This window comes from Leptodactylus fuscus, chromosome 5 (genome assembly GCF_031893055.1).
Source record: "Leptodactylus fuscus isolate aLepFus1 chromosome 5, aLepFus1.hap2, whole genome shotgun sequence".
NCBI classification, from domain to species: Eukaryota; Metazoa; Chordata; class Amphibia; order Anura; family Leptodactylidae; genus Leptodactylus; species Leptodactylus fuscus.
Genome location: NC_134269.1, coordinates 67826170 through 67898258, shown reverse-complemented (window position 1 = coordinate 67898258; position 72089 = coordinate 67826170). Strand labels below are relative to the sequence as shown.

Genomic DNA, 72089 nt, shown 5'->3' with positions numbered 1-72089 from the left:
AGCAATTAACCCCATCATGTCCCTCACATTAACCCCTGTGTAAGAGTTACTGATAGAGATGAGCGAGTACTGTTGGGATCAGCCGATCCGAACAGCACGCTCGCATAGAAATGAATGGACGTAGCCGGCACGCGGGGGGTTAAGCGCGCCGGCTGCGTCCAAGCGGAACTACCAGGTGCATCCATTCATTTCTATGGAGTGTGCTGTTCGGATCGGCTGATCCCAACAGTACTCGTTCATCTCTAGTTACTGATATGTGAGAGACTTGGAGGTAATAATTAAGTATCTTCATTACTGAGGTTTTTTATTAGTCCCTCCATATGTCTCACATATTAGTAATCTTTATATGGGGCCTACAGGGGTTAATATGAGGGACATGATGGGGTTTATTCCTATTAATGTGAGGTACATGGAGTTACTAACACTAAACTAATAACCCCAAATGCCTGACATTAATGAGAATAGGAAGTAAAGGAAGGGAGCTGTGTGTTTCTTACTTTCAGTTTGCTAGCAGCTTCGGCAGGAGCGATCACTATAGCAGGCAAAGACTTGAGCGCTTAAGCTCCACCCCCTGGGTTTCCTGCACATCTCGCAAAGGGGAGTGTCCTTATGCCTCAGCTCTAGCAGCGCACTGAAGAGACTCGGACTTCATTTAAGTCTTGCAGGTCCTGTGCTGCTGGCGTGCCAGTGAAATATGGCAGGAGTGCCACTCTTGGCATGTGTGCCAGGGGTTGCTGACCTCTGCTGTAGGGGGTAATATGAATTTTGTGGCTTGCTATGGTCCAAAGTGTGTGAGATTGCAGAGATAGTGATGTGAGTTTGGGTTTTGTGGGGGTCCTGGGAAAAACGTATGTGCGCTATTGTGACGAAAAGTAGCCTATTGCGCAATCGAGGGTAGTGACTATGTTTGTGGAAATTTTCAGCCAAATCGGTGGAGCGGTTTTTGCGTGATTGACCGCCAAACATCCGAACATCCAAAGTCACAAACCCACAAACATTTCACATTTATAATATTAATAGGATAGGACTAGTAGAATTCCTGCAGCTTCGCTCGCAGAAAATATGTTAAATTATTGGTTATGCTAAAGTAAAATTTTCAGTGTCACACTGTAAATGACATTTTCAGAGTGCTACAGTAAATCTTTTTTTCCCACTTAAAATTTTTATTATTTTGGCATTTTACTAATTTGTTGTAACATTGATGTAAACTTTTTTTTAAATTTCAACATTTTTATTGATTTAACATATTCAATACATATTATGTAGTATAAACTGTTACAACTACTTTTTAAACTATTTTTTTTATCAAAAATGAAAACCGCCTGACAGGCAGACTTGTGTAGTTTCCCATAGCAACCAATCAGAGCTCAGCTTTCAGTGTGGGATCACACCTGCGCGCCGTCTCCGCTTTAGCCAATCCGGGGGTTTTCCGTCTCCTGCCCCGAGAAGCTGCACAGGGGACGCAAACCCGGCAGTCACTTTTCAAACCCATTCACTCAAATGGGTTTACAAAGTGACTGCCCGTGTGCGTCTTCTGCCTCTCCGCGTCAAAACCGTTTTTTTTAACTGGACACAAAATCCTGCATGTCCGACTTGTGTCTGGTTAAAAAAAAGTCCAGTTTCTCGGGGCAGGAGATGGAAACCCCCCAGATTGGCTAAAGCGGACACCGGGCGTAGGTGTGAACCCGTCCTTTCACATGGAGTAAATACGCGCTCATTTTTGCATAATACACGTGTAAAGAATACACATGTAAAAACCAGATTCCCATTGACTTCAATGACATTTTTTACACATGTAAAAAACGCGCCAAAAAAGTGTGTTTTTTTGCGCATTTTTTTTGCTAATTTTTTGGCGCGTTTTTTACATGTGTAAAAAATGTCATTGAACTCAATAGGAATCTGGTTTTTACACTTGTATTCTTTACACGTGTATTATGCAAAAATGAAAGCGTTTACTCCGTATGCATGGGCCCTTACTATGAGGCAGTTTTCGCCTGATCAATATTACTGCTCAGTCTCCGGGCCGTGGATTCTACAGCTCCATAAACTTCTATGGAGCCGGCAAAATTCACAGCTTTGCACAGAAAGAAGTCTATGGAGCCACCACTTCTTAGAACAAGTGATGAATGTAAGGCATGGCAAACACAAAATGATGCTGTGTATGTCTGGATTTTGGTTTCCATTCCTTATAACATAATGATGGCCAGCCTTACCTATGTGGGATCTGTGCGCACAGGGTGTTGGCTGCCATACAAATAGGGGGGCACAAGTAGGTTGGGTGCAGACAGTGAGTGCCTACCTGCTCTACTATCTGCGCCTGAGCCATGGCCCGAACATCTCACACAGCACCCCCATCACCACAGTGTTAGCCTTTGGGTGCCCCTCCCCTTTGCTACGCAGAACTACCGTTACTACTGCTACCGTCATAGCAATGATGTGGCCCACTTCATTTTCCAGCAATCCATATTTCATTGCTGCTTTAACTCACTGATTGGCTCATGGGTTTTGTGGATGATCAACTGCAGAATCCATGCCAAGATTGAGCAGGATGCTTATTTTTTCAGCTTCCTGCTTTGATCTCTACCTCTCATTGAAAACAATGAGAGGTGAAATCCACCTAAAAATCAGCACCAAATTCCACCACTAAACATACTCTTGGAATAAGTTCATTTGGGAAATTTTTTTGTGGGAGAATTGGCCACAAAATATTTGCCTACCATTCATTTCAATAGGAGGTACATGAATCTTTATTCCGCTAACAAAATCAGCTAGCAAAAAAAAGAAATGTACTGCTCAATTTTCGATTGGATCTCACCCAAACCTCCCATTAAAATGAATGGAAGTAGAAATCTTTCTGCCAAAGTCAGGAAGATTTCTGTGCAGATTTTGCATGGCAGGTCCCACACAATCTGCCATTTGAATTTACCCTTGGTCTGCATTCTGCCTTTCCAGATTTTTCAAACTGTGTTGCAGTCACTTTTTATTGATCTATCCTAAAGATAATATATTAGTGGGGTGCGACACTCAGGAACCTCACTGATCAGCTCTTTGAAGGGGCTGTAGCGCTCATGGGAGCGCAGTGATCCCTTCTCTATTTACATCGCATGCTGATTCATAGCAGTTGTGCTATGTATGTATGTGCTTTGTCCAAAACAAGTGAAATCATCATATTGCATGGGTGCTATGAATCAGACAGTGTGCAATGTAAATTGTGAAAGGGCCATCGCATTCACAGGAGCACTGCGGCCCCTTCAAATAACTGATCAGCAGAATGCTAGGTGTCTGACTCCCACTGATCTCTTATTCATGACCTACCCTAAGGGTAAATCATCAATAAATAGGGACTGGAATAACCCATTAAAACACCATTGGGGTATTGCAGCGTTATTTACTCCCCCCCCCCCCCCCCATATTCAAGGTTGGTTCTTGATTCTCATATCTTTTTATTTCATTTCTTATTTTATAGTTTCATTTCCATTAATCTTGTCACAATATTTTGCATTTTGTATGCCTTATCTCACATCCTTGCATTGATTATGTGACTACGATCATGTGTGCCTTATGTTCTGTATTTATGGTATCTTTCAATAAATACCTTTAAAACTAAAATATCACAGGGATCTATCATGCAGTAAGTTTTGGTCATTAGAACCGAAGTGTGAATGGGATTTGCAGCAAATCTGAAGACAAATTAGGGCTGTGTGGGTGGTCTCAAAAGGCAATAAGTGGTAAATTGGCACCAAGTCCTTCACCCTACAAGTGGGCTTCTACCTAGGGCACCACCCATTCTAAGACTGGCCCTGGTCATAATTCTATAGAATTTTTGTTGTAAGTATGTTGTCATGGTCTCCATATTGCATTGAACCTATCCAATGTATAACATAGCATACTCTGTTTTATATTTGAATTCAGCTTTCCTTCAAGATACTGTTAGTCTGTGATTTTGCTATAACAGCTTCTTTCCTATCTGCAGTTCCCAGCTTAAAGATAGTTACACACAACACTGTGCCAAAGTGTACTGCCAGCACCCCATGCATGAATGCCTCTTAAGTATCACTGCAAGGCACTCCATTGAAAGGCACTGGACAAATAAAGTTATTATTATTACATTCTTAGCTTGGCATACCTGACTCTTGTTGGATAAATGATGCTGTTTCTACAGAGGCGATAGGATGCACAATGAAACAGTACAAGCAACTATGTCTGAGTAATGGTTGTACAGAAAGTAGGTAAAATGAATATGAAAAAGCAGCAGAATTTTGACATACAGTAAGTCACATAGGTATGAAACAGAGTGTACAACTTTTACTTTACATGACTCTGATAGTCTTTCAAGAATTTGTAAAACGTCATAAAATAGTGCTTAGTATAAGTGTGTGACGAGAAAAAATACACATAAAACCACTATACAACTGTATCTGTCCTGACCAGAGACTCCATTCAAATTAACATCTAGCATTGACACCACGCCTAATAACCAATAATATAATGTCCCAGTCTCTAGTGCAGGGGTAGGGAACGTGCGGCTCTCCAGCTGTTGCAAAACTAGAACTCCCAGCATGCATACTTGCTCTGCTGTTCTTGGAACTCCAATAGAAGTGAATGGAGCATGTTGGGAGTTGCAGTTTCACAGCAGCTGGAGAGCCGAAGGTTCCCTACCCCTGCTCTAGTGCAATGGTATACAAAGCATATCAGCCCCTGGTGAGAGTGGGCCCAGCCTAGAGGTCCCATTCTCTTTTTCTACTGGGTGGTAAGAACCTGTGCAGGACTCTCATCTGCTATGTAAGTAGAGATAGGTGAACCTCACAAGATGCATTTCAACAAATATTTGTGAGGTTTGGACATCCAGTTAATTGTAGTCCCAACCTATTTGGCACAAACCAAAAGTGCTACCATTATACTTTGAAGAGATATAATAAATGGAGGCCCAGGGGATCTGCAACAACATAACAAACACCTACACTCACCTTGTCTAACCTCTTCTACATATCTACCTAGTGGTGTTCCCTCATTGTCCTCTTTCGGATTCTTTTAGCCTCCTGGGTGACATCACACGCACTGGGGTCATCACTTACACCTGTGATTGGGCCTCAGCGGTCACATAGGGCATGCCAACGTCATGGCACTTAAACACAAGTGTCTCACATGGCACTTAAACACAAGTGTCAAGCAGCAGAGCAAGACCTCATGTTCCTATAGCACCACAGTTCGAAATAGATCAGATTGAGATCATGTGACTTAGTGAAGAAAGTGAAAGAAGAATAATGGAAGACACTGGAAGTAGGCACCTATTACTATTGTGGAGATGGTCTTTCAGATAATATATTGAGTAAAAAAAAAAATCACCAGAGTGTCCCTTTGAAAGCCTGCACGTGATGCACAAGTGTCTCTGGAGAGTTGTCTTGCAGCATTGGGGACGCCCCCAGTGCTGTTTGAGCGCTGGGGCCTTTACGTGTCAACGAGAAAAAAAATGTGTTTTAATGGTAGGATCCCTTTAATAACATTTACCAACTGCAATGTATCACTTAACTGTTTATTAATATATCAAGTGAACAGACAGACACTTTGCGCTAGACAATGGAACTTATTATGGAGGTCATTAGATGGTACTGACTTAGGAAACAAACCTCATAGCCACTCCGACAGTTCTACAAAAAGTGTGTGAGGACTGACACACTGCAAGCAGAAAAAGGCAGAACTGAGCCAACTGCATTGACTGCCAAGACAGAAAAATGTTGTACAGTCAGATAACGAAGACTAAAATAAAGAAAAATCTCATTTAACAAATACCAGCTCTCCTGTTCTGTTTATCTTTCGAATACAGACCGCTAGTAGAGAGGCTGGGAAGAGGTACAACATGGTAAAACAATCTACACACAAGTCACGTAAGGCATGAATGCATGTAGTATACAAGTAAAGAATAAAGGGCACAAGGTGCAACTCAGTAAACATTTTAAAGGATGTCTAAAAGGGTCAAAGACTGAAGTTAGGACTCCAGATAGAAAGAGTGGAAAAGCAGGAATTTCTGATGCATTTAAGCAAACAGAAAGTGAGTTGTGGTAGGTCTGCTTTATTCATGTCTGAATAGCAATAATAACCCGTATCAATAAAGGGACTGCTTATTAAACAGAACTTTATAATCCAGAGGTGCTATAAATAGCAAATAATAATAGCAGTGGCAGATCGAAGATAGAATAATAAGTACTGATAGTGATCAAATATGCAGCTTGTTATAATAATTCTCTACAAAGGGACATGTGAACTGGGTATTATCCTGCACTAATATGACTAAATTCCTGGTTTCTATTAAACTGAACTTTATAGTACCTATAATCAAATCATAGAGGGACTGGATTTGTAGCCATATACTGTATGTAGGGTCACATATATTATGGATGCGTGAAACTCTATTAATTGCTACATGCAACATTGAACCAGTCATTATATCAATATGTACTATCTTTTTCTGTAATGGTACAGTAGGGTGTCACGATACTAGTGGAACAGGATCAGGAGTCCAGTCGTCAGGTAATGCACAGGAGGCTGGAGACAGCACGTGGGTAGCCCCAGGGGCTGAGGTAACAGTCCAAGAGCAGATAAGCCAATACCAGGTAGAAGTCTGTAGTAATTCGGGAGCTGTATTAAAGCTACGGTGAGCTTGCAGGCAGCAGTTGAAGTTCCAGGGAACTGAAGAAGCGCTCCAGCAAGGAGGTCTCCTAGGTGTCCAGGCTGTATTCAGATAGACAGAACACAATACCAACACAAACAGGAAGTGTCAGAGTCACCTATATATAGGCAACCCAATCAGGGTAATACAGGGCGGGTTCCAATCATGAGAATCAGCTGATGAGCCTCTGCAGTAGGCTCCACACTGAAGTCCAGCAGGCTGTTAGTCAACAAGCTGAGTAGCTCAGGAAGCAAGGAGACACCGGGCAAGACAGCAGGTCACAGGTTCAAATCCTGACATCACTCCCCTCCTAACGGCGACCTCTGGGCGCCACAAGACCTGGTTTTGTTGGGTACTGCTGATGGAAACGTCTAATCAAACGAGGCGCATTGATGTTAGATACTGGTTCCCATGAGTTTTCTTCCACACCATACCCTTGCCATTTGATTAGGTACTGTAGTCGGTTTCTGTATATACGGGAGTCCAGGATTTTTTCCACGACAAATTCTTCTTGTCCATCCACTTCCACTGAATCTGGAGGTTGAGAGGACCGTTCAGGAAATGGATTGGACGTAGCAAGTTTCAGTAGAGACACATGGAAAACAGGATGAATCTTCATTGTTTCCGGGAGTTGTAAACGTACTGCCAGAGGACTAATTATTTTAGAGATCTTATAGGGGCCAATAAATTTCTGTCCTAGTTTGGGTGCAGGGACCTTCAGCTTAATATTTCGGGTAGACAGCCATACTCTATCCCCTACTTTGAATTCAGGCGCCGGTCTCCGATGTTTATCTGCTGCTTTCTTATATCGCTCCTGAGCAGCTCCCAATGTTTCTTTTAACATTTTCAGATTTTGTTGCAGTGATGCGATTCTTTCTGTAACTGCTGGAATTAGTGGAGCCACTGGATTTTTAGGGAGAATACTTGGATGGTATCCCAGATTTGCAAAAAATATGGTGTTTGCTTTGTTGAAGAATTTTGAGAGTTGTTGTATGAGAATTCCGCAAAAGGTAATAAGTCTACCCAGTCATCCTGTAAATGACAGATGTAACAGCGCAGGTATTGTTCTAGCGTCTGGTTTGTACGTTCTGTTTGACCGTTAGTCTGGGGATGATAGGCCGTTGACAAATGAAGCTTGATATCGAGTGATGTACAGAAACTTCTCCAGAATTTGGACGTGAACTGCACCCCACGATCCGAGACCACCTCATCCGGCACACCATGAAGCGAAAGACATTTTGGACTATCAAATCAGCAGTTTCTTTGGCCGAAGGCAGACCAGTACAAGGGATGAAATGAGCTGCTTTTGTAAGTCGATCTACCACTACCAATATTGATGTTTTTCCTTTTGAGTTAGGTAGATCCACTATGAAGTCCATTGAGATCGAACTCCAAGGTCGTACTGGAATGGACAATGGTTGCAGCAACCCCATTGGTGAGGAACGTGAAGGTTTATACCTGGTACAGGTATTGCAAGAAAGGACGTATTTCTATGCATCTTCTAGACAGCCGGGCCACCAGAAGAAACGAGATAACAGCTCATATGTCTTCTGCACTCCCTTGTGTCCTGCCAATCTGGAATCATGTACGAACTGTAGAATCCTCAGACGCATTGCTTCTGGTATGTATAGACGCTGTCCATCAGTCCATACTTGATTTCTAAAGAATAGATGTACATCCCCTGATGGATGTGATAAGAATGGATCAGTGTCATAGGCCGCTTTAAGGTCCTCCAGCAGATCCCCTTCATGGATAATACCTACAATTCTTGTCTCGGAGACAATAGGAGTAGGTGGAGCTGAAGGATTAATATCACTAGAAAACATCCGTGACAGGGCATCTGCCTTTCCATTACGAGATCCTGGTCGGAATGATATTGTAAAATTGAAGTGATTCAAAAATAGACTCCATCGGGTCTGACGAGGGGAGAGGCACTTAGCTGATCTAATGAACTCTAGGTTTCGGTGATCAGTTAGAACTAGTATCTGTTGTGAAGCTCCTTGTAGATGGTGTCTCCACTCTTTAAATGCTGAGACGATGGCAAGCAATTCTTTATTTCCCACATCATAGTTTCTCTCTGCAGAAGACATCCGTTGAGAGAAGAATGCACATGGATGCAATAGCTTCTTTTCACCTGACCTCTGAGAGAGGATGGCCCCAACCGCACAATCTGATGCATCTACTTCGACCACAAATGCAAGTTCTGGATTGAGATGACGTAGTACTGGAGCCGTGGTGAATTTAACTTTCAAACGAGAGAAAGCTTCCTCTGCTTGTGGGGTCCAGGAAAAGTGGGTCTTCTTCTTTGTCAGCTCTGTGATGGGGGCTACAATCTCTGAAAAGTTTTTAATAAAGCGTCTGTAAAAGTTAGAAAAGCCTACGAATCTTTGCACTTCTTTTACAGTCTTGGGAGTCGGCCAATCGATAACTGCTTGAATCTTTCTGGGATCCATTTGCAATCCCTCAGAAGAGATGATGTACCCTAGGAATTGAATCTCTTCCCGATGGAACTCACATTTTTCCAATTTGATGTAAAGTCGGTTTTCCCGCAATCGTTCCAATACACGTCTTACATGCTCCTGATGTTCTTCTAGAGAGCCAGAGAAAATTAGTATATCATCTAGATAAACCACCATGAATTGATCTAGTAAGTCTCTGAAGATATCATTTGCTAGATGTTGGAAGGTAGCCGGAGCATTGCAGAGCCCGAATGGCATTACCAGACTTTCAAAGTGTCCATATCGAGTACGAAAAGCAGTTTTCCATTCGTCACCTGGCCTGATCCGGATTAAATTGTAAGCACCCCGTAGGTCTAATTTGGTAAAGACCTTTGCTCGTAGAACTTTCTCCAACAGTTCGTGGATCAGAGGCAATGGGTAGCGGTTTCCATGTTTCTGAGCGAAACTAAAGTCCATGAAATTTCCGCTAGCCCCGGAATCCACCATAGCTGATGTAGAGATCCACATAGAATTGACCAATAATTTAAGAGGGACAAAGTAATGTGAATCCTTGTTCTCCTTTTTAACCTGAGAGGTCACTGATGATATATAGTGGACACTTTCTCCAGCTGACTGTTCCCCCTCTGAAGCTGAAGATTCTTCATTGGATGCATCAGGATCCATTACAGCGGCCACTGTTCTCCGGGGGCGATTCGCAGAGCGGTTTGGGCAATTTATAAGGAAATGTCCTGACTTTCCGCAATATAAGCACAGATTTTCTTTAAACCTATGTTCTCTTCGCTCGGCACTCTCCCGTTTCTGAATTGCATCAATCTGCATTGATTCTGGTTGGGATTCTCGGGACTGCTGATCAGATGATTTTTTTATAACCCAGCGGTGATGTGGTAATGTATTGACTAGTCGTGCGGTTTGCATGGCCCCATTTCTCTTGTCGACGTTCTGTCAGACGAGTATCAATCTGAATGCAGTGATCAATAAATTCAGAAAAGACTGAAGGAGCTTTTGCTCGTGCTAATTCGTCTTTAATACTACTGGAAAGTCCACTCTTGAAAAGAGCTAGTCTTGCGGAGTCATTCCAGCTAGTGTCCACAATCCATCTCCGGAATTCCATGGCATAATCCGCAACAGAACATCTGCCTTGCTGCAATGTTAGTATGGTGGTCTCTGCTGTAACCATTCGGTTAGGGTCATCAAACATCCCTTTCATTGCTTCCATGAAGTCTTTGTAGTCATTCAGGCAGACGTCATCGGTTTCGATTAGCGGATTTGCCCAGGCAATAGCTTTGTGTGTTAACAGCATAATGACGCACAACACCTTTGATCTTTCAGTTGGATATTGGTTGGGATGCGCATCAAAATACAAATTGCACTGGTTTACGAATCCTCTGAATTTATCCCGGTCACCATTAAATCTAAATGGTGGCAATCTTGGGGATGGAGCAGAGGTGGGAATCAGGCCTTGTGCATCTAGCTGTGCAATACGTGCTGTGACCGCATTCATGGATGTCTGCAATTCCTGCAGAGCTTGGCCTTGCATAGCGATTTTACCAGTGGTCATTTTATCAAAAGATTCCCATTGGTGCTTCATATCTTGGACCTCCGCATACATTGCGCCCAAGGCGGCTTCTACCTTTTTGAAGCGGACCTCCCAAGCTTCTTTCCCAACGGACTCCATTGTAGGTGTTGGTATCCTGTCACGGTACTAGTGGAACAGGATCAGGAGTCCAGTCGTCAGGTAATGCACAGGAGGCTGGAGACAGCACGTGGGTAGCCCCAGGGGCTGAGGTAACAGTCCAAGAGCAGATAAGCCAATACCAGGTAGAAGTCTGTAGTAATTCGGGAGCTGTATTAAAGCTACGGTGAGCTTGCAGGCAGCAGTTGAAGTTCCAGGGAACTGAAGAAGCGCTCCAGCAAGGAGGTCTCCTAGGTGTCCAGGCTGTATTCAGATAGACAGAACACAATACCAACACAAACAGGAAGTGTCAGAGTCACCTATATATAGGCAACCCAATCAGGGTAATACAGGGCGGGTTCCAATCATGAGAATCAGCTGATGAGCCTCTGCAGTAGGCTCCACACTGAAGTCCAGCAGGCTGTTAGTCAACAAGCTGAGTAGCTCAGGAAGCAAGGAGACACCGGGCAAGACAGCAGGTCACAGGTTCAAATCCTGACATAGGGATTCACAAAACAATGAGGACCCTTGTTTGGGTTGTCAACTTGCGTATATTTGCCAACTAAGGGTGCATTCACACTGAGTAAACGCTAGCTTATTTTGTAGAGTAAAATTACACTTGTAAATTTTGCTATCCCATTGACTTCAATGATATTTTTTAACAAGTGTAAAAATACGCCAGTAAAAAATACGCCTGTAAAAAATACGCCTGTAAAAATACGCCTGTAAAATGTCATTGAAGTCAATGGGATAGCAAAATTTACAAGTGTAATTTTACTCTACAAAATAAGCTAGCATTTACTCAGTGTGAATGCACCCTAAGGGTGTGTTCACACTACCGTCGGTGTCTGACAGCTAGTGTCTGCTGCTAATGTCCGTGCAAAATCTTGTGCGGACATTAGCATTGGACACTAGCTGTGTCTGTGACATTTTGCATTGATTTAAATGGAGATCGGGTGCGTTCTTTTACTGTCCGTGGGTGTCCTTAGCTGTCCGTTCCCAAAGATGTCCGACTTTTTAAGCGGACAGCAAAACCCAACATGTAGGTTTTTGCTGTCCGCTTGAAAAGTCGACGGTAGTGTGAACGCTCCCTAATACCTAATGTTTACTATTTTTGCAGGAAGCAAACCTCCTTTGTTGGGGCAGAATTGGGTGTTAGTACTTTGTATGGTGCCCAGTCCACTGTTTTAATAGTATGGACATTAAAAACAGGTAACCACTAGAGATGAGCGAGTAGTATTCGATAGAGTAGGTATTTGATCGAATACTACGGTATTCGAAATACTCGTACTCGAACGAGTACCACTCGCTATTCGAATGGAAAAGTTCAATGCAGAACCAGCATTGATTGGCCGAATGCTATACAGTTGGCCAATCAACGCTGGTTCTTCTCCTACCTTTAGAAGTCTTTTCCGTGCAGCTTCCCCGCGGCGTCTTCTGGCTCTGAATTCACTCTGCTAGGCATCGGGCCTGGGCAGAGCTGACTGCGCATGCCCTCACTACAAGCGGGCATGCGCAGTCGGCTCTGCCCAGGCCCGATTCCTGGCAGAGTGAATTCAGAGCCAGAAGATGCCGCAGGGACGCTGCACAGAGAAGACTTCTCAGAGGATCCAGCCCAACCCTCACTCGTGGACTTGGTAAGTATAATTTGATCGAATGTTGCCTACCCCTTAAACAAGCATTTTCCCCCCATAGAGTATAATAGGGTTCGATATTCGATTCGAGTAGTCGAATATTGAGGGGCTACTCGAAACGAATATCGAACATTTTACTGTTCGTTCATCTCTAGTAACCACATGAACTTTGCAGAATGTAGCATTGTGGATTGTGTGTATCTCACTAGTAACTGAAGTATGAATCTGTCATTGTAGCAGTCAGTCATAGAGCCCTGGGGCACATAGACTGTGATGTATTATGACTGATGTGTAGGAGATCTTAAAGGGTTGTTTTGTTTCAGAGCAATATTGAGACAAATATTATCATTTGTGAGTGAACAGAGTGGGGAAGATAGCTCGGCAGCAGAAATGGTGCAGACCCAACCATTCAGAGACAGGCACACAATATCTCATGCAAACAGGTTTATTTGGAAAAAAAAACAGCAAAATAAATAAACCTTCACGTCAGGTACAAAATAAGCAAAATACAATATAGCCTTAACTTCAGGCAAAAAACGTCAAACAAAACCCTGCTCATCTGAACTAAACAGCATAACAGCATATGTATGTCTTACTACCAACCACATAAACAAATACAATAGTACAGTATGTTCTCATCAGACTCTCATTATTTCAGGACAGACCCAAACGCCTCCTCTCACTCCCAGGATCTGCCCTGAAGTGCAGGCTCTAAAGCCTTTTATAATGCAGTAACAAGCCCAGGACCCACACCTGGAGATAAAGCCTATTCAAGACTCGCCCTGGACCACACGTAAGTCAGAAACCTGGGGCTGATATGGCAGGACTCCAGCACTCTGCCTGCCACCTTCTCACAACAGTTAGACAATTTCCAAAATACCTTCTGTATCAATCCCTTGTAGGATTCAAGATCTCTACTTGCTGTCATTCTACTTACTTCCACAGGATAAAAACAGTCCATGGTCATGTGATGGGCACACAGGTGCACAGCTCGTTACCAGGAAGATGTCTGATTACTTTACTGTGACTATAACGAGCTGTGCACCTGTGTTCATCACATGACCATGGACTATATATCACATGACCATGGACTGTATATCACATGACCATGGACTGTACATCACCTGACCATGGACTGTATATCACTTGACCATGGACTGTTTATCCACTGAAAGTAAGCAGAATGAATGACAGCAAGCAGAGCTCTAGAAAACTGTGTTGTGGCATTATTTGTGCTCATTTGTTTGGATTAAACTGCAGTTCTCCATTTTTACACCTTTAGGGTGCATGCACACTGAGTAACGCCGGGCGTGTATGAGAGCCGTACACGCCGGCGTTACAGCAGGGCTGCCGAACACTTCCCATTCACTTCAATGGGAGCGCTCGTAAACGCCGCTGTTACGAGCGCTCCCATTGAAGTGAATGGGAAGTGTTCGGCAGTCTGCCGTAATGCCGGCGTGTACGGCTCTCATACACGCCCGGCGTTACATAGTGTGCATGCACCCTTAGGTGTCCAAATGTCAAGTAACAAAAACAACATACGGTAGCTCTGCAAACAATTCTGGCTGTTAATAGAGGATCTGTTGCCCAAGGCCAAGATGCAATGAACACATCATTATCTGCAGGTTTCAGGCCGAAAAACAACATGGCTATACCATCACAAATGAGAATAAGAATTTGAGAGAAAGAGTAGTTTCATGTGCTGCAATAGGTTACTGATTGGGTTTCCTGGCTCCTGAGGTCAGGTCACAGTTATAACCTTAGGACAGACCAATTAATCTATAGTTGCCTTGCTAAATAAGGACCTATTCTTTAACATGGCAACTTGTTACTGAGCACTAAAAAGAATGTGATAGAGACAGAATTCTTGAGTTAAATCTTAAATCTCTTCACTTAGAGAGTAATTCTACATAACTGTAATGAAGAGTGACATTGGATTTCTATATAAATCAGGCTAAATATTGTCCTTCCACACAGTATAATGTCCTATATTGTCCCTCCACGCAGTATAGTGGAACATAACAAACCTCCATATAGTATAATGTCCCATAGCAGCCCTCTACGTAGTCCTAATGTCCTATAGGAGCCATCCATGTCATAGAATGTCCTATAGTGGCCCTCCATGTAGTATAATGTCACACAGCGGTCCTCCATGTAGTATAATGTCTCATAGAGGCCCCAAACAGTATAATGTCCCATAGTGAGCTCTCTACAGATTATAATATTCTAAGGTTGACCCCATACAGTATAATTTTCCATAGTTGACCTCCACATAGTATAATATCCTATAGTGGCCCCTTCATACAGGAAAATGTCCCATAGCAGCCCCTCAATACATTATAATGTCCCATAATGGTCATTCACACAGTTATAATGTGCCCAAGTGGTCCTGCATTTTCTGGGGTTTGGCAAATCCGAAATTTAGCAGATTCATCACCCACAAACTAATGTTACACTTTGGGGTCTCTTCAGTCCTCAACAGCATAATGAGATCCAGAAGAGGGGAATAAACATAAAAAACAGTGTTCTTACCTCCCCTGGGCTCTGGCCCTTCTCTTCCTGAAGAGAACCCAGAGTATAATAGTATTTTGTGGGTGGTGAACCCCACAAACTACCATTAGGATCAGGGAGTTGGCATATACCCTCAGGGGTACGTGCACTGAACCACTGCAATAGAATACCATATACCAGCACACAGACTGCCTTTCGCACCACATAACAGCTAATGGAGCCACGTAAACATATACATTTCATACAAGACCACACAATCCTAAAAGCTGCATAAATTATACACAGATATGATTTTGTCTACTTTTTTAAATACATATTAATCCTCAGCTACCAGTGCAGTACAGTTACAATTCAGTAAAAATGCACTGGAAAATCTCCTCTTGTGTATTGAAAATACAAGATATAATTTTTATTATTTCACAAACATTGCTTTGTTGTTTGTATATTTTTCTTTTATATCATGGATTAAAAGTAAAATTTTATGCTAAATTTGGAGAGACGCTGGCTTTTTACTCAATACTGAATGATTGTTTTGTATACTTGTAGCAAGTTGTTAACACTTTGTAACATTTTTCATTCATTCATGTTGTTACAAAGTTGAAATCCTATCAAAAATACAGCATGCATTTATTTATAGATGAATGTCAGTAAGGCCAGGTTCACACCTGTGCCCGATCTCTGCTGGGGGATTCCGTTCCCCATTCCACTTTAAAAATGTGGAGAGAAAAGTCCTGGAAGCAGCATTTTTTTTTCTTTGAATTTTTTGCCCTTTCGGGGACAAACTGGACGGAAACCTGGCAGACCCCATTACATTCTAAGGGTTCTGTGGGTTTCTGTAGGTAACCGCTTTTTTAAGCGGATTAGGTTTCCATTCGGGGGAGACCCCGAACGGAAACCCACACAGAGGTGTCAACCTTGTGTGAGATTATAGAATTGGCCAGTATATACAGGTATGAAAACAAATGCGCACTGTCATTTTGGGTCAGCGTCAATATTACACTCATGCTACTTTCGTCATAGGATTCGGGTCTGCATAAGGTTAAAAAGCAGTTACCCACAGACCCCACAGACTATAATGGAATCCGACAGGTTTCTGAGGATTTTATACTGAAACTGGCATAGAGAAAAGTCCTGCTTGCAGATATCATTATAAAGCTTTCGGAGAGAAAAGTCCTCCTTGCAGTCTCCTATGTGATGTGAACTTAACCTTAGCAATAGTATATAGGGCTTGTTCAGATTAATTCTTGTAACTAGAGTGTGAAAAGATTTCTAGTTGGCCTGGTTACAAATGCCAACAGAGATACCATAGAAAGTCCCTGGTTTTCCAATGACAGGTATTGTGTCATAGATACATTTTATAAATGAATACAAAACTGAAGTACTATTTAAAGGGTTTTTGTGAGTTTGCTATTGATGACCTATCCTAAGGTTATGTTATCAGTATCAGAATGGTGGGGGCCTGACACCCAGTACCATGTGAGCTACATCCACTGGAACTAGCACAGTATGTGTGGTTAGTAATATATAAATATCCATATGTATACCTGTTGTTCATAATGCACAGTTTTTGAGTAATGAAGATGATATAGAGTGTGCACATCCACTGCTCTTATTACACAGAAAAACTTCACAAGTTTATATAGTATGTCCACACTCTTCATATAAGGTTGCATATACGGGGAGTATTTAGCATTCTCCCTAATAAAAATTTTTAGGTGATGCCTCCTCTTTACAGCGCTTGTAGTGGATCCAAACTATATAATGCCCCCTTAATTTGCCCACACAGGGGTGAACCTAGCTTTTTTGCCACCTGAGGCGGACGACAGAAAGCTTGTCCTGGACTGGCTTAGGTCAGCAAAAATGCCGCCTTTCCCCCCCAGGGACCTGGCATAGCGCCGCCTGAAGCGGTCGCTTCAGGTCGCCTCATGGGAGGTGCGGCGCTGTGCCCACACACAGCAAATGTCCCATTTAATGGCCGCCACACAGCATTTAATCCCGTTTTTGACCCCACACAGCATAATTCCCCCTTTATTGGCTCTCACACAGTTTAATGCCCATTTACATGGCACCCACAGAGTGACGAAGGGCTACCTATTGTATTATTCCACCAGATAATTGCCACTACTCACCTCCAGTTCATTTCCATGGTACTCCACATGGATGTAATGTGTGGCGTTCCCTGGAGACAAACCGGGGGCAGCCTGTGCAGGAATATTGTGAATATTACATATTGGCCCAAGAAGTGTTCAGTACAGGAAATACATCTGACATATGGTCTGTATTTCACGGACTGAATATGCCCATGTGAATCAGGCCTAGAGCTAAGGCTACACAGTGACACACGTTACACAACTTCAAGTTACATACAAATCTGGGGTGAACGCAACACAATCACAAAAAATTAATCCCAAGATTTTCTTTGCATGTAACAAGTTGTACGCGACTGACAGTATTTTATACAACCAAATCGTAGCTTTAAAAAAATGCACAATTTTTTTAGTGTTGCAATAAGTTGCTCTGTAACCCTAACCAAACACCCAGGCTATATGCCAACTTTGGCCACAACTGCTATGGTGTGACCCAGGACGTCTGTGTGTCCCTGCAACTCCTTCACCAATATAAGTGAAAATCCAATAGTCCAACTACAAATCATTGATTCAGAACCCCCAGGGTCGCAATGCAACTCCATTCACAAACATTAGTGCTGGGTAGCCCTTGCCTATCTCATCTCCACTGATAAAAGCGCCCCAGTGTTCATGTTTCTCTCCATTAATCCAGTCCTAGACATTTCTGGTCCTGTCAGTGAAGCTACAGCTAATAAACTACAAGTACAGTGGCAAGTCCCCATGTGTTTCTGCACTGTACTGCAGACCATTATGTGGGGGAACCCTGGGCCCCAGGTGTGGGGCCCTTGACAGGTAAACAGCAGTGCTGAGCAGGAAGCAGGCTGCACATGTGCACACAGCCCTAGACACCTCCACAAGTGAGTGTGACAGGGAGAGGGTGTGTGAGAGAGAGCACAGGGCGGGAGGGCAGAGCCACAGATCTCTCAGCCTTCTTGTGCACTTCTTCGGCATTCCTCTCATCTCTCTGCATCTGACTTGTCTGGCTCTGTTACTACAAGGAGCCTCACTAGGAGAACCGGGCTGTACTTAGCAGGAGCTAGAACTTGTGAAGCCATGGGCTAGAGGAGGGACCCTGCCTGTCTGTCTGTCTGTCTGTCCACTGCTTGACCATGGCTGTGTCAGTCCCCCGGTGTACTGTAGAGCATGGAGCCACAGGGCACCCCCACACTGCCCTGACCACTTGTGGATCCTAACTGCACCCTGGGACCCTACACCCCTCGGTAGTAGCCCTCACATTGCTTCATTGCTTTTCAGTTAGAGCTGGTTTCATGTGATTTAACCCCTGCACCACCACCAGGCAGGAGGATGCTTCCTAGCTGCAGGTAAGACCATATGTAGTATGTCCCACCACCTACTTCATTGTCCAGGTTTGCCACGATGTATTAGTATGTCATGTATATATAATGTTATGCTAAGAATGTGCAATCCCCAGGAAATAATGGTGCAAGCAATAAATGTTACTAATTTATTCAGCTCACTTACCCCTGAGGCATGCACCTGGGAAATAGCATTTATATAGAATTATAGACGCCTCTGAGGGTAGATACTGTGCAAATGTTATCTATGATATTGGATGTAGCCTTTGTGTTTTACATTCATGTTTTATTTTGCTTACTTATATAGCACCATCTTATTCTGCAGTGCTTTACAGGTTGTTGTCAATCACTGTCCCAGTGATTGATAGGTTATCTATCTATCTATCTATCTATCTATCTATCTATCTATCTATCTATCTATCTATCTATCTATCTATCCACACAAGTATATTATAATAGATAGATAGAGATACATAGTTAAACTATATGTATAGCTTAACTTTCAATCTTGTTCTATTGGCATCATACAGTTTTTGTAGCACATGGTCCTCAAAATATGAGGGTGAAATACAGTAGGGTTGGGTTCAGGTACAAAAATGAATAAAGAAACCTGTGCCTTATGCATGAAACCTACTTTTCTGACAGTCTATATGTTGCAATATTGAAATGATTTCCCATTTAAAGAACCCTATGAGTGCGGTCTAGTGTTGCCTATACAAACTGGAGGATTGCGTAAACAGGTTGTCAGACTGAGCACCTTACGTGTCACAGTGTGCCACAAGACATCATGCATATATCATGTCTGGTTTAGACTGTTCATACTGCTATCAAAAGTTCTGTTTTTCAGTTCAGTGAAAAAAACAAAACAACCCAAAACATGAAAATAAAGTGCAGGTGTTTTGTGTGACATCCACTTAGACTTTATTGACTTGCAGTATGATGGTATCTGCCATTTTTGCAGATAAAATAGAGATGCATGATGCTTATTTTTCCCAGAAAACAGACAGAGGTGTGAACTAAAGCAAAACAACTACGTCTACGTGACTCCTTCACTAGCACCTGTTGTGTAATTTAGATGCAACTTTTGTTCACATTGATATATTTGTCATTCAGCAGTTGAATGGAAAGCTCATGATAGTTGCACGTGCAAGTGGCTTGTGTCTGACTCATATATATATATATATATATATATATATATATATATATATATATATTATGATATTAACTAAGAACAACAAAAAGTAGTGAAAGAAAAGGTCTGTTTGGTAGATATGTCACATTTGTTACCATGTTGCCAAAATATTGGCACGGTAGGTATAATTTAATCCTACTATGGAGAGTGCACTTTTTTTTTATACATGGATAACCTATTCTAATACTATTTGGGAATCATTGGCAGAGAAGAGGTTAATAGACTACTGAGATCTCGGTAATGGACAGGCATGTGTTTTATGGTAATACCAAGATTGCACAAGGAAAATCAGGAATGAATGAATCGAGTGACAGCTGCACTTCTCTGTGCACGACATGCCATGTGCATTATTCAGGGATTTGCAGAGATTACCTAGGTATAGGGTGTCCCTTCTAGTAGGATGCTTTGCCAAGAGCAATGAGCTATAAGTCACGATGACCATCAGTTATTCTGGCACACATCAACAAACTGGAGGAATGAGGCCACTAGGTCATAATGGAGACTGAGCACGCTCATATAGCATTATATTCAAGGGCTGTCATGTTACTTGGCATAGCCAGACTCTTATGTTTTATTAGCAACTGTAAATGCTTGTAAAACGGAGGGAGCAGGTTACCCATCTGTATAGTATCACACACTAAGGCAATTTATTAAGATTGGCATTTCTCGCTCCAGTCTTAATTCCTCTGGTGGCTCATGATGCACCTGAATTAATAGAAGGGTCCAATCTCTTAACCGTTCCCTTGCACTGTGGATGTTCCTGTGCTCCTAAAATAAAATCCATGGGAGTCAGGAACAGGTATAGGTTTCAGGTATAACTCTTACAGTTTCTCTAGAATGAGTTAGGACTCCTTCACACTACTGCACTTTTTATTTACAATTGCAGATCAAAGTACACATGGATTTCTATGGGCCCAAACACATAGCTGTAGTTTTTGTGGCTGAGAGTCTGGGCTGTAGTGAAGAGCTATGGTCTTATACCTGTTTGTATTTGCAGCTCAGTCCGTTCATTTCAATAGGTCCAATCTGTGTGCAATCTGTACTGATTTTACTGACTCTTATACAGTAACACAGTAAACATAGTCGTGTGCAGAAGTCCTTATGGTAAATTTGTCGGGCCAAGGCATCTCTGGCCTCCCTTGTTCACCAACCTGCTTTATCTTTTATCATAAAAAGTGTTGAGCAGAGTACAGAACCAAAAAAGTGGCGCACCGTTGGCTCTAATTGCAGTTGTGCATCAAAAATGCCTCACATTTGTGCCAGTTTTCTGGCGTAGATGGGATATTAGCTTCCCTCCACTGTGTCTTAAGCCCACAGTGCAAAGTGTCTTACGCTGTGGGTTCAGAAACATGTCAAGGTGCATGTTATGGATACAGTGAAAACTAGCTGAATTCATCTGGTCTCTGGTGCTAGTGGGTCCACTGCAGGATGCCCAGTACAGAAATCCTGCAGTGGACCCATCCTGTGTGGCCTTAGTCTAAGGGGTCATTCACATGTTCAGGATTTGACATGGATTTGGGTCAGATGCCAGATTGAATGGCAAGCCATATTCTGTGCATATGGAAGGAGTTTTTGTAATCTTGTTCACATGCACCAGAAAATATTCTGATCTTCCTAAAGTTGTTTGATGACATGGTTAGACCGTCAGGACACCAATTACTAGGCGCCGGGCTATTGTCCTGACCATGGTATGTAGTTTAGTGTACACTCACCGGCCACTTTATTAGGTACACCATGCTAGTAACGGGTTGGACCCCCTTTTGCCTTCAGAACTGCCTCAATTCTTCGTGGCATAGATTCAACAAGGTGCTGGAAGCATTCCTCAGAGATTTTGGTCCATATTGACATGATGGCATCACACAGTTGCCGCAGATTTGTCGGCTGCACATCCATGATGCGAATCTCCCGTTCCACCACATCCCAAAGATGCTCTATTGGATTGAGATCTGGTGACTGTGGAGGCCATTGGAGTACAGTGAACTCATTGTCATGTTCAAGAAACCAGTCTGAGATGATTCCAGCTTTATGACATGGCGCATTATCCTGCTGAAAGTAGCCATCAGATGTTGGGTACATTGTGGTCATAAAGGGATGGACATGGTCAGCAACAATACTCAGGTAGGCTTTGGCGTTGCAACGATGCTCAATTGGTACCAAGGGGCCCAAAGAGTGCCAAGAAAATATTCCCCACACCATGACACCACCACCACCAGCCTGAACCGTTGATACAAGGCAGGATGGATCCATGCTTTCATGTTGTTGACGCCAAATTCTGACCCTACCATCCGAATGTCGCAGCAGAAATCGAGACTCATCAGACCAGGCAACGTTTTTCCAATCTTCAATTGTCCAATTTCGATGAGCTTGTGCAAATTGTAGCCTCAGTTTCCTGTTCTTAGCTGAAAGGAGTGGCACCCGGTGTGATCTTCTGCTGCTGTAGCCCATCAGCCTCAAAGTTCGACTTAATGTGCGTTCAGAGATGCTCTTCTGGCTACCTTGGTTGTAACGGGTGGCTATTTGAGTCACTGTTGCCTTTCTATCAGCTCGAACCAGTCTGGCCTTTCTCCTCTGACCTCTGGCATCAACAACGCATTTCCGCCCACAGAACTGCCGCTCACTGGATGTTTTTTCTTTTTCGGACCATTCTCTGTAAACCCTAGAGATGGTTGTGCGTGAAAATCCCAGTAGATCAGCAGTTTCTGAAATACTCAGACCAGCCCTTCTGGCACCAACAACCATGCCACGTTCAAAGGCACTCAAATCACCTTTCTTCCCCATACTGATGCTCGGTTTGAACTGCAGGAGATTGTCTTGACCATGTCTACATGCCTAAATGCACTGAGTTGCCGCCATGTGATTGGCTGAATAGAAATTAAGTGTTAACGAGCAGTTGGACAGGTGTACCTAATAAAGTGGCCGGTGAGTGTATATTAAGGGAAAAGTTATACAATGCAAAACCATATCAATGTGGTCCAAGTTTGCTGTTCGCTATTTTATTTGCTATGTTGCAATAGATGGTAGATCAACATGAGGGAGCAACAGAGGACAGATGCTGGAAGATTGTAGTGATCTGCCTATGCCATTCTATGAAAACTGAACGTTCCTTAAAATCTTCATTACACTTAAATATAAATTGGTAATGTACAATAGTTTGTGGAATTCTTGAAATGGTTATCCAGGACTACAGAATTCATGGCTTAATCTAAAGGTGCCAAGATTCAGACCCTCTGAAAGAAGTGGCTGCTGCAGTCTGGTGGATCACTAATATAGACTGAGGCCACACATTGCCGACAAACAGCAACTTTTGCAACAAATTCTTCTGTTGCGGCGTTTTACAGTAAGGGCAAAGTAGATGGGATTCTAGCGAATCCCATGCCCACTTCACAGTAAAAATTGTGGTGCGGACACACCGCAACTTCCAAACCCAGCACGGTTTTCGAAATTGCAGCATATCAATTATACCTACGAAAACACCGGTGGTTTCCCCATAGGTATAATTGTAATAGAAAGTCCACAAAGGAGGGGCAACACAGTGGCTCAGTGGTTAGCACTGCAGCCTTGCTGCTCTGGAGTCCTGGGTTCAAGTCCTATCAAGGGCAACATCTGCAAGGAGTTTGTATGACATAGAAAAAAAAAAAAATGTGTAGTCCGGCAACTCTTCCGATAGTAGATAAAATTTAACTTTTAATAGATATCATAAAAATGACCAAATCATGATAATTGCAAATGAGAAAAGGAGTTTGTATGTTCTCCCCGAGTTTGCGTGGATTTCCTCCCATACTCCAAAGATATACTGATAGGGAAAAATATTATATGGGGCTCACAATCTACATTAAAAAGTGAAGAGAGAAAAAAGTCTGCAGAGGAAAACTCCCCAAACTTTCTGTCTAAAGCGCTGTGAGAAGAACTGCGATGCGTTGCTGCTGTTTTTTTTCTGCAGCGCTTTTTTGCTGCGGGACGTCCCATGGGGCCTTACCCATGTTCTCCTACCACAAACCATATCTGCAAAGTGTCCATGCACATGAGATGCATGTTTGGTGAATTCATCAAAACTGATGGGACCAGACAATGGCTAATGTGTGTGGGGCCACCCAGCCAAGATGCAGATGCTGGGGAACAAAGGTTCTAGGCATATTGGACTCTCTCCCTTCTTCATATTAGGAACATATCTACGCTCAGATGGGCATGCATGTGTATGGGGGGGTGGCCAGGAGAGAGAACTCTGGGTCAACAGGTGTCTCATGCCTTTCTCTAGGGCCCCATACACATAAAGTAAAAATTAGCCAATTTTAGCTGGACTAGATGACTTTCTTGTGTGTACATGCACTAATGGTGCACGTACGTATGGGAGTTGAGAGGAATAGTGATGGCCCAACAAGTAGGCCGGCAGCTATTGAAGATATAAGAACAGCCCCTCCAACATTCAGCTTTTCTGTAAAGATTTATGCCTGTGCACACAAAATACATCATGTGTGCAAATTCTGTACAGTGGCACACAGTAGGAGGAATTTATTATCCTATGCTATCAGTGAGGTTATTAATGGTTGTCTGAGGAATGTTATGCCATGCAGAATACACTTGGTAACGTAAATCAGCAAGATTGGTTGTTAGCTGTTCCCCTTGCAATTACCAATAAGTGATGCCCCAATTGTGCTCGATGGGAGATGAGTCTAAAGATGCTGCAGGCCATGGTAGCACTTTTACGGCTTGCAGACTGCTCACAGTGGCACAATCAACATGGGACTTGGTGTTGTCTTGTTGAAAAATGGCCGTACCACTGGTTCCACAACCAAATCAATGTAACACCAAGCTGTTAGTATACTTGAAATTAAGAATATAGAGCACCCACTACCATATGTTATGCTACCCCACACCATAATCCTAGAAGAAGAAACATTGTGTCTCAGCATACTCCAGTTTGTCGATGTTCCTCCAACCACTAGGGCAGGGGTAGGCAACCTTTGGCACTTCAGCTGTTGTAAAACTACAACTCCCAACATGCACACTTTCTCTGCTGTTCTTGGAGCTGCCATGGAAGTGAATGGAGCATGTTGGGAGTTGTAGTTTCACAGCAGCTGGAGTGCCGAAGGTTGCGTCTGCACTAGGACATGCAACATTGAACAGTTCTGACATCTCGGCCTAGGCACATAGCGATCTGCTAGAGTGATAAACCAGGGTCTCTGAGGTCATGGATTCTGTCCCTCTCGATTTGCGACAAGTGTTGATAACTAGCACATTCACAGGAGGCATTGAATACTCATCCCGCAAAACTTAATCCAATTTTAGGGGTTTCATGTGGTTAAAAAAAATATTGCTTTCGATCTGGCCCTCCCACATGCCACAGATTGGAGCTACTTTAGGTGCTTGAAAATTTAGCGACACCTGGGACTTCATCAATTTGTATAACTTTATGGCTTGTTCTTCTTGGCGTTGCAATGTCAATGTTGAGGAGTATAGTTGTGCAGGGTTAAAACCTTGCATGTTACCCATTGAAACAACTAGAACAGCTAGTGAACTGAGCTGTATGTTAAGCAGCAGAGCTCATGAATTGCTGTTATTATAAAGGGTTAAACGTTTGCAATGTTTACACCCGAATGCTAAACTGGGCAGTTTATGAAATGACCTTTTTACCCGCATTACCTTCTATCAACTCTACTCATCACTGGAGGTCAGAAGTTCCTTCCATCATCTTCATGATGACGGATCCATTCACATCTTGGATCAATAGATGCATGTTATATCTTGTACCTCCGGGTGCTTATATTGTCTTCTGAGCAGCATGTGTTTTCGGTGGAAGGAAATGGGCTATTTCTGTTATCTAAACACTCTGCTTTAAATACAAGTAATTTTACTGACATAAAATGCTGCTTTCTGTGGCTGGGTCTTAATTGGCCTTGTTGTAAGGTCTTAGCTTCTGGGGCTAATTTAGTCCTTTATTCCCTTCTATTGTGAGGACACAGTCGTTCAGGGGACTAATGATGACTAATGTCAGTGACATATGTGAGGGGTTACATCTGGACAAATGATGCAGAACGTGAAAAATACAAGTTAATTAGTAATTATTAGGAGCGGGGACACGGCATAGTCATTTCTTTTCCGTGCCCTCTAATCCAATATTATTGTGCATTAGTAGTGTAACAGCCCCACTTCTCGTCAAACTAAAAAGTGACAGGTGCCCCGCCCCTTTTATGACGTAGCCACGCCCCTTTTATTACATGACCACGCCCCTTTTTATATGATTATTTTGACGTCACTACGCCCATTTATAATTAACTCCCCCCCCCACCCCCCACCCCCCACCCCCCTATACCTTTTATTATGATGTTCCGCCCCTTTTTATATACGCTCTCCTTTTGCGCTGGCATAAATGATATTTCTTTGATAGAAAGGAATATCATTCATTTCAGCGCAAAAGTGCCCGCCCCCTTTTTATATATGCTTTCTCCTTTTGCACTGGCATGAATGATATTTCTTTAATATTAAAGGAATATCACTCATTCCATCGCAAAAAGTGTCTATAGTTTATTTAAGATAAATAATATACCTATTTATTGTTGGTGTAAGCAGCTATGTACTTCAGCACCGCTGCGTGGCGCCATGAGTCAAGCTCATACACATCCACCCCAGAAGACGGCAAGACATATTGTGACATGGCCGTACAAAGTTCCCCTAATACAACTATGGACCGTGCTTCTGCGCAGGCGTGTAGTGCAAAAACATGTCTTGACATGTAGAGGACCTGGACGCAATGAGCGGTTGGCATTTACCCATCACACTGGAGGGTATATTTAATTCGGCCAAAAAGTTCTGGTATAAACTATGTATGTGACTAAAAATACTAACTTAAACATGTGTAACAGAGACAATAGAGCTCCTGTAAGTAAATGTTATGAGTATCCTCATTGATACATATGTGCCATTTGACACTAGAGCTAAAAAAGTTAATGACCGAGTATCCTGTGCTCTGAAATACATAAAAATAAGCTGTCCAGTTTTGGCGGCTAGAAAAACAGAAACAATAGAGTTCCTGTAAGATAATGTTATGAGTATCCGCTCATCCTAAATGTTGCATAGGTGTCATTTTGACACTAGAGCTAAAAAAGTTAATGACTGAGTATCCTGTGCTCTGAAATACATACAAATAAGTTGTCCATTTTTGTCGTTTAGAAAACCGAGACAATCGATCTAAAGCCTAACATGACCTTATGTGACATTTTACATCCTTTCCCACTAGTTCCACAGATGTCACATTTAGGCTTCAAAAGCTGATTGTTCAATCCTGTAACAGCAACTAAGTCACAAACACACAATAATTATTTTAAAAGGCTTTTTTTATTCAGAATGTCACAACACAATAATCTTAATCAAATGAACAGGCTCTACAGACTTGGTTATATACGTGCAGATTTTTTCCATGCACACACCGCAATGTTTCAGATACGAAGGTGCTGACTAAAGAATCGTTACTTTTTAAATCTGAATTAAAATGATTTAAAATGTCTCTAAATGGCAAACCCCTGCTAAGCCAAAACAGTATGTATATGCAATAATGACCGCAGTAAGCAGAGTCCACACTTTGTAGCTGACTATTCTGATAAATATAGTTGTCAGAGTTCTGTTGTAAGAAAGAAATAAAATCTTTAGGAAATACAGCGTTCGATGGAGCAATCCCATAACTGTCAAAGAATATCGCTTTTTTTCCGTCACATAGTACAATTAAGATCCAGTGGGTCCCCGGACGAGTAGAATCATCGGTATTGACAATAAATGCAGCGGGGTGTTCTTGTATTCTGTATTGTGGTAAGAAATCGCATGGATATACGCCCGAAAAAATTTTCTGTGTGTAATAATCTGAATTCAGAATATTTGTAATCTGTAAAGTATTCATCATCGGGAGCTGTTGTACAATTTTCTTCTGATAGCCGATTCTATTTTTCTTGCAAAATTCAGATTTCAGATTTTTCAGATTTATTTTATTCTTAATAATCTAATATCATGAAAATATCACTTCACGTTTATGGGAGATTTGAAGAATGTCAGAGTTCACAGCATATACAATCATGTTTAGCGTATGAGGTGTTGGAACTGCGAATCTTATTTCAGCACGCAGGTTTCCCGTTTTAACTAGGGAAAAATGGCCACCGGGTTCTTGGTCAGGGGTTAGATCAAAAGCAAATAATGTATAACCGTGTAAGAATTCTTCACGATCTATGGATAATCCGCTGTCCGATTTCTGTTTGCCGGCGATGTGCACAAGTGCCATATACTCTCTTACAGCCTGCTCAGAGGCGAAATCGGGTTGAAACGGTCGCGAAGGTACTTGGTGTCCATCATAATAAAGTGATGCTAGTGATATATTGAAATGCTCAAAGCATAAAGGGTTCTTCGCAACGGATCCAGAAAACGCTTCATTGTCAACAAACCCCAATATTACAGTTTTGGGGATTTGTCCTAGGAATAGGTTCTCATGATTTGCAACCCGTGTGCCTTGAGGTATACTGTAGACTTTCAGAGAGGCCTTATCAATACTGTACTTGGCGGGGGTTGTTAGAAGGGCTTGACTGTGGCCTATTCTGACCGCAGGAGATACCTGAACACGTTTGACATAGAGTGCGGCCTGGAGAATCTGTATCTTGTACGGTTCAGCATCAGCCGACATGAGACAAAAAGTGTCTTTATTCCTCGAGAGTTTTATCTTCAGATCCAGACCATTAAGTAACAGCTTGGGCTGATTAAAAATATCAGCAAAAATGGGTCCTAAAAGCTCTACAGGTCTAGAGCGTGCGGTTGCCCGAGCTCTTTTGATAAACCCCAAATTTTCACCATCAAGAGTGCGGGTGTTATGGTACCCCGCGGTATCTTTATAGAACAGGCCTGCTGTAAATTGCGATTCGAGGGCTTGATTGCTGTAGCTCAGCAAGGATTCAAGATATGCGCGGTAGGAATATAGATTATCAGATTGGGATATAAGTCTATCACCCAGGGTAACATCCACCTGATTAAAAAGAGTTGCTATAGGGTAGTTAATAAAGCCCACACGGGCGCCGTCAGCGATGGCCGTGTTATCCTGTTTCACAATTCTACAGTTTATGTATAAAAAAGTGTTGTTAAGGTCATAATAAAAATCCGATGTGCCGGAGATGAAGAACTCCAGAGGCGCGTTGTCCGTCAGAGCAGCGATCGGCTGCGCTTCCACAAAGAAAGATTTTTCAATACTTGTTTGAGTAGGTGGTATATCGAAAATATCGAGTTCAGATTTCGTACACTCCTCAGATGCATCGTGAACGAATGCCATGGCGGATGATTAGAAGATGTCCTCGCGTGTTCGTCTTACAGGCTTATGACCTCGACTTCTTTTACGCTTAGGTTTCTTATTCATGAGTATCGGGGGTAGCGGTGAAAGGGCACGCCTTTTTCTTTTACGGTTCGTATTTACAGTATATACAAGACCCGAACCCTTCTGCTCATCAGCCGTGTTGTTGATTTTGTTCATCATTGCTGCTGATACAGATGTAACAGCGTCTTTAGCGATGTTTCGCACAGCCGTTTTTACATGCGGTTTTACTAACTCAATTCCTCTTCTAAATAAAGGTACAGCTCTTCTAAAAAGTCCTCTAAATATACCAGCGAGACCTGCTCCATACATGTACTCATCGCCGCGGAAGCCTTCCAAACCGCGGCCAGCTTGTGCTACGTAGTAACGCGCATAAACAGTCGGGTCCCCATATGCTCTGCGGGATAGCATTTTATGCGTTCAGCACCTTGTGGGGTCTAAAATGCAGACGCACAATACTTTTGCCGTATTTAAACCTTACAGGACGTCCTAAGTCGTTTAGAATTGATATTGTTATCGAATCAAAATGTTGTTTGGCGAGAGGTATATAATCCCTACTATGAAGTCTCAGAGCTCAATTTTGTAGACGATGAAACGGCCACTGTCAATTGGAAATATGTAAAAGATCACTACACGGTCAACAGAAACACAAACATCTTTATAGCTTGCTTTACTACCGCTTATGCCAGACTTGAACTGTACAACTTACTGGACAGACTGCAGGAACGGTGTCTCTACCACGACACAGACTCTGTCATCTTCATCCATCGTGATGGTGAGTGGTGTCCGCCTTTAGGCGACTATCTGGGTGAATTGACCAGTGAAATACCCGATGACTCCTACATAACTGAGTTTGTATCTGCAGGCCCAAAAACATACGGCTACAAACTGAACACTGGTAAGACTGTCTTGAAAGTTAAGGGGATAACACTGAATGTCGCCAATAGCCAGGTTATTAATTTTGACAGTTTAAAAGATTTAGTTTTGGACTACCCCCGCAATTCAGACGCTCACACCCAGAAATCGTTATTTGTTCAACAGCCTGGCATTGTTCGTAATAAGAAATACTGGGGTATTGAGACGCGTCCTCTGAGTAAAACACAGAGATGTGTTTACACAAAACGTCATATGCTTGATGATTTTACAACACTTCCTTTCGGGTATTAGTCTTGTTACATTACTCCACTCCATTTTTTCATGTGTTTACTAGATTTGTGGAACGCTCTTGTGAGACACATGAACATTGAAATACACGGCCGTGGATCAAGAGAAGAAATAGGGCGTCTACAGCGCAGTCTACGGCAGCTGCGCCGATTAGAATACCGGTTTGCCCTAGAATATAATTGGGAAAATTTTGGACGCCGCTATCATTATCATGGATCCTCGATTACAACACCCATTCTCATGCATTTTAGCGGGACCAAGTAATTCAGGGAAAAGCTATTTTGTAAAACAATTGTTACATAACACTGACACTCATTTATCACACAAACCCGAAAATATTGTCTGGTTTTATGCATGTTGGCAAAAATTATACGATGATCTGTCTCGCACCATTCCTAACATACGTTTTATTGAAGGCCTACCGGCAACTTTTATAGATGACGAACTATTTCCACCTGACAAGGTAAATTTGACAATTGTTGATGATCTCATGGAGAGCGCTAGCCAGAATGGCGAGATAGAGAAGGCTTTCACCAAGTACGTACATCACAGAAATCTGAGCATTTTCTATTTAGTTCAGAACATATTTTGTCAGGGTAAAAAGAGTAGAACGATAGCTTTAAACACAAAGTACATGGTTCTCTTTAATAATCCTCGTGATAAATTACAAGTTATGACACTAGCACGGCAGATGTACCCGGGGAAAACACGCTTCTTTTTAGAAGCTTTTGAAGACGCGACACGTAACCCTTACGGTTATTTGTTAGTAGACTTAAGAGGTTCTACTCCTGAGGATATGCGATTAAGAGCGGGTTTGTTTCCACCAGATTTACCAGTTGCCTATGTTCAAAAGAAAATCAAAGGTTAATAAGACAAAAACTTAGAGATCTAGTCACATTCTATGTCCTGCGCATAGTATCGACAAGATGTCTGAGAGAATACGCCGTAACTGGCACCTCTTAAAAACTCTGGTGAAGGCACCCCCGCCGCTCAGGACATCAATTTTACGCAATGCCAGTAGAGATTTAATACAGGCCATAGGTGAAATTGCTTTAAATATTTTGAAAGGTAGAATTCCTCTAAAAGAGAGACAGAAGAATATACTCAAAAAATGGCGTAAGGCTATAAGACAGCTGGGAGATAAATGTATTGCTGCAAAGAAAAAGAAGCGCATAGTGAACCAGTGCGGCGGATTTATAGGACCTCTGCTGAGTTTTGCTATACCGCTAATAGCTGGACTTATTGCTAATAAGTAATGGAACACGCAGAGAAAATGTACCTGGTTCCTAAAAGTGAACTTAACAAACTAAAACAGACTATTACACCAGCACCCACTATGCGCCAAAATACCCTGCATACTCTTGAGGAAGAGCTTAACAACATTTTACAGCGCAGAGATCTCCCTGATGATGTGAAAATTAAGAGATACACAGAGGTGCTAGCGAGGTACTTGAATCTTGTAAAACAGGAGACGACCGAGTTATCTAGTTTGAACCTTATTGCGTCTCCTCTCACCGACCACCAGCAATTGTCAAATACACTACCTGATAAAAATGCTTCAATCCGTGAAATTGTTGACAGTGTCAGCCCGCGCTTTAAAAGGAGCGCAGAAATTATACTGAGCAAAATGGATCAGAAATCAGATGTCACAGCCTGGAATGACAAAGGTGAATTTATTTACAGAGGGGAACCGATCCCCGGATCTAATATGTTGGATCTCATTAAACACGCCACGCAGAGTCACAGCTTGGTGAAAAAGAATACGCCTCCCGGCTGGGATGTATTTTTCAGCTCGATGGCCGAATTAAATATACCCTCCAGTGTAGTGGGTAATCCGACCAGAAGGGAAAATCTGGACCTTTTAAAAATGAATTTGACTCATCCCTCAACTTCAGAACTACCTCGGTCCAGAACCCACATTTTTCCCTCATCACCCACAGCCTCGGGACTGCCCCATGCGACTTTATTACCTAAAGTGAGAACTTTTCCACTATTACAGCAGGCGTGGTTAACATTGTAATAATGATATTTCATGTGTTTGTGTTTGTTTTTTTTTTTTTTTGGTATTCTGAATAAAATTATTATATATTTTTTAAAATAAATGCTGTGTGTTTGTGGTTTTTTACTCGTACGCAGAATGTACCGTAAGTCCTGCTGAAAAGCCATGTGCGGTCATGCCAATCGCTCATTGCGTCCAGGTCCTCTACATGTCAAGACATGTTTTTGCACTACACGCCTGCGCAGAAGCACGGTCCATAGTTGTATTAGGGGAACTTTGTACGGCCATGTCACAATATGTCTTGCCGTCTTCTGGGGTGGATGTGTATGAGCTTGACTCATGGCGCCACGCAGCGGTGCTGAAGTACATAGCTGCTTACACCAACAATAAATAGGTATATTATTTATCTTAAATAAAACTATAGACACTTTTTGCGATGGAATGAGTGATATTCCTTTAATATTAAAGAAATATCATTCATGCCAGTGCAAAAGGAGAAAGCATATATAAAAAGGGGGCGGGCACTTTTGCGCTGAAATGAATGATATTCCTTTCTATCAAAGAAATATCATTTATGCCAGCGCAAAAGGAGAGCGTATATAAAAAGGGGCGGAACATCATAATAAAAGGTATAGGGGGGGTGGGGGGTGGGGTGGGGGGGGAGTTAATTATAAATGGGCGTAGTGACGTCAAAATAATCATATAAAAAGGGGCGTGGTCATGTAATAAAAGGGGCGTGGCTACGTCATAAAAGGGGCGGGGCACCTGTCACTTTTTAGTTTGACGAGAAGTGGGGCTGTTACACTACTTGCATTACCCAAGTTCCTGCAGGTACTTGCACAGGCTCTTCTGGACATATAGAAGTATATACACCTAAGAATAGGATTTTTTTTTTTTCTTTAGCATCTACGTGAGCCCAGACTACTAAGTGTACCCTTATGTGGCAGCAGATATGTTGAAAAGATAATCTACTATTTTGCTTTTTCTTTTTCTCCTTCCCAAATTAGATCAAAGAGTTATACTTCTAAAGCAGTCAATAACTTCAGTCCAAAAGTACTCTTAGTAGTTTACCCTTTGAAGATTTTCTTAAAAGTTTTCATAATAAAGTATAATTTACAGATACTGAGGCAGATTTACTAATCCTGTCTAATACTTAGACAGCAGCAATTTCAACCAGGCCGTCTACAGATGTGCCAAATTTATGAAGTGGATTGAGTTGAATGATACCTGAATATTACAGTTTTGTCTAAAATTACACCACCTATTAGTTGGGTTGCCTTGGACCGCAATGTGTGTCGAGTGTTTGACACATATTTGCACATTTCAGAATTACCCTATTCCCTGCTACGCCACAGCCCATTGTTGGCCAAGATGCAAATGGTGTCTGAACCACAAAAGGGCTGCCCGACCACTGCTGATCATGGGACAAATCTCTTCCATTCACCTGATCAATGAGGTCAGAGTAGTCAGACCCGCACCAATCTGCATGTTTTGCCCTATTCTGTTTATAAGGCATAGTTTGCTGAGATGAAAACATGTATGTTGGGTGAACCCACCAATATTGGAGGGAACAACCAACCTTCTGATGTGTATGGTGGCCTCCTTTCTTTTTCTTTATGGCAAATTCAGGGGGACATAAGCATTGGGCTGTTTGATTTCAACTGCTGATCCTTTTGTTCTATGGATGATAAGCCATTGCCAAAGCCTAAGCCTCTCATCTCCCTGTTCAGGACATATAGTACTGTGCAAAAGTTGCAGGGAGATGTGAAAAATATGCTGCAAAGTAAGAATGCTTTATAAAATAGATGGGTTTGTTCTTATATGGTATTTTTTGTCAATTAACAAAATTAAATAAACGATCAAAAAAAAAAGATACATTGCATCAGTATGTGGTGTGACCACCCTTTGCCTTCAAAAACTGCATCAGTACATAATTTCTAGGAACTTGGCAGGGAGATTGTTCCAAACGCCTTGGAGAACTAACCACAGGTCTTCTGTGGATTTATCCTTGTTCACATCTTTGTGTTTTCAAGAGAGAGATCAGGACTCTGGGGACATATCATCATTTCCAGGACTTCTCCTCCAAAGGGAGGTCACACCAAATGTAGATGTGATTTAGATTTCTCTTTTGCTTATTCATTTACTTTTGTTATTTGTCAAAAATATACGATCAATACTTTTATTTTTGAGAGGATTCTTATTTTACAGCATTTTTTGAACACTTGCTTACATTTATTTTCAAAGTACTGTTTGTATGCTCAGTCCAGCCAGGCATTCATGTATATGTGAGTGCCCTGCTTATTCTCTTTACAGATCTCTGTTGTCTCTCTCTTCACAGATGGTGAATGGATTTTATGCTTGTATTTTTTTATATATTGATATATTAAGTGGGGACTATAAAATGATACTGGTGTGCTGTTCAAGTAGTGCGCCATTCTGGAACATGTGTGCCATGTTCTTCTACATAGCACATACCCATTGAAGAATACAGTGCATCAGTTCTGGATTTCACCATGTGTACTTCTTCATACATTTTTGGCTTCATTCTGCTTTATTTTTTATCAGGTAGAGATGGTGATCCTAGTATTACCAGGTTAATGACTAGGGTTAATACAAGGGTTGTCCATTGTTTTTATTCTTTATTTTAGCAGATTTTCTAATTTTATATATATACAGTACTAAAGTTTGCAACAGTGCAAAAGTTGTGAGCAGGTGTGGAAAAATGCTGCAACGTAAAATGCCTTCAAAAATAGAAGTGTTAGTGGTTTATTTTTGTAAAAAAAGCAAAAACTTAGGCCCCATTCACATCTGAGTTTGGGTTGAAAAGCGATTATCTAAGGAAACTACACGGACCTCATAGACTAAAATGAGGTCCATGTGGTTTCCTTATAGTACGGAATCCATTATAGTCTATGGCAGGGGTCCTCAAACTTTTTAAACAGTGGGCCGAGGCAGAGCAGGTCGCACAGACATCGGGAGCGGTGCCCTCCAATAGGTAAAGTGAAGTGCGCTCCATGGCCTGGCCCGAGCTCCCCAGGAGCTTCATTATAAATGCACGCCTGCCGGCGTTGTCGGCGGGGCCAGTCAGAAGTGCTTGGCGGGCCGCATGTGGCTCTCGGGCCGCAGTTTGAGGACCCCTGGTCTATGGGATCCATGTGGTTTCCCAGGTAACCGCTTTTTAATGTGAATAGGTTTTGATTCGGGGGTCCCCAAGCGGACTACTTGAACAGAAACTCGAACACAGATGTGAATGGGGCCTCAGTCACATCAATACCCTTTGCCATCAAAATGGCATAAGTTCTTCTTGGTACACTTATACACCGTATTTGAGGAAACTCAGGAGGGAGGTTGTTCCAAAAATCTTGTAGAACTAAGCACAGATCATCTGTGGATGTAGGCTTGCTCAAATCCTTCTGTCTCTTCACTTAATCCCAGACAGACTGATTGGTGTTGACATTAGGGCTCTGTGTATGCCATATTATCCTCCAAAGGGAAGTCATACCAAATATTGATGTCTATTTTGTTTAATTACTTAGTTTATTTTTGTCAATTAACAAAATTATTAACTTTCCTAGTTTTGAAAGCATTGTTATACTAGGTTCACATTAGTGTCTGGACGAATCCGCCTGAGATTCCGCTTAAATTGGCGGAGGGAAAAGTCAAGCAGGACTTTTTTTCTCCACAAAATTCAGTGTAAAATCATTACAGTCTATGGTGCCCGTCTGTTTCCGCAGCTAACTTTTTTTAAATTTTTTTTAAGGCAGACAGGGTTCTGCATGGCAGACCAAGCACTATTATGAACCTAGCCTTACTTTGCAGGACTTTTTCTATAACTGCCTAAAACCTTTGTACAGCACTGTGTGTGTATATAATTTCCATAATACCACCATAATTATGAGACATGCTCATTTGTAAAGGGTTGTGGTGTAGTAAAGAAGCCAAAAGCAAGGTGCATTTGACTACATCGAATATAAGGCCTGTATAAATTACGTTTAAGTCTACCATTGGAGGTATATGATAAATAAAACATACATGGAAAAACAGCACAAGCAGTATATATTTAGAAAATGGAAGACCAGTGTCTAGGTGCTATAAGGCACATCTCTATAAATAGATAAAGTACTTCAAACCAACTAAATAGAAGCACAAAAGAAAGGTCAAGCACAGAAGAATGAAAATTTATAAAATACCATACTTTATCGAAACATAATAGAAACACATTGGCGGTATATGCCCTGGACAAATATGTCCGACAGAGGTTTGCAGAACATATGTCATCTATAAGATAAGATGGCTGCGCCTATATCTTGGACTCGTATAGTCATTTGCATATATATATATATATATATATATATATATATATATATATATGCAAATACACAAGATATATACTAGTTGATCACTGTCTGATTATTTATTTGTCTGACAATAAACTCATGAAACCAGATCCCCATGACTGAAATGGGAACGTCATGCAAAGGTCAAAACAGGATAGACAATAACAGATCCTGGCAGTTTTTTCCATTATTTCCAGGATTACACATAGAATCCCCTTGTTTGCTATGCGACTGGTTATCACTTTACAGGAATGTAGACATTGTAGAATTCTTGGCTTTTTGCTCTTGTTTGCATTATCTTGGTAGGTGAACACACACTGCCATAGTGGTGAGAAATATGATTGATCTGTCTACAGAAATCCACACCTTGTCACATGTAATACTATGCAAACACAAAACCTCACAAATAAGGCTGAAAATAGTAACTTTCATGTTGACTCATTTCTTGTATAAGCAGAAGGAACATTCTATTCTTATCCATTGTAAACGCAAGTCATGTAGTCATCTCCGTACAACCACATTGGGGCTATAAAACAGAACAAATGACCAGGGCTTTAGTGGCTTCTTTTCGGGTAAAATAATGTTTAATAAATTGTCAGGTATGTGAAGTAAGACATAAGTGATTCTCAAGCTGTGGCACTCTTTACCTGGTGGGTATGAGTAAGTTAAGCCTCTGTCTGGGCAGATGCCTTTCTTCTGTGCCATGTACATTGGAATACATTACTATGCCTGGTCCTTATATGGTGGTGCTTGGATGTTATATCTACACTGGACAAAGGAGAGATTTGCTTCTGAATGGGTGGGAAAATTTGTACAGCAGAAACAAAATGGCGGAGATTGAAATAAAATTCATCTACATGCAGCCCAAAAAACTTGCAGCATAAGTTGACTGTGTCCCATTTATTGACTGTCTTTTAAATAGACCACCAAAAAACCACAAAAAACCAAAACGTGACTAGCCCCTATGGGACTGATTTACTAAAACCTAATGCAGGCCCCAGCAGGCGTAAGGTGTACCTCATTTATCAAGAGGCTCCGGCATAGATTTCCTTTGTAACCCACACCTGAGTTCTAATAAATATATCAGACTGATTCATGGGAAATAGCGAGCGAGGTGCAGAACGGGGAAAGAAAACGCTAGAAAACTGGTGTAGAGGGGTTGATAAACTCCACGCAATGTGTTCCTAGAATGGCCATGTGACTACTATTACAAAAACGTTATTTGGACATTCTTAGTGTCTAGCAATACAATGGGAACACTGCTCCTTCTTTAACATAGCTGTTCTTAAACGTTAGTCCCTGAAAGCTGTTTTTAGGGACTTGTGCACTAATGATACCTGTGGATTAACAGGTGTTGATGTTCCTTAGGATATGAGGTGGGGGTGGTCTCATTTTGGACAGACAGAATCTAAAAGCCACATCTAGTTCTGATAAGATCTCAAAGTTGAACTTTGGGACAGGTCAAGGAGCACAAGTCTTTTTGGCTTTCATTATACATGTATCAGGTATCTTGTCATAAGTGATGACCTGGCGTGTCGGATTATTAAAGTATTATTGTGAGTGACAAGCTCTTATCCCAGTAATTGCTAGTATATAATATATTGGCTGGGTCTTGAGGTGGGGAGTAAACTATTAACATTGTATGATGGACTTGAAGGCTTTATTGTAATGGGAACAATGGGAACTAGGAAACATACATTGACTAATATCATGGGAGAACTGGAGTAGGAGGTGGAAATGTCTGTCATACGATGTAACATAAAACTTTTCAGTAAAGGTCTGGGCGCACTTTATGCTGTTTAGTGGAATTAAAGGTTTTGAATGGTTCCTGTCCAGAGGGCCTGGCTGACACCATAGCATCAACGTGTCAGTCATTCAGGCAACCACAACCTACACTCCTCTTCATGCACTTCCTTTAGCGCCTAATCTCTCCGATCAGGAACATTTCTTTCATTATGAGTCAATCCAACAAGCTGTTATGACTGTGTATTACAGGAACCGAGGTCAAGTGATATCTTTAAACATTTCTTTACTGACAGGGTTAATAAAGGCTTTGTTCTTTGAGCTATGCACAGGGCTAATAAATATAATATCACATATTATATTAATATTACATTTTAGTAAAATATCATGTAGAAATTAATGCTTTACCTTTACACCATGTACAACATTTCTCTAGTTTCAAAGTAAGCATAAAAATCAGAGAAAGATTTTGATTAGAATTTTACATTTCCAGTTGCTAGGCCTTCTTTTGTGGCGCCAAAGTCTATATACCTGCCTTGTTTCTTAAGTACAACATGAACTGTAGGTAGAGCAGTTCCCCTCTGTTAAAATGTAGTTTATACCTTGGTGCTTATGGATTGCAGAAAGCAGCCAAGGGAGACTTTTTTTTGCCACCTATCGTAAAAACTTTTTTGTTTGACTGCTCGAGTTTCCAAAGAGTAGGGTAAACAAAATGGTTTAGTAAACCCCCAGTAGGGCTCTACAAAAGTTTGTGGCACAAAAACGCCCAATTTAAATTAATGGGATGTTCCAGGATTATAATATCAATCAATTATTTGTTACTTTGCTCACTTGTATAGCCCCATCATATTCTGCAGCTCTTTACAGATATTGTCAACACTGTACCAAATTCCCCATCAGTATGCCTTTGGAGTGAGAGAGGAAACTAGAGTGCCTGTTCTTAGAAGTGTCCATAAATATCAGACCAGTTGAGGTCCAGCTCCTGGCACCCATCAGTTGATTGAGAGGAGCGCAGCTATCCATTGATTGCCGTTTCATCCTTAAGAGGAATCTCTATATATTTTGTAGTGGCTGTGTGTGGTACCATCCAAAACAATACTAACCATTGAGAAACCAGATTTCCTTTATAACAAGACTTTGTCCATGTAGTGTTATTTCATCGTCTACACCCATTGGGGGTACACTAAAGAGCTAGTGCCAAAAAAAATGTTATCTGTTGCAGTCGACCTCTAATATGCTGTGAAACTCTAAATATTGTATTCTAGTGACATGCTGCCACAATCCTGTATTCTCAGCGGTATGGCACCTAGGTATAATACTTGCCAAAAACGTCTTCAATTTTCATTTACTTACTACTTACCGTACTTTTTTTCTTTACAGGTTGGAATATCAATGTTTGGCTTCTCTGTATGCAGTTTTGGTTCTTCTTATTATTCCATCCTTCAGCCAGGTAAGGTATAGTTTATGGCGCGTTATTATCCTGGCAGAGACTGATGCCCATTTTCACTACTAGTCATTTATAATGAGGTTAAGGTGTTAAACCTTGCTTGTCCGGCTGCCTGTATTTTAATTGTTTTTGACCAACCAAGCATATAGAAGTAAAATAGGCTTCAACACTGAGGAGGTTACGTGCTATTCAGATGTCAGGTTATGTTCTATAATGTGATCCAGAAAGACATAAGACATATTTCATGAACTCTTTACTAAACCGATCAATAATTTAACAACATCACACATATTTACCAAGGGAGGGAGATATTCTCATCACCCTTTAATGACAATTACAATGCTAGATCCAGTCATAAAATACAATGTATTCTGAATAAATCTTATCTCCTTTTCACAATTACCTATTGAAGTTATCAAGTCATCTCACTTGCCTACTAGATCCTTACCCATCATTCACATCTGCATTGGTATTCTGTCCAGGGGAGTCCACATGGGGACCCCCGAATGGAACACCAACCACAATTGCAAGCGCTGTGCAGTGAAAGCACACGGACCCCATAGACTATAATAGAGTCCGTGTGCTTGCTGCGCGCTACCCGCACGAGTCATGCGGACAGGAAAGTAGATTGTGAACTACTTTCATGTCTGCATATTCTATGCAGAGATCTGGCGGCAAACACACGGACCCCATTATAGTCTATGGGGTCTGTGTGCTTTTACTGCACAACGCCTGCAATTGCATTTAGTATTCCATTTGGGGGGGTCTCCGTGCGGACTCCCCCGAACAGATTACCAACACAGATGTGAACCAACCCTTAATGATTCTGGACGGTCAGTAGAATATGTTGTATAATATATTGTATATGTATTCTACATGATGAGACAAAAGCTCTGACAATTATACATTGTGTCATCTGTACCACAACTTCTAACATGCCTATGAAAACCTAGAACAATTCTGCTTAAGTATTGTAAAAAAAAAAAAAATTGACCAAAGATAAGAAGGTTTGCTATTCACTGGATCTAATCTATGCAGCCACCCCTGATCTGTGGCGAGCGAAGCGCACAACAGGGGTTCTGTTGCACCTTTGATGCACCATATGTGAAACCACACTATCATCCTTCTATACCAGAAAAATGGTGTAAAGGGATTGATAGATGTCCCCCATTGTCTGCTGCTGTCTCGCCGTGCCTTGCTTCATTCAAAACTTTGTTGTAATGATCTGATGATCTGTAGAGTTCAGGTGAACTTAAAAAGTAAAGTTTATTACTAAATTGATGAAACTTGTAAGAGCAGCCTGAGGTGTGAGCACGTCGTCGCCCTCTCCAAGCTCTTAGACTTTACAGGTGAGTACAAAGTGCAGACTTATTGGAATCTTCTCAAAGTCCACCTTTTTTTCTGTGCTTTATCTAAGCAACTAAAAACTTGTGACCTGGGGGTGGGTAAAACATTTTTACTCCAGAAAAAAAATAAACTATTCCTTTCAACACCCCTGTAAATAACATTTCAGCAGGTCTGGCGTGTCTGATTTTTTTTTTTTTTTTTTGTTTCAAGCTGCAGCTTGATGGGTAATCTGGGTGTAACCTCTCATTTGGATAGAAAATTGCTTTTAAAGATACATGAAACTTCTTATATACCGTATACATCTTGAGAACTACTAAAGAGAACTACAAAAGCTCACAGCTTCTTAAAGGGGTATTCCCATGACGCTTGTTCATCAACCTGCAGGCTGTTGTGCTCTATTCACTTCCTGCTTTTCTCGGCACATTGGTGGGCGGGGTTTCACTTGCACTGGATTGGTTGTTTATGAATTGCCACAGTGTGAAGCTGATGTAGCAGAGCTGGAATTGCATTACATACAGAGGTACAAACAGAGGACTCCCTATCTCAGCCCTTATCAGCCAAATTCAATTAAACCGACTGATAAGAGCTCAGAAATCCAGAAGCTCTCACCTCCCCTATCTGAGAAGCTCCACTACTTATCAGACACAAACGGCTCAGAGCTGCTCCCAGCCCCTCCCTCCCCCCCTGAGAGCAGGCAGCTACATCACTTTACAAATGAGCAGATAATCCCAAGGGCCATAGAAACGGAGTGTAAACAATGAAGTGAATAAATTAAGATAACGGCCAAACAAAGCAGTTTTGATAAAGTAATGCATTTAGGAAAAGTCTTAAATCCACATAAACTAGCAGTATAGATAGGATCCTTTAGATGGGACAACCCCTTTAAGGCTCTTTTACAGTGGCAGAATTTCTGCTAGTAACATGCATACATTTGACAGTATAGCCCTTCATTCATTTGTGTTTAATCTCTTTTTATTAAGTTTGCAAAATAAATTTAGGATAACAATAATTAGAAATCCATTTAACACCAAGACAAGGAGATATACACAAGGACAGGGTAGTAATCACAAAATACCGGTAATACAAATACGCGCCTCTATTAGCAGTAGTATACTACAGTGGGCGCAGAGGTAACCATCACTACCAGGCCCTGGTGTCTGCAGGGACCCCTAGGCCTCTCTATAATATAAGAAGACGTCAGTATTATAGATGCACATGCTAAGTAGGGTCCTTTTATAGACTTTGCATTGGGACCCAGGACCTACAGGCTATGCATACAGTATTTGTAAACCAAAACCAAGAGCAGTTCCAAAACACAGAAGGGGCGCACGTCTTGTCATTATACTTATACTCTACATAGGTTCCACTTTTGGTTCTTGCTTACAGAGATTGATGCAAAATACTGACCATGTGAAAGTGACCTTACATGGATCAATCATTGATGCTGTTTGTGACTGATTCTGATGCAATTGATCGAACACACACCGTTTCATTATTGTCTGCAGCGCATACTTGTTTACACAGCTTGATGTGCTGCCATAATGTGATCGGCTGTAAAATGAGTGTTTAGCCATTTGTTGTTTGATCACTGGCATGTTAATATGAGACAATGATCCAGAATGAGTGTTTGATAGAGATGAGCGAATAGTATTCGATCAACTACTACGGTATTCGAAATACTCGTACTCGGTCGAATACCAAGCAGTAAACGCAGTAAAAATTCAATTCCCTCCCACCTTCTCTGGCGCTTTTTTTTAAACCAATAACTATGCAGGGGAGGTGGACAGGAACTAGGATAACGTAGGCATTAAAAAACGTATACAGTAGAGATGAGCGAGTAGGGAAATATTCGAAAATTCGAAATTCAATTTGAGTAGACCTCAATATTGGACTGATAGAATACCTACTACCTAGGGTATATTGGTCATAAGAGTCTGAGTTCGTGTTTTATTACTCCAGTGTAGTTTAGACATGTGAAGACATTGATGAGACGCTGCTCCGTGTTACCAGCGTCTTCGCTTATGTTAATCATTTATTGTCCATGTCATCCTATTTACCTGCAGAACCTCATGGCTGTTAACAAGCAATAATCAATAAATGTGCTTTTATACTTACTTTCAAAGTCTGTGCGTTATCAGACTTACTAGGAAAGGACAATACCACTGACTAATCACCACTAATGATTTTTTTTTTTTCTTTTTCATGGAGGCCAAATGCATCTTATAATAAAAGATAAGAAGTCAAGCCTGAGCCTTTAAAAGGAGTCTGTCAACAGGAAAATCGATATCAAACTAATGACCGCACCTTGTAGGGCTGCTTCTACAGTTTCCAAAGATGCCTTTTTATTCTCCATTTTTATGAAAATCAGGGTTTATTCTTCTGCATTTTAGCTGAAAAGTCCTTTAGGGGTGATTCTTCTTCTGTTAGATAGCTGACTCTAACTAACCTCCAGCTCTGCCCCCCATTGTTGGAGTCTGACCTCTCCCATTTTGTCTGCAGCTGCCTCTGACAGAAGTCAGCCTCTTGCTCTTCTGGGTGCCTAAAGTGCTTTTTGATAACGTTCATAAGAATAAAATTCTAATTTTCATGAAAGCAGAGCTGCAATGCAGAATAAGAAAGGCATCTTTGGAAAGTGTAGAAGCAGCCCCACAGGTACTGTCATTAGTTTGATACCAGTGCTTCTGCTGACAGATTCCTTTTCACTATACAAGTGGAAAAGTGGTAGCAGCAGTATTAGCGGAGATATTACAGCTGGAGATATGGGATCACAGTAGAATATTTAGATGTCACATACTGTTTGCTTTTTAGACTTTCTGGTTGAATGCTGTCATTACAGATTGAAGATGTGATGCTCCTGTCACTCATGCATTTGGCTGTTTTTTTATGCTACTCATTCAGATTGTATGAGCCTTTTCTCTGTTTTGGCATGCTTGTGTTATTTGTCTTGCATTTAGCAAATCCATGTTTTACAAGCTTTGGAAATAAAGGAAACATGTTTTTTCACTTGTGATAAATCCGGGCCTTGTCTTTCTGAAGGACTTTGTTTTAAGACTATGTGTTATGGAGCAGACAACCCAAGCTGAAATTCACAATACAGCCAATGTAAACAGTATGTGACTGATGAGGGCCCTGTTATGTGCCCCGAGCACTAAACATCCCATAACTTAAGTATGAAGGAAACTGCGGTAGGCAGGAACCAATGATAACATCATGTTTGGGTTCTGTTAAATGCATACAATGGCCTCCAGGATTTACCAGCTTTTTATGTTATCCATTTAGAGTTTTAAGAGTTTTCATCTTACCAAACGAAATACAGATTTACTCAACATATTTTATTAGGTTCAGAGGACACCAATAGAAAGAGGATTTGCCAACTGGTTTGGTCCTGAGCATAGTCCACCTCTGAGGTCCAGCAATGAGTGGGGTTCTTGGCAAAGCTGGTCTCCATGTTCTCGGACGTGCGGAGGGGGAGCTGCAGTGCGTACAAGGCAATGTATTAAAAGGTATCAGTATTTCTATATGCATTATATAGTAAAAAAAAAATGGTTAGAAAGTCCTTAGTTAGTTCATCAATATCAGATTGTCCTGGGACGGACACTCAGATTTCTACAGATCAGCAGTACTCCAGTGAACATCACTTTCACTTCACAGGACATGCAATGTCTCTGGTCACATGGCCTGTTTGCAACTCAGTCCCATTCAGGGGAATGGAGCTCAGCTGTAATAGCAAGCACAGCCGTAAGTAGTGAAGAGGCCACATTGTTGATCTGAATGGTGTGGACTCTTCAACAGCTGATCAGTTTGGGGGTAGGGTGTCTGACCCCCACAAATTTGATCTGATATAGATGACCTATCATATGGATAAGTTGTCATTATTTTAGTCCCAGAAAACCTCTACAATTCTGTAGATGCATTTACCGTTTTCCACACGTGGCTGATATTTACTGTTGAATGTAAAATTCATCCAACTTATATATGCAGCTTCTAACATTGAAAGTACGATTTTGCTCAGATATCTGTGTTATGTCTCCTTTTATTAATGTTCTCTACTCCCACGTTGCCTGTAGAATAAATCTTATGCCTTGTAACAGTAAATGTATTTCTACATTCATCGATTTCTGGCATTTAATCTTTTTCCATTGCTGTTTCATAACAGAGATTCTGCAGGCCCAGATTGCCCCGGAGACACTAGACAGTATCAAGTGTGTAATATGAAGGTTTGTCTACTACGTTTTACGTTGCAGCTCATATAACTCAATGTCCTTTTATTGATAGAAAATACTGTGAAGACATTGCTATAATAATTCTGTTTCCTAAATAGGACTGTCCTTCTGGAGTGACAGATTTCCGACATTTCCAGTGCTCTGCTTACAACCATAAGCCTTTAATGGGAAATTATTACCGATGGGAACCTTTCCAGTCAGGTAAGCATGCTTATTTATTTATGTATGGATGCATTTTTTTTATTTTACATCATTACTTGCTGTAAATTCTATGGAAAATTCTTATTGTAACATAGCATATTAAATAAACCTGAGGGTGCCAAAACTTGCTTAGATTTTAACTAGAATGTCTGCTATAATGAATTTCTTGGGCCATGGGAAGTGGCACTCTTTCCACTAAGGCTGTGTTCACACAGAGGAATTTGCCGCAGATTTGGGGGCAGATTTCATTTCTGAATCCAGAGCATATTCCTCCCGAAATCTGCCTGTCACCTTGTGTTTGAAAATTGAAAGCCATCATAACAGAGTGCAGCAGGAGAAGCAGTATAAGGCTTGGTTTACATCAGCGTTGGTATTCCGTCCGGGGAAATCCGCATGGGGATCCCCGAGCGGAATACCAAATGCAATTACAAGCGGTGTGTAGTAAAAGCACACAGATCCCCATAGACTATAATGGGGTCTGTGTGCTTACCGCCAGATTTCCGCACAAAACATGCAGACAGGAAAGTAGTTCACAATCTACTTTCCTGTCCACATGATTCAATCAGGCAGCGCATGGCAAGCACATGGACCCCATTATAGCCTATGGGGTCAGTGTGCTTTTACTGCACAGTGCTTGCAATTGCATTTGGTATTCAGTTCGGGGGGGTCCCCATGCAGACTCCCCCAGGTGGATTACCAACGCTGATGTGAACCAAGGGTCAGACTATTTAATCCAGGTTTCAGTGACAGCCAGCAGGTTGAAAGACTTTGAAATGTTCTTGAGTAATGTCACGTTTGTTGCAGACTGAGTACCATGTGCCATGCAGGCCAGAAAAGGTCTAATAATAATAATAGTTTTCCAAATTCTGGTGTGAAAACCATTACAAATCCCTTCAACATTAGGTATAAAACCCGTCATTCTCCATAGAAACAGGTCTTATTTTCTGATGCAGTAATGGTATGGCTTCCTGCCACTCAACTACCGTTATGGACCCTAAGGGCATGTTCAGAAATGCAGGTGCAATAAGAAATATGTAGTAGAACTACAGTATCTCTTGTATTTTAATTCTGTTAGAGTGGCATTTTTTTTTCACTCAAGTGCGTCACAAAGAACTGCATGTGAAATCCCCAAACCGGTTATTGAAAAAAATCACAGCCTGATCATGCAAGCCCCCAGCAAATGAATGTGAGCCTTTCTATCTGTTTTAGATAGAGCAATGCTGAGACTCAACACTTCAATATTCCTTACAGCTTGTAAAGCCAAATTAAAAGATGTTGGGGAGTGGAAAAAAAAGTATAATGTAGCATCTATGGTGGCTTGGGGTCTACCCCAAATATGTCTACAATAAGACTAATCCTAAATAAAAGTCAATAGCTGTTCTTCCTGAATTAGAAGGATCATCAAAGATAAAGTGTTTTTCCTTCCCGGTCTTTATTTTCCATATGTATATTGTTTGCTGTGGTATCTCCATGCATGATATTTCAGAATAACTATTCAGTGGTTTTCTGTTTCCTAATAAGGACAAGGAGACTGTGAGCTAAGTTGCTTGGCACAAGGGCAAAACTTCTATTACAACTTTGGCAGAGTTTTGGATGGAACGTCCTGCCATTCGGAATATAATGGCATCTGTATAAATGGCCAGTGCCTGGTAAGACTATGTAAAATATTTCATAAAACATTTATAACCTCTTATTTGGTTTTAAATCTTTATTTCTCACTCTTTTATATAGACTATAATGTCAATAAAGTTAATAAAATAGACTCATTGTCATGGTTTAGGAAATACTGTCTATACAGATCCCAGGAAGATATGGAAAATATATTAGAACAGTAGTAAATTTGGATCTGCATCTTGAGCATGAGGGTCTCCTGGCCCCTGTCTCTTGGCCACAGTGATAGCCACACATGCGCTGGTCTCTCCAATAGTATGTACAGGAATTCATAAAAAAAAACAAGTGGCAGCCTGGAAACCACATCTATCAGGACATATGTTGTGGATACAGGCCAGATGGGGAGAATACCCCTGCAAAGAAAAACATTTAAAGAGGACTTTTCACCGCCTCCACCGATGCATCTTTTAATAGGCTCTTTTGCACTGATTTTGGCACAGAGTTTACTTCTCTAGCCCTCACCATTATCAAGTAATCTGTGAAGTTAGTTTCAGTGGCTGATATGCTACCTATGTTGTATACTGTCAGGGAAGTGGTAGCAGCCAAGGCGCATGATTCAGAGCCCCAGGCAGAAGTAGAGAATGTCAGCGCTCAGAATTGCACCTCCTTGCTTGCTTACTGCTTGACTGATATCTGACACCATATCTGGCACCAAAACCATCTGAACTGATTGTTCAGGAACGGTGTGGGCTAGACAAAACGTTCCATCTTTGTGTGGAGAAATGGTGCTGGAGGGAGTGCTACTGCGCATGTGTGAGATTTGGATCAAAACCGCCAGGAAAGAGACAGTTGGAGGCGGTGAATCGAAAGCAGGAGGAGGACTTGCATAGAAGAGCCAGGAGAGGAGGGCGTGAACAGAGTATGACATGGAGGGGTGCACGGAATGCCCATGGTGCACAGTAGGGCTCATTTATATATACGTTTAAAAGATAATTCATTAAAACGGGGGGTCTTTTAACAAATGATTAGCAGGACTTGAGTAGCCTTTTTAAAGGCTATTCAAGCATATGTTTATCTAAAATAGCGAAAATCCAGTGATAGAGCCCCTTTAATGTGGCATATAAGTCTTGAGGCTATACCCACTAGTCCCTATAACTACTGTGGCTAAAGGGTGCCCCTTACTACCTTTCTGTTTGTCATCTGAACGAGACTTGCACACTGTGGAGAGGGTTTGTTTTCTTTTAATAGGCACCATTATTTTATAGCAGTTAGAAAAGGTAAAAAATAAGATTTATATAACGTATTCTGTTTAGCATTGTGCTTTTTTTTTTTAAAAAAAATAGTTTTGACCTGCCAAACTCTATCCAAACATTTAAAAGTTATTCTTTATATTGTGGTATTTAAGCTGCTCTACTACTAAGGTTATTTTAAAGATACAGTAGAATTATGTTCTATCTCTGTCTTCCCAGAAAGTGGGCTGTGATTTCATACTTGGATCAGATGAGAAGATGGATGTCTGTGGGGTTTGCGGAGGACAAAATGTATCCTGCCAACACCATCACAATATCTATAATACAAAGTACCCGGCTTCTGGTAATTGTCATGTTGCACTTAAAGTAATGGGAGCACAGGCCGCGCGGCTGGTCCAGACATCAGGGGCAGAGATATGTCTCCCACAGTAGCTCATTTATCTAGTTGTCTCTACACTGGGTCACAGTCTGATTCAGCCAGCCAGATAATTTCAGTGGCTCAATATACGCCTGATTCATGAGTATTTACATTCCAGTTATTACAGTCAGGAGCACTCCCTGTCTGTAAAGATGGGGATGTTAGAGAAATTCTTTCATAGTTTAACATTAACCTGTACAGAATAAGAACTTGCTAAGGTGTTTGTTTGGGATGGGATTCCAAAGACTTCTAACTAAGGTTGCATTTGTATACTATTATACTGTATAATACTGAGTTGATGGCTAAAAGTGATCATAGACAGAGTGATGACCAAACCCAGCTATTTCTACCAGATCAGCTGCCGATCTAATATGTATATGAGCTGACGTTCATCTAATAATAATGGAAGAAAACAACAGCAACAACGAAAAACCTTTTTTTCTGCAACATTTTTTTTAGCTGCATTCTGCAATGTGAAGCCTTAGCGTAAGTGTTTTTGAAATTGCTGCATATCAACTATACCTATGGAAATACTGGGGTTTTCCTTCTTGGTATAATAGGGGCAGAAAGTCTGCAGAGGAAAATTCTATAAAAAAAAAAAAAAAACATTTTGGAAAAAATGTGGTATTGAAATTGCAGCATGTCCGCTGCGTATATGTTTCTACAATGTGTGGGGGATTAGCCAGAATTCATCCACTTTGCAGGGACTGTCAAACTCCACTGTTTTTGCCACAGTGTTTCTGCAACATGGGCCCCTGGCCTAGAATTCTGTAAAATTTGTAATTATTTATATTTTGCAAATATGTTTTACCTTTTAATTGTGTACGAATTTATCAATTCAATCGTGCAAAAAAAAAAAAAAAAAGTGCTGCGGCCGAGCTATGATTTCAAAAATCACTGCATTTTTTGTAAATCAGAGCATATCGATAATACCTATATGGAAACGCTGACCTTTTCTGTATAGGTATAATGGAAGCGGAAAGTCCACATAGGAAAACTCTGTGGACTTTCTGTGAAAAGCGCTGCAGGAAAAAATGTAAAATGTAATGTATTTCCACCACGTTTTTTCGGACAGTGTTTTTTTTTTTTGCCGTGGCTCACTATGTGGGACCTTAGCCTTAGTTAGTGAAACTGAACTACAGTACTAAACATGGATGGATATGGTGTTTCTGGGGAACAAAAAAACTTTTTCCTAATGTTAGACAACCAAAGAGGGCATATAGATGTCAGAAAAGGCGCATTTTCATACTCCTAGAGGATGGCACAAACAGACCTTAGGCGTAAGTGGCTTCTCTGACCGTTCCACCTATTACATAGTCGCCAATTATTTGAGCGGCCACCACTTTTTTTCTTTTTTTTTTTGGAAAGCTTCAGATTTTCCAGGAGAAATTTCTGGCTGTCCGCCATAATGAGACAACGCCTTTAGTTGAATATGCAATTAAATGCATTTTACAGATTTGTAATGACTTTTATTACATATTGTCTTAGATCAGCTACTGTAGAAAAACAGATCAGTTCACTACTACGTGTTACTTTAATGTAGATTCTACTTAGCAACAAACTGTCGTGACTGTTACATGTAATAGATCCAGAATAAACAGACAGATATACCTGTGTAAAGAAACTTGGCTGATCATGGTACACTGGAAACAGCTGAGAACAATCAGGTTCCTTCCCAGTATTAGTAAATGGAATTCTTTGCATTCATGTTCCAATATACACAAATCACCATGTTTGCATGTACTCTGTATTTTATTAACCCCTGTACCTTGGTGGTGTCTGACCATAGAAATCTTTACAGTATCTCCAGTTAGTGAAATGACAGGCCTGAGGGCAGAGGATAGTATTTTATCCCATTATAATGGTTCTAGTGTTTTGGAAGGACTCTTCTTTACTTGTTACTCTCATTTTTAGGACTCTTTGGATATAACGAAGTGACCATGATCCCTGCAGGTGCCACTAACATTAGGGTGACTGACAAGAGCAATAATTATCTGGGTAAGTATAGGCTACGAGATAATGCTTCAGGTATGTGTCCAGAAACTGCGACAGGCACACGTCTACTACACAACTTCATTACTACTTAATGAAGATCATAAACTGCAAAAAAATTAAATATTCATTGTCGCTATTTTGTACCTAATGTATAAGATTCCATTGTACATATAGGGGAGTGAGAAAACATTCATCAACAGATAACATGATAGACAAGGAAGTCAGCTACTCAGTTTTTTTTTTTTGTGAGAAATATACAGGGGGTGGACTAAAAAATGGAAACACCTTGAGAAATCATCAAAATATCTTTTAATATGGTGTTGGTCCACCTTTTGTGGCAAATACAGCCTCGATTCTCCGAGGTATTGATTCATACAAATTGTGAATTGTTTCCAAAGGAATTTTAGCCCATTCTTCAGTTAAAGCACCCTCCAGTTCTTTTAGAGACGATGGTGGTGGAAATCGACTTCTTACTTGAATCTCTAAAATTGACCATAAATGATCAATAATGTTGAGGTCTGGTGATTGTGGTGGCCAGATGAGATGCTGAACTTCATTAGAATGTTCCTAGTGCCATTCTGTAACAATTCTTGCTCTATGGATTGGTGCATTATCCCCTTGAAAGATGCCATCCCCTCTGAAAACAGTTCTTGTACCATAGGATGAATTTGGTCGGCCAAAAGTCCTAAATAGTGATGGCTGTTAATTCTTCCATGAAGGGAAATCATTGGCCCGGTGGATTTCCAAGAAATAGCACCCCAGATCATCACTGAACCCCCGCCATGTTTGACGGTTGGGAGAAGGCAGTCTGGATGAAATGATTCTTTTGGCTGTCTCCAAACGTAAAAAAAGGCCATAGGTCGGAAAAAGAGTAAAGTATGATTCGTCAGAGAAAATCCCATTTTGCCACTGCTCAAGGGACCATTTCTGGTGGTTTCTACACCACTCTAAACGCTTTGAAACATTTATCTTTGAGAGCAGAGGTTTTCTAATTGCAGCTCTTCCGTGGAATCCAGATTTGTGAGGCTCCCTTCGAACAGTTTTTGTGGAAACTTGGTCCTGTACGTGTCTATTGAGCTCTGCAGTGATTTTAGGAGCTGTGATCCACTCTAACAATTCGCTTTAGAGTCCGACGGTCTCTCTCAGACAACTTCAAATTTCGACCACACCTGTGCTTGGCCGAGAACGTTTTCCCTTCTCTTTCTAAAGCAGCCATTACTTTTGAGACATTACCTCATGAAATGCCAAACATTCGGGCACTTTCTGTTACACTAGCACCTGCCAATAATTTGGCCTCTTTGAAAGTCTGAGAGGTCTGCCATTTCTAGAAGGTTATAACCAATTTCCTTAAATTTCTGTTAAAAAATAAGGTAGTTTCAAAAAACATATCAAATAGCACAATTAAAAAAACCAAACCTTAAAATATGTCAAGTTTTGATTGATTTGAACATGTTCAGACATTATGATGCCAAAAATTCAAGTGTTTCCATTTTTTTTTGTCCACTAATAAAGGCAGGATAACACTGTATAAAACAATCAAGTGGGAGGGGAAAGAACGCTACTACATGATAGGTAAAGCGTAGAAACAAATGGATACACTTCAGATCGGTGTTTCTCAAACTTTTCAAGCAACATACTCCATAGAGGAAAAAAAAAAGTTTCAACTGGGTACCCCCAAAGTAGAAATCTGTTATAAAAGATAGCAAAATAAAGATTCGTTTGGATCCTCCGTCAATGTCAGATTCAGTTGGAAGAATAGCACTGCATGTAGCACTCTTCTTTCCATCAAAGTGGTGGACACCTCGATGTAGCCATTAAAGACCACATTATAAAGCAATGGGGTCTGTAAAGGAAAGGTGATGTTGGGGGCACTGGGGATCTATCATGTGATAGGTCCTGCTTTGATGTGAGGAGATGAGTAAAAGTTTTTGGAGAGTCCATGCCCCCTTTTGACGCAGATGAGCCCGTTTTTGTGCACGTTACACCCATAACATGCTGGGTATGCCCATTTTTCAAGGATAATTTGCATGGTATAGAAGAAAAGAGAGACCTGTTGTAGGACTTTTCGTAACTCACATACCCATTCTTTCATGGAAGAGTCTTTTGAGACCAATTGATTGTAAATGTTCTCTTTACTATTTGATGTACCACTGTGTTGGGAAACACGTTGGCATATTGTAAAGTATTGTTGTAATGGGGCGTATAATATTTCCCCTGTGGCATTTTAACTGATCCATTCACCAACTTGACAGCACAATAATTAAAATTTCAAGTGAAGATGGGTGTAATGGTATGTCGATGGAAGACGAGAACTTGACACTGCTGTAAATCCTAAAGAATTACATTGTCATAACATGCCTCCTTACCATATCTACAACTACCTCTTTCATCTACTCTTCCACATGGGTCTCATTATTTTATACCCATACAGAACTGTAGAGTTGAACATATAGTTTATTCTAAGACATATGTCATGGAAAAAGAATTACATACTTTCCCAAAATAATCAAGCAAAGCTTGTGTATAATCTCAGCCGAGATATCTCATTAGGAGGCATTTCTGAGCCCTCTGGCTTTTGCTTAAACATATTCTTATCTGTTCATTGGATTTGCTAGACAGGCAGGTAACATCTTGCCCGAGAATCAGCTTTAAAGAGGCAGACTTGATTTATCTAGCCTCCTACTAGAACTTCTCAAGCTATTTCGTACCTCTTGGGAAAGAGATCTGTTTTTCTGCCTTCATATGTGATGAATGCTATGTATGGAAACAGGAGTGCCCTTAGTTATGTATAAGACAAATTGTCAATCATCACATGTACACCTCAGTCATTGCCTCATCACTGGCACCATGGTGCACTGGAATTTTTCCATTCTCTAACACTTTCCAACTGTTGAAAATGAAGCCCACTAATTATTTGGTAATATTGCATTGCTCTACAATTACAGAATGTATGAGTTAAATCTATATATGCAGTAGGAACACTTAAATCCTGGTTTAATCCCCCTTAGTAAATTTTATGATGTAAAATATACTTGTGACTTTGAGCTCTTATAATCTTTTTTGTTAATATGAAAATTCAATATATAAAAGATTGGCTGTCCCAGATTGTCTTGGTTATTACCTGGCTGCGACCACGGTTCGTATCCTTGATTTTCACCATGCCGCCCACTGAAAGCTCTGGAGAGGTCTCTGAGCCTGCTCCCTCTCTCCGCCCTGCCCTAGCTCCATAGACGCCTCTGGTGGGATAGTGTTACTCAATCTCTTCCATATGTCGCTTGACATGTGTTTAGGGCCTGTGGACTCTATAGTACTGTCAGACGTCTGTTCAAAAATTATGTCCTTATGACTCCTATCTCGGGCAATCCAGACTTCCCCGCAGCACTGCATTCTGCTCTTCTCTCTCACACTCCAGATTCACCGCTACTTTTTTTTTTCTTCAGGTGCTCTCGGCATCATCTCCGTTACCTCTCTTAGACCTGCTTCCTTTAGCTGCCGTAACCTCCACTTCTCATTGGCAGTACACTCAACTGACCTACTTTTACACCTCCATTAAGAAATCACATGATCTACATAGGGCACTGTTACCATTCAAGCGTATCTGCCTCTCCTCAGTGACTCCATAGCTTGCCATCTCACTGGTCTATAACATGTTACTGGTGGAGTATGCCGACCAACTACCGGCCTGCATGGGGAGTTGGTTTTGGTAGCTGGGGTCTCGTTCCCACCAGATGTGTAGTCCTCTGCCTTTCGGATGTGCCACAAACTTTCTATTTCTTGTAAGACACAAGAAACTAATTACAAGATTCTGTTGCGCTAGTACAGAGTACCCTCTGTTCTCGATTAAATCTATCCCTCCACCTTGAATCGATGTTGGAGATGTAATACTGATTGTGGTATGATGGCGCACAGCTAGTGGTAATGTTCTCTCTTGCGCCCATTTTGGATGGAGGTGCGACTCATGATGCAGATAGTGACCATTATCGCTCTGGAAGATGACCCTGCCCCTCTTCTGCTTTCCATATTTAAAAGACATACCTGTAGGCTACTTGGATTTATGCTAGTTGCAGCTTGAACGCTCATTCCCAGATTATGGAAATATTGTCCCCTTCTTCTCTGGCATCTTGGCTGCTTCACGATCTGCTCTACATTCATAATATGGAAAACCTGCTTGTTGAGCTGAAATGCGACGATAGAGCCCACCAATGAACGTGGCTCCTCCGGGACACTTTCTACTACTCTGCTGACTTTCAGTCCGCCTTTGTCTCCCCTTCCTCATGTTCAGTAACTCTTCCTTTCCTGTATATCTGTATACTCTCTGCTTCTCACTCCCACTGACTCTTTCCTATACCCCCGTTCTCCAGTGACCCCCCCCCCTGATTCTAGGGCGGGTGAGTTATACTTCCTTTCTCCTTTTTCCCTTATTTCTATTTGGGTTCCACACCTTCTACACAGTGTATGGAGCTTGTATGTATTACATGGTCATCCATTCATCTTTGGCTAGTTTAATCTTTCCTGAGCAGTATCAGATGATCACCAGGTTGAGGTTTCTGAAGCTGGACCTGTAGTGATCATTTGCTGGCCTCAGATTAAGAAAGTGTCGCTGTGATAAGATAAGTTAATTCTTTTTATAGTCCCACAGTGGGGAAATTTCAGTCTGTTACAGCAGCATAGTAATAAAGGTACAGGATAATACACAGTAATATATTACGGAAGTAGACACACATATGCTGAGAAGATAAGATAAGATATACTAGGAGTCCATAGCATCTAAGGAACAGAAGAAAGAAAGAAGGAAGACATCAGAATCATTTAGTTTTCTGTGCGAAGTGATCTTCGCTTGGTCTGATGTAGATTATACAGCCTGATCGCGGTTGGGAGAAGGACTTCCGGTAGCGCTCCTTTTCACACTTGGGGTGGAGCAGACGGTCACTTACAGTACTGCCAAGTGCCATCAAGTTCTCATACATGGGGTGGGATTTGTTCTCCCGCATGAAGCTCACCACAGACAGTATCCTTCTGTCACCCACCACCTGTACTGGGTCCAGGGGGATCCCAGGACAGAGCTGGCCCTTTTGATCAGCCTGTCAAGTCTATTTCTGTCCCTGGTTGATATAATGCTCCCCCAGCAGGCCACACCGAAAAAGATGGCTGAAGCAACCACAGAGTTGAAAAAGGCCCTAAGAAGTGGCCCCTGGACTCTGAAGGCCCTCAGCCTCCTGAGCAAGTAGAGTCTGCTGTGACCCTTTCTGTGCAGCGCCTCCAGGTGATCAGCTCAGTCTAGTTTATTATTGAGGAGCACACCCAGATACTTATAGGTCCTGACTATCTCAATGCATGTCCCTTGAATCTCCACCGGGGTCGGAGCACTTCTCCGTTTACTAAAGTCCACCACCATCTCCTTGGTCTTCCCAGCATTATTCCTGAGGTGGTTCTGCTGGCACCATTCAACAAAATCCCAGTTTAAGTCTCTGTATTCCCTATCGTCACCATCAGTGATAAGGCCGACTATTGCGGAGTCATCGGAGTACTTCTGTAAGTAACAGCTGGAGGAGTTGTCTAAAGTCAGCAGTGTACAGTGTGAAGAGAAATGGGGCAAGAACTGGCTCCTTCATAAAGACATCACACTCTTCACAACTTGGTTATTACAGCCTTCTGTTCGTCTTTATAGAAGTTGAGTTTGTTTGTCTTTGTATTTCGATTAGGAAATTTTCTTTAATCTTTACGCGGAAACTTGCCAAGTGCATGAAGTGGCACGCGAAAAAAGAAAACCATTACAAAACCACAGTATAGAAGTGGTCTCATTTTTTGTTTACTCGCTGACATTTTAATTGCAAATATTTCATTTGTGATTTGTAGGTTTTAAACCATAAAATCTAGTGGGAATTGCTGATGTCGCCATGCAAGCTATGTTTTTCCCTAGGTGATTGAAAAGCATAAACTTGCTGGTTTATGTGTACAGAAGGGAAACAACAGTTTCCTAGTTTCTCTTTTGAGTTATGGTTAGCACAAGTCTATAAATGATACTTATATACATAAAGTGTTACTATTAATATTCTCTCTTAATAAACAAGTGATTAAATATCCACAGAGCAGACGTTTCTGTGTAGCAGATCCTTGGCAGCGGAAAGATTAAAAATAAATCCATTTCAGGTAGTTGGTTGTTAGTGTTCTCTGGAGAGCGAGGTAAGCCGGGCATCTTCATCATCCAACATTATGAAACAAAATACGGACATGTTCAGACTATAAAGTTTGCTTTTTATGTGTCTGGTTTCATTATATCTTAATGTATTACTTAATCATTAGTAATAAAATATGATGTCTCGTTCACATTCATTAGTATTAGCTGCTATAAATTACACTGACTAGTAAAATGTAGTAATGCTGCTCTTCCCAGCACTTTGTGGAGCCAGACATCATCTTGTGTCAGGTTATTAAGTGAGTTGTGGAATGTGTGCGTTTTGCAATCTACTTCTATTATAATATGCTCTCACTGACCGCAACTTTTTTTTTTTCTTACAGCCTTGAGAAATCGAAATTACCATTATGTCATCAATGGCAACTGGGCTATTAATTACCCCGGAGTTTTCAATGTGGCAGGAACCAACATCCAATACAAGCGCTCTGCTAACAACCAGGAAAGTTTTGAAGCTGCAGGGCCAACCGATGAGGATTTGCATGTCATGGTTAGTTAGTGGTCTTCTTTTTGGGTTACATTTTCCTTTGTTTTATCATAGAAGTGGAATGTGAAACCTCTGGACCACCCAAAATTGCATGAAAACCTGGTCTTCCAATGGGGTGGTTCAACTGTATACATTTATATATTCCAACTTGAGCTGTGATTTTAATAGTACAGGAAGAACGTCTTCTGAAAGATATGTGTGCGATAAGTCAGAACAGATACAGAGAGCTTACAGTACAACATGTTGGAGCACAGTATCTGAAACGGTTTCTAAATGAATCCTCATACAATTCTGACAAACTAAAATGCAATGTTTAAAATAGCCATATGTAAATGAATTGTCAGCTGATAGTCGTAGCATGCAGAAACAGAACCCCGGATCAAATCCGAGCATCACATGCCATATAATCTATTATGTACAAGAAAGTTTCCAGGCAACCAACAAACAAAATCAACACCAGCGTTTGATAATTCCCTCCAGTCATCTGCTCTCAAGTCTGGAATCACAACTGGAATAGCATGAAAAAAAGGTTAAAGTAGAATCTAATACCGTATTATTGATGTATATTGTGCCTATGGACTGGTAAACTAAACAACCTAAGGTTAAGACCACACATAGTGATTTTTGACAGAAAGAAATGCAGCAAAACACCTGATATTTTCACTGCTTTTCTGATTAATTTTTTACATTTTGTTCCTCGCCCCATATAAGTCTGTAAGGAAAATGCAGTATTTCTGCAGGTAAGATTAACATGCTGCATTTTTCGAAAATGAACGTATTTGAAAAAGCAGCTTTTCCATTACGTTTTCTCCTCCTGGTGTGTTAATGATATTAAGCAAAATCTCAATTACTTTGCTGGGACTGTAAAACACGGCATTTTTTTTGCTATGTTTTTGCAACAGCCAAAAACCATGACACGTGGCCTATGAATGCACGGCTATATGTGTAACCACTCCAGAGCTGCCTTAGAGTTTTGAAAGCTTTCTATTCACAGGGAGCAGGTCAGCGGGCGTCGTACAGAATTGTTATTTATGGGAGTGTTATAGGAGTAAATTTACACCAAGGAATTTGAAGCTGATTTTGATATGGATTCCACCTCACAATTAGCTCTAAAATCTGCCTCCAATTGTTTTTAATAGAAGGCAGTGACAGACAAGCTGAAAAAGAAGCATTCTGCTAGGTTTTGTCATAGTTGCATTACAGTCGAAACCGTAGCATGAGGCTCGCACTCCATTAGTACCATTCTATATGAGACTAACCAGTATGCAAACCTGCGGCAGAGAGTCGAGAGCCGAGGTTCAACTTCAGCTTTCCACCATGGGTTCTACAGGGCCAATTTTTTTAACCCCTTCCCGCCGATGGCATTTTTTGATTTTCGTTTTTCGTTTTTGACTCCCCTCCTTCTAAACCCCATAACTTTTTTATTTCTCCGCTCCCAGAGCCATATGAGGTCTTAATTTTTGCGGGACAAATTTTTCTTCATGATGCTACCATTAATTATTCTATATAATGTACTGGGCAGCAGGAAAAAAATTCAGAATGGGGTGGATTTGAAGAAAAAATGCATTTCTTACGGGCTTTGGTTTTACGGCGTTCACTGTGCAGCCAAAATGACATGTCCCCTATATTCTGTGTTTCGGTACGGTTCCAGGGATACCAAATTTATATGGTTTTATTTACATTTTGACCCCTAAAAAAAATTCCAAAACGGTGTTAAAAAATTTTTTTTCTAAAAGTCGCCATATTCCGACGGCCGTAACTTTTTTATACGTAAGTGTACGGGGATGCATAGGGCGTCTTTTTTTGCGGGGCCGGGTGTACTTTTTAGTTCTACCATTTTCGGGAAATGTTATTGCTTTGATCACTTTTTATTCAAATTTTTATCAGAATCAAAACAGTGAAAAAACGGCGGTTTGGCACTTTTGACTATTTTTCCTGCTACAGCGTTTACCGAACAGGAAAAATATTTTTATAGATTTGTAGAGCGGGCGATTTCGGACGCGGGGATACCTAACATGTATATGTTTCACAGTTTTTAACTACTTTTATATTTGTTCTAGGGAAAGGGGGGTGATTTGAACTTTTAATACTTTTTATATTTTTTTATAATTTTTTTTACTTTTTTTTTTTGCATTTATTAGACCCCCTAGGGGTGTTGAACCCCAGGGGGTCTGATCACTAATGCAATGCATTACAATGCTAATGCCTTGCAATGCATTGTAAAAAATCATCATCTCTTTTGCAGGCTGTATACACCAGCCTGCAAAAGAGAGAATTTGCAGACCGGCTGGGAGCCTTTAACAAGGCTCCCGGCTGTCATGGCAACATGACGTCGGCCCTGGAGCATGCTCCAGGAGCCGGCGATCCCTACCAAAATGGCGGCGCCCATGCGCCGCCGGGAAAATGGCGCCTCCGGCGCCTTTGACAGCAGCGCCGGAGGGGTTAATGCCTCCGATCGGTCCGGGGACCGATCGGAGGCATTAGAGCCGGTTGTCTACTGCTTAAAGCAGTAGACACCCGGCGGCTATGACGGCCGCCCGGCTCCCGGGCGGTCGCCATAGTTACAGACCCGACACGTGCCGTACTATTACGGCGCATGTCGGGAAGGGGTTAAAGGAATTTATTTATGACCTTGATATAGGTCATAAATATGTGATTGTGGGGGTCTAAAACATAGCTCCCCCACCAACCAGCTGTTTTCTGTATTATGTACAGAGCTGAAAAATGTACAGATCCATACACTGTGCAGTGGCCGTGCCATATTATAGCAGATCAGCTCCTATTTGCTTAATGTAGAAGGTTTGGAGAACCAATTTAAGCCTGTAAAATTTTTCTGCTCCTAGGTCCTCTTCACAGAACACAATACAGGCATAGAATATGAATATTGGCTTCCTAAGGATTATTATATTAACCACCAGAGAGACCGCAGCTCTTTACAAGAAACTTTGGAGTCTGCCCTATCACCAACTATGTCTCCTACCACTTCAAGGCCAGCAACAACAGTTCGCAGTGGTAAGCACAATGGAACTGCAGTACTTGTTTCTTTATTTAAAAAAACAAAAACAAAAGAAAAGTAACCCTGACTGTTATATTGTGTTTGCATATTTTTCCCCCAGTCAGCAATATTTCTATTTCATTTATCAGGACATTGTATTTTATATGGGCGATCTTCTGCCCAAATAGTCTGATGTTGCTGCAAACTTTGTTCTCTGCTCAAAGTTTTCACTATAAACATCCAGTGTAGTCTTCATGCCATTGACATTGCTGTTTGGAGTAACAGTTTATGGTAGAGATTAATGATCCTTGCACTAGAGCACAACATGTGGAGGGTGACGATAGCTGGTAATGAAGCTGAGAGCAGCTGTAGAATCTCTGACTGACTGGATGTCTCTTCTTCAAAGCCTTTGAGAGACACAAAACCATTAGATGTGGAGTGACTGGATGTGACAGCTGTATGTGCTAATTCCCTTCTTGTCTCTTACATACACACTACATACTTCATGTAAATACTCACATACAATGCAATGCACAGCGTTCACTCTATCATCTTGCTACCTTTTATACAGTGATGTAACTAGGGGCTTAAGGGCTCTGGTGCGAAAGTCCAGCTTTGGCCCCCTATATCAATATTCTCCCCATTGGTGGTACAACCTCCCCCCTAGAATCCATCCTTGACTATACCCTGACCAGTTGCTCCATTTGACATGAAAAGGTATATTTTCTCTTTTTTGACAGTGGAAGGCTAAATTTTCTCACTCCAGTTCACCAGAGGACAGCGGTATTGCATTTACAATTTGCAAAATGCCAGTGATCTGAGGGATTCAGAAAGGTGATCTAAGAAGGTTAATTAGCCTTTGTGTGGTGAGGGTGACTTATGGAACCAGGTTTATGGATCGAATGGTAGATGAGACCACTGTGAACAATTTAAGTAATGCTAGGGCTTATGGGCACCGTAAGGCTCCTGTGCCCGGATGCAATTGCAAACTCTGCACCCCCTCAAGTTACACCCCTGCTTTTATATGTACATTATATGTAACATTCAATCTGTCATTGAACATAATTAAAATAGTCTACTGATACACAACATATCTTGATGAAATTACAACAGTTTATGTACAATGATCTACGCTTTCCTCCTTGTCTCAGGTACCAAATTCCAATGGTCTTTTCAGCATAAAGTTTTAAAGCATGTATAAGTTGCATATACAGGGTTAAATACATAGGTGCTAAGAGTTCCCACTATGGGGCAACTGAGACCAGTTTTGAGATGTGCTGGTATCCTGCTTGACAAGGCCTCTTGGGAAGAGCACTTATGGCTACTGTTAGCTGACTTAAAGCAGTCGACTAACAGACCTCTTCTCATAGAGCTCAGACTAAAGTGGAATAGGAGGAATAGGAGAGCGGAATAGGAGGAAGAACATACGATGTCATCAAGAGCTCCTACACCAGAAACCAATGCAGTTTGAAGGTGAACAGGAAAAAGACAGCATACTTCCAACAGGCCCGAGGGGTCAGACAAGGCAGTAGCCTGAGCCCAACGCTCTTCAACATCTACATCAATGAACTGACTACAGTCCTGGAGGCAGCAACCCCGACTCCTACCACCACCAAGCATGACTAAGCCACATAACTTGAAAAAAACTAGACACCCCCCAACCAAACAGCCAACCACCAAACCAAAAACACCAACAGATGATGACCAAGGCCCAAATAAAGGCGACAACAGAGAGCAATACATCGAGGAATGGAGAAACAAAATAAATAAGTCCAAGAAACTCACCATGCACCAATCCCTACAAAGGGGCTACACCATGGCCACCTACTTGGAGAGAATACGCCACCCAAAATACAGACAATCCCTGAGCCAGTATAGACTGAGCACCCACAACCTAGTGATTGAAACAGGGCGGCAAAGGCAGACTTACAAGCCACGGGAGAACAGACTGTGCCAGCACTGCGACCAAGGTGCCCTAGAAGACGAGACCCACTTCCTGCTATACGGCACCAAATACTCAGCTGTGAGGGCCGTCTACTACCAAAGACTCTGCCCACATCCCAGACTTCACATCTGCAAATGAGAAGAGGAAATTCTACATCCTACTGGGAGAAGAGGAGGCCACTGTGGAGATCGCTGCCCAATGTGTGTCCAGCTATCACCAAACAAGAGGAAGATGAGACGCATGGACTTTCAAACCACCCATCCCCCATGGACTAAACCCACCACCCAAACACCACTAAGCCCCCCCCCCCCAATAACCTGTCTACCCCATACCCACCGATACCCACACGGCCCAAACAAGAACAACAAGACCCTAAGGACACTCAAACCCCCAACCCACGGACCCCGTACCCACCCCCCTCCACCACCTCCAACCTCCTTTTTGCTTTGGCAACACCAAATGTCTTATTCTTTGGTAACACTAATAAAGCTCATTTGTATCTTGTTGTATCTTGTATCTTTCTCATCTGGGTGCCAAGTACAGTATACACGCTTACAAACTCTTGCTCTGGTTTCTGATGGCACCCTCTACTGTAACCCTGGAGGGGTAATTCCCACCATACACATTTATGGCATATCCCCAGGATATGTTATACATGTCTAGACCAGCAGCATCTTCAGAATAGGGTAATGGCAAATGAATGTAGAGGAGACCATGATGGCATTTATTTCTATGAGAGATACTAAAACAATCAAGCTCACTTCTACATTTTCATTACTAGTTATGGTTGCAGATTATGGCGCATATGTATAAAAAATAAATACATACATACTAGTGACCAGAACAAAGATAATATTATTTGCTCTTTTTCCAAAATTGCAGTTTTACATCAGACAACACAGAAGAAATGGCCTCCCCAGGCCCGGCATGAAAGGGGCAACATAGAGCTGAACAAGATTGCTGAATCTAAAAGAGATGGTGAGGAGAGGGGAACTTGTCTGTCTATAGGATATTATTAATCTGATATCTTGCTTGCTCACCACTGCAAAGCTTTACTTTTTCAATGTAGGTTTGCTTTTCATGTACCAAAGGAACCTGATCAAGTTTTATTATCCTTCATATTCCTGTTCTGATGCGAGTGCATAGAGCAGTATTCACATATACAATCTCTGGTACATCTGATGCTGAAAGAATCATCAAAACTAGGGCACTGCAGTACTGAAATCTGACTGGTTACCAACATCTACCTATGTAACATCAAGCAAATGCTGTATATTTTGTAATAACTGGTCACTTCTCTATTCCTGTGAGATGTTTCTTGCTAGTCCCTGTTGCCTGGTGTGTGACACCAAAGTCAATAGTCTGAATGTGGGGCCATTTTATAGGAAGATTCTACTGAAAGAACCTGACTACAAGACAATTTTTGCAAGTTTTGCTAACCATTACATGTCTGTTTTAGTAAATACCTCCCATCTCTATAAAATAGTGAACTCTGCATTGTCTTGTTCCTTTCTCGTTCCCTCCTATAAATATATAAACAATCTGACAAATGAAAGTTGAAATTCCCCTTGTCAATAGTGGACACTGACTGTGGAAGTATATTTCTCTTTTACCAGGAGAATGGTAGTACTCAATTTATTAATCCAGAATAACAGGAGCTACAGAACAACATCACTACAAAGATGATACTCAGGAGTGTTATTTACTGCAGGTATTGACTACAACTGACTATGTCAGCAGAGATGACAGCTACTCTTTACATAGGCACTTTCAGCAAATCACAGTCTCTATGGTATCCTGCTCACCCCTTATTTCAATATTTCCTCCTGGGAAGCTCGGATGCAGGTGGACTTCAACCAGTCAAGATAATGCAGTCGTGTAGGAAAGGAACGATTTTAGTTCCGAAACGCGCAGCGTAAATACCTACTATGCTTTGTCATCTGCTATGACCCTCGGGTTACTATGGAATGAATTTATATTAAGAAAATAAGTTATATTTTAATCACCTGGTGGAAGCTGGATTCCTTGCCTACACGACTTTCAGCAAATGTCTGCATAAATGACTGGTATAGATTATTATAAGAAACTTTGTAATACATCTTTCTATCACAAGCTTAGCACTTTACTCACATTGCATTCTCTAAATATGACCTGCATAGTCCTGGGGATCATTCAGAATGAGAGATACTATGATGTAGCAGATTCTCCTGTACTTACTGTGCGCAGTGTATGGCAGATAGTCTACACCCACCAGTTCAGAGAGGAATGCATACTATAGATCTACAATGCAAATGGGAAAACTGCTACAAACTGTGGAATATAAGTCATACAATGACCAGAAATAGTGTTACTCCCCACGTACAAGCACACTACAGTATGTCCTTTAATGACAGGTACGCCTTAACCATTAAGACTTCCCCAGGATTATTTGAAACATAAGACATATATTCTTATTACTAAATTAACATATGAATCATTTGTTTTACTAATCATAAAATCTATTTTTTTTCTTAGTTTACAACTAGTTTCATGGTGTAAAGTTCTGCCCTGTTCTCCTGACATGAACTCAGTCCTCAGATTGCCTCTCCACTGGGTTAGGCTTTGTTACATGGCATCTGATACCTGTTCATATCACTCTGGGTGTGAATGCCTTGAAGACTGTTTTTGTAGTCCCACCCTGCTGCGATGAAGATGTTCTCTGATCCCACCCAAGAGTGTGATTTTCTTAATTACTGGAATTGTGGAAAATACTGTACATGTCAGGGAAAGCTCGGAGTATCCCAGATTCACCTCTGGAAATACAATTGCCATTCATTTTGTTACATAGAAATTAAGGTCTGGATTCCTCCTTTGCATGTTTGTCAATAGCTTTGTGTGAGAGTGGATGTAAGTGTCTTGAGATTTGTTGGTCTGAAAGGATATGTAAGACACTACAGTCACAATAGATGTGAATGAGAGCCAGCATACCATGAAGTATTGCTCCCAGTAAAAGCTTATATTCTTGGATTTGATTTATAACATGAATTTAGACCATTCAGATTGTACTTTTTATTTCTATTTCCTCTTTCTTTACATTTGTCTTTAATAGTTGATAAAAGTTGATAAAATTATGCTGGCCATTAGTATTGGCATACATATCTGATTATATAGTTGATATCGAGCTTTCGTATTTCCCTTTTCCTAATACAATTCTGTGCCCTGTTTACAGGGTGTTCTTGCTTCTTTGATCAAGCGCTGGGAATGTGACACTGAGCCGCAACGCTTCCCTTAGTCTAACTTATTTCCATCACAAATATGTTGGGTTTGCAACCTCTAAATCTTTTAGGCTGCTAAGCTAATTATGACGGACAATGAACTTCCCGGCTTCACTGGAAATTTGGCCAAAGTCGCTGATGGCAGTGGCCCACGTATGTGGCATTGACCTAGAGTTATGGCTGTATGCCATTGTATGTACAGTATGTAAGGGTTTGCTTCTTCCAACAGTATAGGCAGCCATGTTATGCAAGTGATAGCAGGCTTCTGTAAGTTTAGGCTGATATGACTGAAGTCTTGTAAAGGAAGCAAAAATTCCTCTCTAATGATACACACTTGAACTGATGAGATGAATATATATATATATATATATATATATATATATATATATATATATATATATATATAGTGGAACATGATGAGGCAAAAATATATATGAACACAATGTGGTGACTATAGTATATTGATAAGGTGAATGTACATGATGGAACATGATGAATATATATGATATATTGATGTGGATATACTGTACATGGTATATTGATGAGGTTGATATACTGAATGATATATTGATGAGGTGGATATATATGGTATATTGATGAGGTGAATACATATGGAATATTGATGAAGTGAATATTATATGGTATATTGATGAGGTGGATATATATGGTTGATCATATATTATTAGCCACTATGTTTTGGTCCTTTTTATCACCTAGGTTGAATGGCAGCAAGCTGAGATCTTGAACACTCCAATAAACTGATGTGAAATGTAAATTACAAAATTGTATAACTTTATTTAGGGAATTATAGAAGCATTATTTTATGGAAACGATAATTACAATGTTATACTAAGGGTATGTTCACATGTTGTCGCGCTGTGCGGTAATAGATACAACTCGCTGTGCTCTCAAACCTGACTATAAATGAAGCACACACTTACTGTATAACCATGGCAATTTACAGTCCAACCACTTGTATTCAGCAGCTACTTCTTGTGCAGCCTTTTCATCACATGGCAAATTAGCAGCCGTACTGAGAAGTTACATAGAAACGTAGATAGGGGCTTTCTTATGACTTGTACAAGATGTATAATTGGCACTGGAAGAGCTTCCTTGCCTTATTTAGGAGACCTGTGCAGACCTCTGTTATTTTGTATGGGAAAACTGGTGATGGGTCTTCTTTAGCTCTTTATAAATAATGTTCGGCATGGCCAGTAATAGTGACTGCACCCGGGGAGATGCAGGTATATAAATATACTTCTGTTCCCTTTTTATATTCCTGATTTAGCATTGGAGTTCGTTTTCCCTCATACTTTCTGCTTGGCTGCCTGTAAATGTTACCTTTGATCTGTTAGCAGGATATCATTTCAGGAGTGGCAAAGCGAAGATGCAGAAAATTATCTGGAAAAAAAATGTCAGGATGTCAGCTATTTGGCAAAAACATACTGGCACGATGCCAGGTACTCATTTCCCGAACCCTGTTGTATGGTGAACTCCCAGCAGTGTGGACAGGAATGGGGTGTGTGAGTGTTCAGGACCTTGTTGTTTTTTCAGATGATAGTGTAACAGACTGATAAACGTTAGACGTGGAAATAGTTCAGGAATATCAGTGTCACATTTTCTGGCTGATGTCATGTAGATTCATATGCTAGGTCCTATCTCTGTCTGTATGCTGCATGTCCTCTTCTGTGTACTGTATTGGAAAATGTGATCATATACAAGAACTATGTAGAACAGGTAGAAGAAAATAGAACTTGTCATATCTACATAGGCCTTGTTTCATTATGAAATTATTTAGATATTTTACGTCTGAAGTACTAAAGCAAAAAATGGTTATTTGTTCTGGCTTAGAAGTCACAGTTGCCTTTGGTGACCTGGTGAATATCTGATCAGCTACTTCCATGGTCTACAAACCTAGTTCTGAGTGTGGCAATTCTTCACCATCAGGCTACTTGTTATTAAAAAGGGTGTTCTGGTTGGGTATAAATAACACTAAATGTAAAGTTCTGTAACTTTCTGATAAACTTTGTGTATCAGTTTCTCACCGTTTGCAGAATATTTTGTAGATCAGCAGGTGAAAAACTCTTGTTTATGTTAAGAGGCTACAAACCCCACCCCACTGTATAACTGTCTTGGCTATGAAATATAAAAAATTTAGTCTTCAGTAGTTGATACCTTTTTCAATGGCTAAATAAAATGACAGATTGCAAGCTTTTGAGGCCAGTTCATTTCAGGGCTATCATTATACTCTGGGATCTCCTAAGTCCCCAGAGTATAATAAGTGGAACCCCCAGGAAAGGTGAGTAAAAATAACACATACACTCACCGTGCCTCACCTCTCCTAGGCATCCTTGCTTCAGCATCCTCTGTTTTTTGTTTTTTTTTCTCCCTGCAACTGAGATTACCGCCGGGGCCTGTGATTTGACCTCAGCGGTCATGTGGGGCATACTGATGTGACTACTGAAGCCCAGTCACAGGTCCCAGCAGTGACCTCGGGGGCACATAAACTTAGAGCCCAGAAGTGGATGCTGGGAACCATCGGAAGCCCAGGAGAGGTGAATTTAAGTGTTTATTTTTTTTAATAAAACAAAAAAACAAACAAAAAATCAGTCTCAATCCCTGGGCAGGCTTCTACCGGAAATGGGCTCTTGTACATACATCACATAACGCCAGGCCCCTTTCCATTAATGATATGTATAGTGGCCAGGGAACCAGGGTTTCCCCGACAGCTATCCTAGTGCTGTGGGGCCTAGGGCATCTCCAGTTGGTCAAGGGACCTGTACATTTCTGGCCCGGTCAGAGGGTGACTGCACATGTGCCCACATAGAGTTCCCCCCTCTGACACGTGTGCCATAGGTTCACCACCATGGCTATTGAGTTTACTTTAGCCCCCTATTTTGTAAAACTGTATTCTGACATACGAAATAAATTACTTAAGTATCGGTGGGCAAAAACTGAAAGACAATGTGATAAGACTATGATGTTCATGTTGCTTTTTGGCTTTTACAGAGAAATCACCAGAATTATTTTCTAATTGCAGATAAATGTGGAAAGTGCAGGAAAGTCAAAGGACGGCAAAATAAAATCAAGCAATACTGTCAGAAGGACTTTGGTAAGTCACAATGATGTTCCTTTATACACCTGCCAACAGAAGAGCCAAGTGTATCTGGCTGCAGTCTTAATAAGCTTGAATATTTACTCTTGGATTTTTGCAGTTTTCCGAGGGAGAATTGTCAGCAAGACGATTGTGGGTAAGGAAACCCGTTATGATGTTCAGGTAGTAATTACCTACAAGAACAATTTCCCCATTATGAGGCGGGAATACATGTGGGTCCCAAACACCTGCGATTGCCCCAGTCTACTAGAGAAGCGGGAATATATTCTTATGGCCAGGAGGCATGTTAACTACGAAAAGACTCTCAACAGGATATTGCTTGAAGCGGACAGTTTTGTGCGTTCATACAAACCAAAGGAAGATAAGACTCTTCGAGATCTTAATCAAGAATGTGCCAAGTATGGGTATCGGGCGAACCCAAAATTGAACCAATGACCCTTCTGATAGCAGTAATACTGTAAAGAATTCACTATGTACAGACAATATGTGTTATCTATGTGTATAGACATATATTTAAAGTAATGCTGGACAGAGCTCTGGTTGGGACGTTACGTAATATTTCATGACTGGTGCTAGGAGGTATTACACGCTATTATAGAGGAATGTGTTGCTAGTCTGCCTAAAAGTGGCAGTCTTAAAGGGGAGGTATCTTAGAAAGGATTGTAAAAGAGCAGCAAACACCAATTACACAGTAAGGTTTTTTTTTTTTGTTATATATATGCACAGGGATTTCATTTCTGACATGTTACAACACAGTATATGCAGATTGGTGTGAGGACAGACACACATTTGTTTTTCACATTACACAGCAATTCCGTACATTTGGAATTTCCTATTCGATTTCATGTCAATGGATGTATTCCGCACGGAATTTGCCAAATGTTTATCACATTTCTATACATTTATTTTTATAAAACAGATCCCAGTTGTAGACCTCCTATTTTTTTTACCAGATTGTATTAAAATGTATATTCAGCCATATATTTATAGATGAAAACACAGAGATGCATATTCATTATGCATAATTTATTTTCACAGGCTTTCTAAAATGAACCGTCACTTATTAAAGCAGAGCGAGTCGTGCGCTAGTGTGCACGAATACCTATCTATTTATATAAGGTGATACGTGTGAAAGGTGGGTGCGAGTATGAGTGAAGCATTGTAAGAAGTATGCTTAAGATGCATTTATTAAAAAAAAGAGATGAACATACCTGAATATGTCTTACTATTTCTTTATAAATTGGGCTTGGAAAGTGTCTATCTTTTTTGAAGAAAATTCAATTCTTAAATGGCTTGTCTGTATTACAATCCCTTTGGTACATCAGTAAATGTAATAGGAGGGTGTTCATTAGGGGAGACATCATCTCTTATCCATAGCCAAGAGCCATGTCCTGTACACTTCTCTAGAACTGCAGGTGTCCACTAAAGACAACTGACGCCTGTTGGTTTCCGTACGCTTCTTGGAGCACTTTGTTTTCTTTCCAGCAAGTGTACACCAGCTGCTAGCCAAGGGGACCAGAGCCTATAATCCAAAGTGATAGAATAAACATCCAATAAAGCGATCACATTTTAGATCTCAGATTGTCGCAGTCTGTTTTTGCTGTGAGTACAATATTAACTACAGTATTTGGGCAAGTCATCTTAAGACTGCATTCACTAGCAATGTAACTTTGTCTATATTACATCCATAGACTTTGTGATATAGGCTGAAGTGATAATCCAGTGTATGGTAACTTTAAACATTGACATAACAATAAAGGCTGAGCGTTCCATTAAAGCGAATTTAAAGGGCTTGGCCACTTTGAGACCAATATTAAGAGAAAAAATATTAATGTATAATAAAACGCACAATTTTTCAATATACTTAGGTATCAATTCCTCAAGATTTTCTGTATCATGGTTTGCTCTCATTCATTGTTACTTCCAGTGGATATAAATATGACCCTGGTCATGTGATACACAGTCCACGGTCATGTGATGGATACACAGGTGCACCACTTGTTACCAGGCAGATGTCTGGTTACTGTGCTGTAAACTGTATAGCACATGACCATGGACTATATATTACATGACTATGGATTGTATAATCACATGACTATGGAGTATATATAACATGACCATGGACTGTATATAACATGACTATGGACTGTATATAACATGACCATAGACTATATATTACATGACTATGGACTGTGTATTACATGACCATGGACTAAAATATAACATGACTATGGACTAATTGTTATCCACTGGAAGTAAGAAGAATGAATGACGGTAAGCAGAGATCTAGAAAACAGTGTGGAATTGATACGGAAAGTATACAAACAATAACATTTTTCTTGTAATATTGGTTTGAAATCCCTTGTAGTAATGATTATTGTTGTATATGGGATTACACCAGTTGTTACATCAGCAGTAACTGGTTTGGGTCTTAATCTGAATTGTAAAAAGTAGATCATACTCGATTGTATCCTTCATGGATCCTGTAAAAGTGGAAACCTTGACATCAGCGATAAAAGAACAATGGCTGAAATTAAGACTGGCGTTTCTTATGTCTGCCTTAATTCCTGGTGTGATTTACAGTAAATCTGACAGATCCCTACTCTGAATCACCTACTGTCTTAAAAAAAAAAAAACTGGCAATTGTATTGCAGGAGCTAAGATGTGCCTTTGTGTACAAAAAATGAGTAAAGTTTGGCCACTTTCTAGGCTGACCAGTTAGTACTTCTGGGCCTATAAGCCTGGAAGTGGATGATACAAGGAAGCAAAATATATACCTTGTTTCCCCGAAAATAAGTCATCCCCCAAAAATAAGACATAGCAGAGGTTTTGTTGAATTGCCTAATATAAGGCACCCCCCGAAAGTAAGACATCCCCCAATAATGATAATATTTCTGCGCAAAGATTGTATGAAGAAAAATATTGCAGCCGGCTGAACACTGTGCACGACATTCCATGTGCACAGGTATGCCGGCTGCTGACACCGCTGCGATACGTTGTATCCACTGTTCCTGCTGCTGTAGGATGAGCTGGGAGATACCTGCTGTGCATACACTAAGCATTGTATGCGGCGGGGGGTTCCTCTCTCCCAGCTCATCCCACAGCAGCAGGAACAGTGGATACAACATACGGTATCACAGAGCACCGCACACAGTGTTCAGCCGGCTGCCATGTTTTTCTTCATACAGTCTTTGCGCAGCAATCATATATCCATGTAGCACAGTGGCGGCAGCAGCACACAAAAATAAAAGAATAAAAAATAAAAGACACACAAAAATAAAAGACCTCCCCTGAAAATAAGACACAGCATACCTTTAGGACCAAAATTTAATATAAGACACTGTTGGGGAAACATGGTAGTTACCCTTACCATTGTTCAATTCTTGCATGATATTGACACAGTCAGTCTTGTAGAAATCCTGCAGAGAACACAGGGATTATTCTTTCTGATAAG

General features: G+C 41.0%; 1 protein-coding gene across 1 annotated transcript; it reads left to right on the top strand.

Moving 5' to 3' along the window:
- Positions 1 to 18030: 18030 nt before the first annotated feature.
- Positions 18031 to 69838, top strand: LOC142202984 (ADAMTS-like protein 5). Its single transcript, XM_075273395.1, has 13 exons — positions 18031 to 18391; positions 39535 to 39604; positions 44288 to 44451; positions 45105 to 45165; positions 45270 to 45372; positions 46894 to 47021; positions 48453 to 48576; positions 50566 to 50649; positions 57166 to 57329; positions 60170 to 60338; positions 63149 to 63244; positions 68561 to 68632; positions 68736 to 69838. The coding sequence occupies exons 1-13, from the start codon at positions 18375 to 18377 to the stop codon at positions 69068 to 69070; spliced, it is 1587 nt and encodes a 528-aa protein (XP_075129496.1). The 5' UTR covers positions 18031 to 18374; the 3' UTR covers positions 69071 to 69838.
- Positions 69839 to 72089: the final 2251 nt, after the last annotated feature.

What these genes read in the sequence shown, in the direction of transcription:
- LOC142202984 (XM_075273395.1), top strand. An exon ending in ATCAAGTGTGTAATATGAAG is followed by an intron (nt 45,166 to 45,269) that starts GTTTGTCTACTA and finishes TTTCCTAAATAG; the next exon opens with GACTGTCCTTCTGGAGTGAC. An exon ending in CAAGAGCAATAATTATCTGG is followed by an intron (nt 50,650 to 57,165) that starts GTAAGTATAGGC and finishes TTTTTCTTACAG; the next exon opens with CCTTGAGAAATCGAAATTAC.